At 45.5% G+C, this 71705-nt stretch overlaps 1 protein-coding gene across 3 annotated transcripts; it reads right to left on the bottom strand.

The window, feature by feature from the left end:
• Window positions 1–12585: 12585 nt before the first annotated feature.
• On the bottom strand, window positions 12586–67286 carry FGFR3 (fibroblast growth factor receptor 3). 3 transcript variants are annotated; one of them, XM_054293296.1, is made up of 17 exons: window positions 67103–67286; window positions 46517–46780; window positions 42175–42228; window positions 36164–36333; window positions 31395–31518; window positions 30788–30978; window positions 26094–26238; window positions 23306–23499; window positions 22285–22430; window positions 22071–22192; window positions 20716–20826; window positions 20391–20581; window positions 19583–19705; window positions 17917–17987; window positions 16362–16499; window positions 15737–15842; window positions 12586–15648 (listed from the first exon to the last, which is right to left on the bottom strand). In XM_054293296.1, the coding sequence occupies exons 1-17, from the start codon at window positions 67284–67286 to the stop codon at window positions 15484–15486; spliced, it is 2499 nt and encodes an 832-aa protein (XP_054149271.1). In that variant the 3' UTR covers window positions 12586–15483. The 3 variants fall into 3 exon arrangements, with proteins under 3 accessions (XP_054149271.1, XP_054149279.1, XP_054149287.1); XM_054293304.1 differs by having other exon boundaries at window positions 22285–22433; window positions 23312–23499; XM_054293312.1 differs by having other exon boundaries at window positions 23312–23499.
• Between the last annotated feature and the right edge of the window lie 4419 nt (window positions 67287–71705).

Raw genomic sequence — 71705 nt, 5'->3', positions numbered from 1 at the left:
CTTGCCATTGTCTGTAGCTCACCAAGCGAAGCCCAGATGGGTTTGATGCTCACAGGTTGGTCCTCCAGTGCTGCTCTGATGCTGCTGTGCTGACTGATCTCTGCTGAAGAATCATTTCTTGGCTGCATTAGAGCACTCTGGTAGCTTTTACATCTCCCAGGTGGGTTACAGAGTGGGTGTGTGTACTTTACCCCAACAGGTGCTCTTCACTGGGTGTGTGTAGGGAATAAGGAGCAGCTGGAGGAAATATCTTACAGACACAGCAAGGTTTGTTAGCTCCCTCTGACCAAACAACTATTCCTGAGTATGCAGTATATTCAATTTGCACCTCATCTATCACCTGCTTGCACAGGTAAAATGCCTGCAACCACTGGAGAGGGAGCCTGTGCTTCTCAAGTGAGTAATGTGATACAGCATTTGCAACTGAAACCTTTGCAGGATCAGCTTTGGGAAAGCAGTTTGATGGGGACTGGGGTGCACACAGTTGTTCCCAGGTCTGGAGAATGCACAGGGAGGAGAGTTATGGCTGTGTCACAGGCACAACCTGCTCTTCTGTCCAATAAGCCCTTTGCAGGGAGTGCATTGCTAATTTATCTGGAAAACAGACTCCAGAAATTCCCAAGACAGATTGGAGATCCCAGCAGTGCCTAATTCTGTGGAATTTTCCTAGGACTGTGCAGAACTCCTGTTGATGCTGCCCCTACTGAGGTGGGTGTTGACCCAGCCCACACATTTAAAACCTCAGAAAGATTTTCATTTACTCAGTGGCCACCAAAACTGGTTCCTTTGCTATGGCTTGTCTGTTGTGGGAGAATGGAGAGGATATTATCTGACATGCCTTTGCTAGCGCCGTGTTAAATGCTGCTTTGCCCAGCTGTCCTTGCTGCTGCCAAAGGCAAAGTAAAATTGAATATTGTGGTGGTGTTGATCTAATCATGCTAACGAATATATTTGCTATGATGAACTTTTCCAAGATGAACTTTTCCACTGTAGACATAATCTGTAGTTCCAGACAAGTTGAAGAGTACATAAATGATTCATCTCTAGCTGTGCTCATTGTGGTTGTAGCTACAGCTGCTTTTACAGAGATGTTTAGAGAGGAGAGCATTGGCCCATTTACCTCAACAGAATTGTTCATGGGAGAGGTGGGGGAACTTGGAGAAAAACTAACTGCTCCCTCAAATTCTTTTCCAACTTCAGGACAGGTGGGATACAGGCATTAGGAAGATGGTGAAAGTCATTGTAGGCACAAAGTAAGGAGCTGAGAATGTGCTCTTGCCCGTTCATTGCTGGTTTTTTTCTGGCCTGACCCTATGCAATGCACACACACTTCTAAGGAATTTGGTAAATTTTCTATCTTGAACTAGGAAAGTGGATTTTGAAAATAGTTTCACTAAACTCTGAGACCAAGACATGCAGAAGGGCCACTAATTTATCTGGAGTATGGGAGCAGTTGTCACTTGGTCAGCCCAGTTCATGGCTGAAATATTAGCATTCCCCAGGAAGGAGAAGTTGTGGCTGCCCCATCCCTGGAAGTGTTCATGGTCAGGTTGGATGGGGCTGTGGGCATCCCAACCTCGTGAATGGCATCCCTGGGGTGGCAGGGAGGTTTGGAACTAGGTGGTCTTTAAGGTCTCTTCCAACCCAAACAATTCTGGGATTCTGTGATTGCCTCTCTGGTAGTTGGGAGGCCAGAAGGGTCCATGTGTAACTGCCCATTTAATCTTGCAGAGATATTGAGAATTTTATTAAGCACAACAGAGATGGAACTTGAACTGGATTCAAACAACTCAGTAACAGTTTTGCTCACTCTTAACTTTTCTCCTGCAAGCCAAAGTCAGCTCATCTCTTCCTGTGGGAGCCACATCTGAGAGTCCCAGGAGGGTGTGGGTGATGAGATGCATGGCTCTGAGGGTGGCTGCAGGGCTTCCCTGCACACTGAGCTCTTCCAGGGCAGTCCTTGTCATCACAGAGGGCTTTTTTCATGGCATGGTCTGGGATCTGAGGGGGCAATTCACTCACTCAGCTGCAGGCAGTGGCCTGGAGCATTTTAGAAGATGGTGAAGCTGTGAGTGAGGCAGTGCAGCAAGATCTGAGATACCGCCATCACTCATGCCTGGATGCACCAATTGGTAGGAGACTGGAGGCAAATTTAAATAAAAACACACTGCACAATTATGAGAGATTAAATCAAGCTGGATTTACCAAATCTGTAGGAGTGAAGGGAAGAAGAACGTGGCTGCAGTTTGAGTCGGTAGTACAGACACTCCCTGACCCTGGGCATCCCACCAGAGACAACTTGAGTCGCAGCTGAAGGGGGCTCAAGAAATGACACTTTTGGCCTTACTCTTGGACCAGATGGCTAACTCTGCAAAGGACTAAGTAAAAGGGTTTGTAGAGATTTTAGTAGAGGAGTGTGGAGGTCAGAGCTGAGTCCTGCAGAACTTGTGTTCATTTCCTTTCTTTGGTGCTGTCCACAGCCTGGGTTTTGATCTCAGCTGTGCCACAGCAGCCATTTAGAGGTCAGGGACTGGGTGCCATGTGTTGAACAAAATAGTGCTTAAATAAAACAGTGAGACTGAGCCCAGGAAGCCCAGGAAAGGCTTTTTGCCCATGTCTGCTCAGAGACTGTTTGCAGCCCAATGAGAAGAACACACAGAATCTCCAATCTCATAATGAAGCTCTGAAGAACAACCAGAAAATCATAGAATCATTTAGGTTGAAAAAGACATTTAAGGTCATCAAGTCCAACCATTAATGCAGCCCTGCCTATGCCACAACTAAACCATGTCCCTAAGGGCCACATCTGCACATCTTTTAAATGCCTCCAGGTATTTAAATACCTCCAGGAATGGTGGCTGCACCACTTCACTGGGCAGCCTGTTCCTATGCAACAGCACAGGGCCATTTAAGAGAAGGTTAATAATGAAAGACATAGAGTATTAAAGTATTATTTGCTTTCATATGGCTGAAGATTAAGTGTGAAGCACAGAAGTGACTGAAACAGAACCTCTACAGAGATTTTAGTGGTCAGTCAACACCATAATTCTAAAACACTGTTCTACTGAAAGCCACATCATTGTCAGAGAGAAGGAAAGAGGGAGAAGTGCATTCAGAACTGAACCATTATCTAGTTTTGCAAAACTTAACAGATATTTTCATGGCTGAAGATTGTCTTAAACAATACTTTTACATTATCTTAAGTGTGAGTGAAGAGCAGAGTTGGTAACTGTTATCTTTGCTTCATTTCTTTGAGACCTTAGGTACTGGGATTGTGACACTACGTGGTGTTTGGGTGTTGTGAAGAACAGCTGTCCACACCTCTTGGAAAGTACTCTCCAAATAAAAAAATGAAAATTCAAAAAAAAAAAGTGTCCAACTGGTGGCTTAGACTGAAAAGTAATCAGAATTAAAAGTCCTGCTTCTTTGGGCTGGGATTGTGACTGTGTGGGTCTATTAGTATAGAACATTGCTATAAACCCCATACCCTACATTTGCCTGGCACAGCAGTGTCTCCTGCCATGCCCTTTGAAGCAGGACTCCTTATCTTCCACGGAAATTCAGTCTTTGGTGCCAGGGATCGAGTTTGCTGTCACCACCAGGGACTTAGGGAGGGTTGTCCTAGTTGGCCAGACAGCCCATTTCACAAAAGCCAAGGTGGAAGCCCTGCTAGAAATCCATCCCCTGGGCTCTCCCTGAGCATGGATTCCCATGGGGAAGTGCAGTTCCCAGGGTGCTCTGCATCCACACTCAGGCCAGTGCTGACCTGGGTTAATTACAATAAATGCTCTTTGGAGAGTATTATGGAGAGGGAATGGCAGGTATTTCACCTTAACTGACTGAATTTAAGCTCCTTTCCTTTTGCAAGCTGTTTCCCAAAGTACAGCAGTGTTAGTTTGCTCCTCTTCCTCCTGCAGTGAGAATAATTTGTGTGGAACGTGTTTCCCCTCCTGTTAAATACTTTCCCTTAGCATGTCAAGCATGTACATTGCTGCTGGCAAAAAGCAACCAGACTTGCAGAAAGAAAAATTTCTGAAGAATGTGCGGGGTGTTTGGGTGGAGCACAAACGAGCAGATGTTCCCACAGAAGAACAGGGTTTTATGGTGAATGAGCAGAGGTAAAGCCCTGGCTCCAGGGCAGCTGGATGTGTTAGACATGCTCCAGTGTAAGAGACACAAATGCAGCAGGACTGCAGGAAAAATCACTGCTGGGATGTGGCTGAACCCTTGAAATGCTGTGTCTGAGTGTTTCCTACTGGGGGGGATTATTGGGATGGATGGATGTGGGATTACTGGGATCGTCTGTGTCCAGCTCACAGCCACCCTCAATTGACACTGTTTGGCTTTCTGAAGCAAACTAATGTTTCATGTCTGGCAGAAGGATGCCTGTAAGAAGTTTCAGACCTGAGCATTTGAAGATGGGCCATCTAAATCCATGTTATTTGGAAATAGTAAAATGCTATTTCTTTGGCTTGCAATTACTTTATTTTTGTAAGTGAGTGGTCAAAAATTACAAAACATCTCTTTCACCTCACTCAAGCAAGATTGAGAAGCCCAGAATCCATCCAGTGTGATCTCCATGCCCCAGTTCCACGGGGTACTGCTGCAATGTGATCAGATAGTGAACAAAGCTATTGCTTTAATTTGCAACATATTGAATCTCTCAGCCCTTCTGAAAATATGTGCCTTAGCTTCAGTGTCTGTAAACTATGGTAATTATCTGTAGAAACTCATCTCTCAAGTTTGACATCTTTGGCACCATCCTAAAAGATTACTCGGAGAAAGGAAAAGCCCCTCCAGTGCCCCCACTTGTGACTGGACCCTGCCTACATCTGAGTTCCTGGGAGATGTGTTGCCAACTAACTCCATTCCTTGAGCTTGCATTGCCCTACTAAATACTCTATTAACTTTGCCAAAGTCTTTCTTTTTCAGCACCTGTGAGATGTGAAAATAGAGAACTTAATCATTAACCTAAATGTTTCTCTAATAATAATTTATTTTCTGCTGAAATCCCCACTCTCTGCACATTAGATGCCCCACCCAAGATCTGTAGCATTGGTGCCTGAATTTCAAGGTGTGCCAAAGAATGTTGTGAGCTGTGCATCTGGAGTGTTACTGAAAGCTTGGTGATATCTGAGTTCCTCTGTCTTGTTTGCATCTTGCTCATGCATGCATTCTGCACAGAAATCTGGCAAATGTTTAGCTGGACTAAATTGAGATGTTGCACCTCATCTGGTGTTTAATGTGAGCCATTCACACCTTTGAGGCTGGAATTAAGTGTCAGGTTTCAGTCACTGTAATTAGCAGTTGCTTGAAATGATATTTAAATCCATTTTCTGAGCCAAACATATCACTCAGATACTGAAGAAAGAAAAATAAATACAGATCAGATCAGAATTAGATTTGATCATTTGGAATTATATGTAAAATAAGCTGGAAACTTTGAAGGGCAAGGAGATATGGAAGCTCATCCCTTTGTATCCACAGATTCTCAATTCTCAGGAGGACAAGAAAGCTGTGTTATAAGCCATGGAATGGCTTTGCTGGCCCTGACTGTCCTGTGTAGCTGAATTCTGAGGGAAGATGTGGACTTTGCAGGGGAGCAACTGCAGGAACATTTTCAGGCGCTTTTAGAAAGGGGTTATTGCCTTGATATGACTTGTGAGGAACTGTGAGGAGCATCTCAGATCAGAATCACAAAACAGGCAATTCCTGAGTGAAGAATGAGGTCTCAAATTAAAGTGTTGTCTTTTTTAAAATTTATTTTTCCCTTTGCAGGATAATCACAGGTTGACTTGTCCCTGAACAACCCCAGCTATAGCAGATTTCTCAGGTCTTGGCTATTGCATGGAGTCACAGTGAGATGCAAAACCTCCCTGGAGGTGTTTAGAAGGCATGTGGCACTTGGGAACATGGTCTAGTGTTGAGCACAGTGATCCTGGGCTATCTGGTGGACCCAGTGATCCTAAAGCTCTTTTCCATTCTCAGTGACTCTGTGATGACCAACACTTAATACCAGGAGGCAACATTGCACCTGAGCATTCACCCCTAACGCTGCATTGCTTGACTGCCTCATTTCTCAACTTTAATGTTGCATAAACAACTGTTTTTCTGCCCTGTCCTACATGCTCACACATGCACAGAGGCCTTGCTTCTCCAGTCCCTCCCACACAAGCAAACCTCTCTTGGCTTTGCTGGAAATTTTGCCTAACACCTGAAAGGATGGTGTTTTACAGGGTTCCTTGGGGCTGACAGTAATAATGAGGATGTGCCTCCCTTTAGGAGAGCTGCCCACTCTCCTTGGGCTCATACAGTTCGTACACTCTTCTCTGTTCATAAAATCCATGAGACTCACTGATCTGGGCAAGGCAAACATGAGTTGTACCCCTGATGTGAGGACTGTGATGCATTCAGAAAAATTAACTAGTTGTTGATCAGCCAACCAAAATTATTTTGGATTCTGTAACATCAGAGCAACCCCTTTTGCAAGAAATTTCTTGCCCTTTCTCTACCTTGTAAAAATATCTCAAATTCTACTTTTGAGTACAAGACTTGGAAAAGTCATGCCAACAGCACTCTGTAATGTTGTAATAAATACAACACTTACCTTTCTGTTTTGTGAATATCCAGCAACAGCCTTGCTTTTGCCAACTCAATTCCTGAAAATGTTATTAAAATCATTCTCAAAGACTGAAAACTGATAGCGGGGTTTTACATGACTTTGCATGAAATTGGTATCTGAAGGCTCTCACTGGCTCAGGTGTTTTAAATTCTGTTTATTTTTTAAAAAGAGAAAAAGAAATAATCATCACAAATAAATAATAATTTGAAATAAAAACAGAGTGTGCATGTATCTCCTATGCTCTGAGACCCTTTTGATGAAAAATATCGTCACAAGTAATTAACAGTTAGGGGCCACAGGCGGAGGTGGAAGGATGTGCACCCAGAATGTTTCAGGCCATCTGAGACTTTCTCCAGCTTAAGGCAGAATTGGTCTTAGTGGTAAAGATCAATAAAACTGCAAGCAGTACTAAAAGCATACATTTTCCCAGAATTTTAACCTAACAACAGAACTGTTCCTAGGCTGAAATTGTACCTAGCAAGCATATAGATATCACTATATATTAATTACAATGTATTTGTTAATAGCAGGGAAAAAGCCACTTGCAGAGAAAAGCAGAGTGATGCCCAACTGGCAGAGCTCCAGGTGTTCCTTCCTGCCCTCTGCACAGACATTGAGCTGAGCAGAAACACCAATTTCCTGCCATTATTAGGCTGCAGGAGGTCCAGCTCCACTCATGCATAGTGAACCTCTTTGCTCAGCCTGTACCAGGAGAGATGGAAGCTCCTTTGTCTTCCTCCTTCATAGCCTGGAGCCAGCAGCTCTGTCTGGATCTCAGTGTTGTTTCACCATCAGCCTCAAAAGGTGTGTTGCCTTTATTTGCCTTTTTAGAATTTTTTTTCTTTTATTATGTTGGTTTTTTTTTTTTTTTTTTTTTTTTTTTTTTTTTTTTTAATCTCATAGTCACTGTGCTGTCCAGGAGCCAGATATGGTGGTTTCAGACCTTGGTAATTGATTTGCCCTGGTCATCAGGGTTATATTGCACATCCTCTCCTCTGTCTTGAGCTATTTGAAAGATGATAAAACTTGCAAAAGTATTACCTAATTTTCATGTTTTTGCCATATGAATATTTCCTTGGATAGTTTGTAAAGGGCTTTTGGCAGATGATTTTTATCATTTGGGTGTTTATACACCCCAGGCTGAGGCAATAAGGGCTGTTCTGAGTGGAATGACTTTTTTGAAGAGGGAGACTCTGCATGGTCTCATCAAGATGGTGCAGGTGTTCTCCCAGAGTTTGACCATAAATGCCTTTGGGAGGTACTTGCAGAGGTTTTGCATGTGTAAACCATAAACCTCCAACAGAAGCATTCCATAGGAATGTATGTGCTGACAAGGGCATTTCCACAAAAGCATTTTACAATGCCAGATCAAAAAGGCCTAAAATTTACCTCCTGCATCCCTTGTAGGTTAGAATTGGCTGCATGGTTTCTGTCCAAGAAAGAAAATCACCAGATATTTGCATTATGTGTATAATAAGAGCTCTGACATGGCTTTCAGACTACCACTTGAAATTCTCACATGCAGGCTGTAAATGAGTGGCCCTGTCTGACAGCAGCACATTCCCAGTGTGTGAACTCAGAACTGGAAAGATATTGCATGTTTCTTAGGAAACCACCTGACAGCTTGGAACTTTCCCTCCTTTTACAAAGATGACTCAGCTTCCCCTGTGCCCATCTCTGTTCTTCTCCTTTGGTTTCCATATTGCCTTTACCATCTGAACATCTCAGTGCCTTTACGCTGGCATGCCCAGCAGTGCCTGCTCAGCACTTTCCTGAGGGTTTAAGGTCCATGGTCCTGTAGTTATCACCTGCTGGAGTCCCTTGGCTGGGCCAGGAGGTGTGTGCTGGAGGCCAGGCTGCTGCTAAGGCAAGAAACTGCCATCAAATGGGAGAAGACATCCCTGGAAGATGGTATTAGGCAAAATCCTGGGACTCGCACTGGACATCCTCTGAAGCCACTGGCCAAACTGAATCAATCAGACACATCCGAGAGCTGATCCTGTCCCTCTGCTCAGCCCTCATGGAGGTGCATGAAGGCATGAATGAAATTAATGAATGAAAATACAGTGGGCATCATCCATGTAATGTTCTTCCCACGTGGGAATTGGTTGTCTGTCACTCCAGGACAGGGAGGTGGTGGTCCTGGAACTCTGCAATGTGCAGTGAGCATCTGTCAATGCTCTTTGTTCCTCCAGAATGGCCTCAGGCACCATCACCTCAGGGCCTGCCATTGCCTGTGGGACAGACATGGATGTGGGACAGACAAACGCTGCTGGGAGGCACAGGAGGATGAAAACAGATCTCTGTCTCCTGCAATATGAAGAGGTTACCTGTCAGCACTATTAAAGCAGGTTTAATTAGCAGAGTTTGCTTGAAAACTTCTGCAAAGACAAGCCCATTTCTCGTTTGGGAGAAAATTGGCTTTTTCTGCCTCCTCTGTATTATTGGTGTGAAAGTGGAAAAGTTGGCTGAAACCAATAAATGTGTTTTCTGCCTTGCTGAGCAGACTAGACAAGTGTCTGATGGAAAGTCAGCAGAAAGAGTAATTTCTTGACTAAGTTATTTTCTCTGCTGGGGGAAAAGATAACTGTGCTACCCAGGAAAGACAAGGAATGATTTCTCTTTGGGTTTGGGCAGATTCAGCAGGATCTCAGCTACCACATAGAGTAACATGCTGGCTCCTGGGAAAGTGGCAAGCTGCTGGCTGGATCCTGGGTGTCCAGGCAGCTCTTCTGGCTGTGCAGGAACACGTCAGGACTGCATAACAGCACTTCTTCAAGGAGCTCAGTGCTGTGTCTGTGCAGGCTGTGAGCACCAAGTTACTCTCCAAAGCTGCTTGAGGCAGCTTCACTGAGAACTTGTAAGAATTCATTTGGGTTTTTTCCCCAGTTCTACCAGTCTGGCAGAGCCCTCAGGGGATGTGCTATGTTTTATATTGCCTTTCTCAGCCTTGATTTTTCTGCTGCCCATAGTTCTGCTCCTCTCCTATTAAGAGATTTTGCTGGTATGAGTCAAAAGTTTCACCACTCCTGCTTATAACCTGCTCTTTAATACAGTCTGTAACATCTTGAAGTCTCTCATTACACCAACATCCATGCTGCCTTTGGCTCAGGCTTGGCTGAACCCAGTGCCTACCGGGCATGCAAGACAGTGGTAGCACCTCCCACCCCATCTCAGTGAGCATGCAGAGGGTGCCCAGGCAGCCCCAGAGATGAGTGTGCATGGCATTTAGCTAAATGCCAGCAACAAGGGCTAGGCAGGCTGTGTATCACTGCAGAGGATATGTACTGATTATCCATCTTGTTCTGCCCAGTATCAGTTTGTGCTGCCTGATTTTCTGGCCAAATGTGTAGGGAGTGCACCCAGGCGTCCTGGAGGTTGGGAGGTGCCTTATGGTCTCCTGGTGCCACATTTCCTCTTGCTTTTACTGCTTAAATTTTGTGCCCAATGCATATATGAATTTAGCGCTGGGTTGAAGATGCACTTGGCTTGGTCCCTTATTTCTGCTCTCTTCTCCAAGCTGGGGTCCTTCCTTCTTGATGGAAATGCCAGTTTTTCCTGCACCAGTGAGGAACCTGGAGCAAACCATGAATGGTGAGTGTGATGCAGACTTTAGTCTTCAGTAAAATCATTCCTGTGCCAATCCCACTTGCGCATTTGGTGAGATATATCTTTCTTCTGCTTGCATCCTTCCCCAAACCCTGCTCCTGCCAGACACCACCACCCAAGGAAAAAAAAAGGTCTGAGGCAGAGCTGGTCTTTGATGGGCACCATAACCCTGAGTTGTGTGTGGCCAGAAATGTCCCCATGAGGCTCTGATTGCAACACTGCACACTACAACAATGATTTCTTTCTTGGTTTTAGATAACAATCTTGTTGGGGCAGGGCACGAAGGTTTTTCAGCTTGACATGTTACCGACACCTGAGATGCTGTATGTGAAAAACAACACGATGGTTATGAAACAGAGGAACTAAGTGAAAGCTAACATGCCTGAGAAAGTGAAGGAAAAAGAGGGCATAAACAAGAGTGACAAATAATTTCCCTGTCTCTGGTGAGCCCATGGTCCTGGGCCACAAGATCCATGAAAGTTCTTCAGCTCCTGCCATCTCCTCTGGCTGTTCCCCTGTGCCCTCCTGTTGTTATAGCTCTGCTGTGTTGAGCAGAGCCATCACTCACCCTTTATTCTCCTTTTTAATATCAGCACAACACGTCTCCATATTCCCTTTTCTGGAGATTATATAGTCCCTGGGAGGGATGAGTTTGCTCAGAAGAGTCACCAGCAGGAAACACCTCCTTTGAAAGTCTGAAATCGCACCAACCACCAGGAAACTTTGCTGTTCTGGTTCTAGCTGCCTTCTCCTACTGACACTTGCAGGGCTTCAGACTTTTCTTCCTTTTGCCAAATCCTCCCTGTCTCACCATGGAGCCATGACCAATGGAAATAAATCACAATTTTAGGAATTTATTTGAATGTTGCTATGAAACACGGCGGCCAGTGAGAGGCTCTATTTGTGCAGTCACCCACAGAGGAAAGAAGACGTTAGCTTTGCTTTGCTTTGAAAAATAACTCTTTCATGTGTAAAGGGCATTTTGGGTTTGGGCGGAAGGCTGCAGCCACTGAAGGGGAGATGAGCTGCAGTGGGATGTTCACTCAGTCACACAGCCTAACCAAGTAAATTTGCAAATTTTCCTTGAGGCTGTTTTGTGCGTTGCTCAATGCACGTCACATACTGCAGCCAAATGTTCATCCTGGGCTTAGGACTGGATGCATTGTGGGGCAATTAAAGTCAAATATTACCCTCTCCTTCTGGGCCACAAGCAAATACAGCTGTGGGGAAAGGCCAGCAGAGGAAGAATGACATCATGAAACCCAAGAGGGAAAGCAAACACCAAGCCAGCACCATGTTCAGGTCAGCCACTGCACCAGGACAGACTTTCCTCTTAGTGACTTTGATTTCTGTGTTCTCTGCTTGCCCAGCAGGCTTTTATTGGGAAAGCTTTCAAGTACAGGTGTGCTGTACACCACAGCTCACTGCTGCAGAAGGATCTGATCCTCTCTGCTTTTCCAGTCCTGGTGGTGGCAAACGGAGCACAACATCCTCACCACCCTGCCCTGATGAAGCAAGTTCCTCATGAGCCAGCAAAGGCCATTCAGCCATGCTCTGCCTGCAGCCCTGCATGGCCAGGGCTGGTCCTCATGCTGCTCCTGCTGGGGGTGGGCTCAGGGCTGGTCACCAAAGTGTGTCCTTAAAGCAAGGAAGCAACTCATTTCAGGTAGCAAGACTCCTCTCACAACACAGTGGTACTAAAAGAATGGTGTCTTTTCTTACAGTGGCAAGGAAATTACCCCAACCTGATGTAATTTTTAATATTTTTTTAATCTAAGATGGAACAGTGCTGGTGCCAGTCCCAGTGCCACAGATACAACCTCCTTGGATGCATGCCCTTCCATGCCCAGATGCTTAAAGCACAAAGGTTTGCTAGTGGGCAGGCTGTACACAGGTGGGCAAACTTGCATGCCCACATCCAGGTGTCTGGGATGCATTCCAACAGGATCACTGGTAGGAATCAGTATTGTATGAAAGTGCTGGTAGGATTGGCCCAAAATTTCCCTGCATTGTCTGCTAGCAGCAAAACCGGGTTTTACTGAGTTTCCTTGCTTGGCCCCCCCAAAGTCAAAGCCAGGGCCTCACAGTGGCTGGTGTGGCTACAAATACACCCACTAACAAATACAGAAGACTGCCCTTCAACCAAAATGGCTACAATTTATTATGAATACAAAACCTGAACTGGCCAAGACTTGCAAAGCAGCACTATAAAAAAAATTTAAACCTTTATGGCACTACAAGTCCCAGTGCCTGGAACACTTGGTTTTGCAAAGGACCCTCACAACTGGGAATAAACCCCAAAATTTATCAACTTGTTTATTTATTTTTTTTTTGGTAGAAGTAAGTTTCCCATGTTAACAAAAGCAGAATAGTTTTATTTAGTGTTCATCTCACACCTTTGACAGCTGCAGCTGTCAGGCACAGAAGTACAGTATTAAAATAAACTGAACAGAGTTGCTCATTGCAAAAAATCACACTATGCAAACCTGTGGATTGTAACATCAACAGTATAAAATGTAACAAAATTGGAACTTTTAATTTTTTTAAGCTTTTAAAGATAATAGTCCAGGCTATAAAACTATATAAGCATTGAATAAGAAATGTTAAAGTCAACAAGTCTACAACAGATACATCTTGTAAAAATTCAATAAATTATATATATATTTATAATATCTAGTAACATTTAAAACCATGCACAGTTTTGTACATTTTCTTTTTTCAGTACAGGAAAACTCTTTGCTTTGAGTACTTGGAATGTACACAATTAGCAGACATTTGTAAGAAAATACCAAAAAATTCTTTTTTTTTTTATTCCAACAAAACAAAAATCTATAGAAATCTACCTTCTCAAACTTCCACTGAAGTAACCTCAAACTATAAATTATTTATTTTAGGATAAGGATTCTGTGGCTCTAAGAAGAAAAAAAATCTTTCAATGAGATGCTGTCATCCTGTTATTCTGAAACATTGATATGCAATATGCACCAGAGAAAAATGAAAAGAAAGAATTCAGGATGTAATTTGCTTTACCTCTTCTGGTAGTACATAAAGAAGTCTTCTGGACAAAAAAAAAAAAAAAAAAACAAAAAAACCCACCCACAAAAAATCCTCAGCCCAAACATCCCCCACCGTCAGCTTGATCCATGCTAACATTCTTTAGGTCACTCCTGTGCTTTTACACAGCTATCTGGTGTTGAGGAACAAAACAGCATAGCATTCTAAACACCAAAAATCAGGCATCACTGGCACTTTCCAATGTGTTAGATGCAAAAGAAATATAGCAGCTGTAGCAGCTCTCCTGCAAACAGTGTCACTATTTTGCTCACATGGCATTTCTGAAGCCCAAAATACAACAGTACTGGCAAAGGGGAGAGAAAAAAACCTACCCTGCACCATCCAAAGTCAACATTTCACTTTGCTGCATACTTGTTATTAAATCGACCACAAAGAATACCTTCATTTGAAAATAGAAAAATAAACACCCACACCCCCTTAATGCACAGTGGTTAAACTGATGGAAGAATTCTTGGCCCTGTTTTTCTGAAATGTGTAAAAATCATCTCTCTGCTGCTATTTGTTTGGTTTTAACCACTGGTGATGTATTGAAAAATAAACTTACCTTTGCTCACTGCAATCCAGGATAAACTAATATTTTTTTAATGAATACATATATATATATTTATAACATTAAATGTAATTTGTTAAAGGACTGTACATCTATACATTCTTTCAATATTTCCCATAAACACAAAGGAAAAACTTGATTAATATATTTTTTCTCCATTTTAATAAGTTAAAAAAAACACCCTTAAGTTTCGTGAAATTTAAAGTTTACAGTAACGCTATGCTATTTAAACCAATGAACAGATATGTTAATGTCTATAAATAACTTTACAAATATACATGTTAAGGTACAATTTTTAAAACAAAACTGTGAAGGTACAAAACAGACAATCAAAAACATCTTTTCTTTTGCCCAGATCAGTATATCCTAGATTGCAATGCTCGTATTTTGAGACTCTCTCTCAGTACTGCTTTACGTTGCATTAGTATTATACATTCTTTTCTTTCAATATATTTATTTATATATATACACGATATATTTATAGATATATACAGAGATTCTCTGGAATAAACCTTTTTGATATAAGTTAAAGGCTCTTGCCTACAGGTACCCGTAACTTCTTTCTCCAAGTCACTGCATGTAGATGGAGCCAAACCTCTGGCCATGAGGGGTGCATGGAGGAGCTGCTCCCCCCACTCACCCCTGGCAAGCAAGAACAGGCAAACCCCCAAAATGAGATTTATTCCTTTTTTCCCCCCCAGCTGGCTGGTCTCAAAGGTCAGGGTGTGATGCTCTGCTCCCCAGGGACCCCACAGGTCTCTGCCATCCCTGGGCTCTGCTCCTGCCCTGGCACCGACCCGTCACTCCCAGCCCCGTGCAAGGGCCAAGGCGCTGACACTTCAGATGACTTGACCATCTCTTTTTCACCATTTTTACTTTCATTTCTCCATGACAAATTTGCATTTTACTTAGCTTTGTTCTCTCTTCTTACAGAAAGGATTCCTTCTATGTAGCTGGGTAGTATGATCATGAAGCTATAAAAACGACGACAACAAAAATATAGATATTTTTATAAATATATGAATCCCTGCAGGCAACGTGGCTTTTCAGCTCCACCAAAAAGGTTCATGTACAGATTGCATAAGCGAAGAATTTCCACATTCTTGACACTTTTTTTTTTGTTTTTTTTTAAAGGAAGTTTTCTTTTTCTCTTTTCTTCGTATTGCAGGCACAGAACGGTTACTGTGGCACTCGGAACGCGGAGGCTGGGAGGTCAGCACCCCCAGGTTCAACATTCTCCTTAGTAAAGGAAAAATCCCTAACAAAATGGAAAGTAAACAAAAAAAAACCAACGAAACAAACAAACAAAAAATCATCTAGGATAGATCATCTTGGCAAGAGATTAGTTCCTTCAGGCCAAACAGTGCTTCTTGACTTTTCATACAGCAATAGGGGAAAAAAAAAATTAAAAAAAAAAAAAAAGACGAAAAAAAAGTTTTTTTTTTTCTTTTTTTTCTTTTTACCCTGAACGGCTTGTCAACAACACAAATCTCCAGGCACCATCACACAGTTCCACTGGAAGATCCTTCAGTACGGTTTCACACTCGGCGCCCCGCACTCGTGCCTCCACGGGCACAATGCCCACCCGCCCGTCTGTCCGTCTGTCTGTCCACGTGCCCGGGGTTGCTCACGTCCGGATCACGCCGTTGCAGGGCGGGTGCTTGGGCAGGCAGGGCTCATCAGGCAGCAGGTCATGTGCAAAGACCGAGTCATCCCCTGAGGAGCAGGTGCTGTGGGTGTCCTGCCCGGCCGGCGAGTACTGCTCGAAGGGCACCGAGAGGTCCAGGTACTCCTGCCAGGGTGACAGAGACATCAGTGCTGGGGGTCCCCCATGCCAGGGCCCAAGTGACCCCCTCCCAAACCCATCACACCTCACTCACATCGGTGGATGTCACAGTGAGGACCCTGTCCAGGTCTTCCACCAGCTGCTTGAAGGTGGGTCGCTGCGAGGGGACGGCGTGCCAGCACTCCCGCATGATCATGTACCTGCACATGGGGACATGGCACAGTCACATGTGGCCAAGTGACACCCACCCACCTGCCCACCCATCTCCAAATCACTGGAAGGAAGGAACAGCTGTGGCCAATGCAGCTTCAGCCACGGCCAGCTGGGGGGAAGAGGAGGGTTTTGTGGAGCCATGGTCCTCATCACTGATCATCTGATGGTTTTGTGGAGCCATGGTCCTCATTACTGATCATCTGATGGCTTTGTGGAGCCATGATCCTCATTAGTGATCATCTGACACATGACCGTGCCCCCAGAGCAGGAGGAGGACCTGTCCTGAAGGTGACACACCAGAGCTACACCCCAGGTGCCACCTGCCCAGTGAAGGGAGGTGCTGCATGTCACTCAGCAGCCTTGGGCTGAGGAAAGTCTACCTGGAGATGGCCACACCATTTCCCAGTGGGGATGTCCCAACAGCCCAGAACCCAGAGCCCAGTGGGGTGTATTTGGTCTCAGAAGGAATGGGGAGTGCAGCAAGGTCAGCCCCAGCACACACTCACAAATCATGGGTGCAGTTTGCAGGTTTGTCCATCCGATGGCCTTCCTTCAAGAGCTTGAAGAGTTCCTCAACAGGAATTCCTGGGTATGGAGACCCTCCCAAAGTGAAGATCTCCCATAGTAGCACTCCAAAAGACCAGCTGGAAAGCACAGCAAGATCTTTAAAATTCAATGAGGTTTTTTTTTCCAAGCCCCCCCATACCCCATCCCCCTTGCTTGGCTTTATTTCTATGCAGCCATGCATAGCTAACAAAGTCATCAATAGCATGACTAATTGCCTAGGCCATTTTTACTAGTTACTTGGAGATCTCTGCTGATCCAACTCAATAGCAAAGAAATCCCAGGCACCAAGTCTGAAATTGAAATGAGCATTTAATCAGATAGGTGACAGCCCATCTATCACCGCCAGCTCTTTGTTAGGTCTTCCACCAGCTCCACTGAATGGAACAAATCAAATTATTCATGCACGGCTTCACTGAATTGCAGGCTTGGAACCACAGGCCACTAATTGTGCAAGCTGATACCAAAACTTGCTTGTTACAACACCCATTTCACTGGCCAAGCCGGGGGAAAAATACCCCAACAAAAATCAGTAGAGCACTAATGTTACACACTTCAGTCCTGCAGCTGTGCTCTGGTTAAAAGTCCTTTTTTCAAAACTATCTTTTGCCTTCTTCATTTTCTTTCTAAAAACAGGGATTATCTGTCTCTGTTTCGCTTTCATGCACACTCACTCTCCCATTCTCTAGATTTGATTTATCTGTCATGCCCTCTGCAGCATTACCTAAGCAAGGAAAGTATGATTTAAGATCAATAAAAGTCAAAATATATGAAAAATACAGAAATAGAAAGGATTTGTTTGTCCAATTGTGAGCAGTGAGCTCTGGGGAGAAGGCAGGCTAGCTACAAAAATGCTATTATTGATCAAATATTAAAATAAAAAGCTAGTGTATATGTGGAGCTGCTTCAGCCCTTGCAAAATTCAGATGTGTTACTGATTTACATGTAAGGAGTGCTCTGCTGTTTGGTTACTGTGCAGAGGCACTAAAACAGATGACACAGGATTAGAAAAAATAAAATAAATGAAATGACAAAATTAATCTGAGACTATATTTATTGAATATTCTTTGATCAATTTTAACAAGAGAGAGAATATTTCAAGCTCATTCCACATCCTTGACTGAAGTGTAACAGTCTGGGGCAAAGTGTGGAGGATGCTGAGGGTAATTTTTTTTCTCATGAGGTTTTTTTGGCACAGTATTTTTCAACTGCTGGATGAATCACCTCATCTATAAAGTGGACAAAATACCTGTCCGCTTTCCAGTAATTTTTCAGCAGCTCCCTAGAGACCCTCAGATGAAAGCAACCAGATAACAGCAAAATAAAACCACGTGCATGAAGATGCAGCTTGGAATAAATTCCTGCACTTTTGCATCCCCAGGCACTCCAGCAGAGAACGAGCCCTGGTCATGCTTAGCAGTACTTTTGTCTGCAAGATACTATAGGTGTTGATTTTCCTGTTGTGTTTTTTTTTTTAAAAGTGAGGGGTTTGCTTACACATCGCTCTGGTGAGTGTAGACCCGGTCAAACAAGGCTTCTGGAGCCATCCATTTCACAGGCAGCCGACCCTGTAATTAGGAAGACAATGGGAACATCCCATCAGCATATTCCCCCAGCCACAACGGCACCATCTGAATCTTCTTTTCTAATCCAGTTTGAAACATTTTCATTAACAACCACATCTGCCTTCCCGGTCACTGGGCAAAGCAGCAGTGGCCATATAAACAGATTGGAGCATTTGATCCCTGGATCTTCACTGACAATCTCTGCAGTGAATGCTCTCTGTAGAGGACTGTATTTCACTGCCAAGGCAGGTTTAGCATATCAGTGCATCTAAATCTTTGCATGGGAACAGCATCCAGGGCTCACAGATGCAGTGAACTCTGTGGCAGAGCATGGGACAACACTTTCCATCTCTTTGTCTGGAAAGTACAGTTGACTCCAAGTCCAAACCCAGTTTAGGCTCAACTTGAAGGGAAATTTCCAAAGAGTGAAGGCAAGGGCCAGGTCCTCTAAGAAACAAATCCTGATCCTGCTGGAGGCTAAAGGAGGAGGTCAGATCCCATCCTACATCAGGGTCAGAAACACAGACTGCCATGTGAGAAATACAAGATGAGAAAGGCTAGATTAATCATAATTCTCTGGGGCTTTTTGTTTGGTCCCTAGAGGGAGACAGAAAGTACTGTTTTGTGTTTGAACCATGATTTGGATATGGAGGAACTTTGTCCTCTCCTCACCCACTGTGGGAGACAACTAGAGATGAGACACAGGCAGGATATACAAATGGGATTATGCTCTCAGTTGTTCCACACAGCTCAAACAGAGAAAAATCCATCTGATCTGTGATTAAAATTCCCAAGAATTGTTATTAATTTATGATTAAGAAATCCTGGCAATTAAGGAAGACTTCTGATGTGCTATTGAAGTGGATCAGGATGGACATGGTAGACTTCAAACGATTGCTTGGACATTTAAACCCCTTACAATCCGAGGACCTGCAGGTTCTGCACTGCCCTCAATCTTCCCCTGCCATCTCCTCACTCTGTCCTAGTCAGGGTTTTCCCTCAGGGCTCAACATCTGCTGCAGGCTCTGAACCAAGACATAGGGCTTCTTCTCTCAGCCCTTCACTTGTAAATTCATCTCTACAGAAAATATAAACAGCTCCAGGCCTCAGCCCTTGTCTGGGACCATCTTCTCACACTTGGCAGTGGAGTCAAGAAGCTCAGACGCAAAAAAGAGAGAAATACATGAAAGACAGGTAGATCCAGGTATACAAGAAATGACATTCCTCTGTCAAGGGCTCTGGTGAGACAGAAGTTAGCTCCTTGGGTCGTTTATGAACAGTAGTGGAGCAGACTGGAAAGGGCTCCATTCCTGTTTGGGAGAAACCTGAGTTTCTCTTAGTCTAAAGCATCCTGGTCAGAGCTGAGACCTTACAACCAGCTGCTAGCAGGACCAGGATCTGTCAGGATAAAAACAGATGGTGGATAGACTCCTGGGACCAGCCTATCTACAGTCCCTCAGCAGGTGAAGTCCTTGTCAGATTTCTTCCTCCTAAGCCCCTCTAGGAAGGGAGATGTGGGACAAGGGCCTCTTGCTGCAGGGATGACCGAGCCCCCTGCCAGAAGGAGAACTGTGTGTACTTGGCAGTTCTGTACTTACATTGGTGGTTTTCTTGTAATAGTCAATGTTGTGAACGTCTCTAGCGAGGCCAAAATCAGCAATTTTCATCACATTATCTTCAGTGACTAACACGTTCCTGGCTGCCAAGTCGCGATGAATGCACTGTGAAAGGTGAGCAAGCCAATAAATCCAGGCTCGTTAACTGGAACCAATGGCACCGTGTTGTTTATGAGCTGAGCTGCTGTTTCATTGACTCCCAGGCTCATAAAGCTGTGGGCACTGCTCAGCTCCTGGCTCTGTGTGTCACCACGCCACTGTGCCTGCTCAGTGGGAGCCACCTCTTAGCAACACTGAATTGGTGGCCTCAGAGCCGGCATGGCCACGCACGTGCTTTTCCTCTCCAGATGGGATTTAGGGATGAGAAAACCAACTTCCCTCCCCTGGGATGGGCAGCTGCTTTTCTGTGCTGGTTCCCCCAGGAAGGGGAGTGCAGGGTGATGTTTGGGGATCTTCAAATTAAGGTACCCCACTACATCCAAAATGCACAGACTCACAGAATGGTCTGGGTCGCTGGTGCTTTTATAGGCATTTTGTGGGTGCTAATGATCCTGGCAGGTGACAGCTGTGCAGCTGCATGGTTCAGGAATGCAGCCTGCATACGGGGACTTTGCATATGGATGAAGCCTCCAGCTTCAAAACCCCAAGATACTTCATCCAGCAATATTTGGCCTCTAAAGGGAGAAGCCTGCAATGTTTTGCCTGGGGTTGTCCCACACACAGAGCATTCCCTGCCTTTGAACACGTGGCTTTGACCAAGGCTTCTACCAAATAAGGTTTCTCAACTCACCTTCTGAGATGCCAAGTACTCCATGCCCCGTGCCACCTGGTAGGCACAGGAAACCAGGTCCTTAAAAGTCAGCTGCTCCTCGGGCAGCTTGCAGGTGTCAAAGGAATAGTCCATGCCAGGTGGGCGCCGTGCCCTGAGGTATTCCCGCAAGTTCCCCTTTGACGCGTATTCCACCAACACGTAGAGTGGTCCTGCAAGGAACAGCACATCAGCATCCAGCAGGGGAAGAGCTGACCACCCAAATCTCATCTGGGCCAGTTTGGCCAGCCAGTGATTATAAAGAAGGGAGGGCCAAATCTGAGCCTCCCACGATCCTGCTACGTACCATCCTGTGTGCAGGCACCTAGGAGGTTAATAATGTTTTTGTGCTTCCCAATCATTTTCATCATTTCCATCTCAGAGACCAGGTCAGAAAGGTCTTTGTCTGTGGCATCATCTGGACAAAGTAGAGGAAAACAAAAAAATGTCAGGAAGAAAATGAGTGTTTAGGGGTATAGTTACAACTGCTGTGCAGCCATGTGGGGCTTTGATGGGGAAACAGTACTCAGAATATGGAAGTATTTGGCTTTATTCTACTTTGGAAAGAAGAATCAAAATAAAAACAAAACCTACTACCACGGCAACAAAAAAAGACAAAAGAACATATAAGTGGAGGTAAATGTTCATATGGAAATCAATAATGCCTTTTGTCTTCTGTTTCATCCTCACAAGTATTAAAGAAAAAAAATTCACATTTTGGTACCTGGTACCTGCTCTTCAGATAGCGTCTGTCCCTCAGTTCTAGGGGACAGCAGTTAATGATGGTGGAAGGTCAGGGCTGGGAGGGAATGTATTTTTTGGATGAAAAGTTGCAATTTCTCTACAAAAATAGAAAAATCTATCTACAAAAGTAGAAAAATTGGCAAAACCTCCCCAAAGGAATGTTTTGGTTTGGAAAGATGGAAATGCTCCTAACTTCCAAAACCAGCTTCAGAAAAGACCGAGGGAAGTGTAAATGTACCAAACCTGTTTCAGATAAGAAATGAAGGAAATGTAAATTAACCAAACCCGTTTCTCATAAGAAATATTATTTTTTTACCCAATGTCCCCCCATGTAACCTCAAGCCCAGGCTGCTCACTGCCCTGCTTGCTCCAGGTGAACTCCTCAGCTGTCTGTGGATACTGTGCCTGGGGGCAGGATGGGAAATGGAGACTTATGCAGAGGAGCCCACTGAATCCCCCATTTCTGTCTCTCTTTAACTTCTCAGGTGTCTGGGACCAAGCTTCCTCAATGAAAAAGTTCCTCAAGAAGGAGTTTGTCAGCTGAAATTCCACAAACTCCATCTGAGATTGCTGCACAAGCTTTTGGTAGAACAGGCAGCGCTGGTTAGGGGAGGAGTAAGGAGTGGGCTGATTCACGGAGCTGGCTAGAAGTGAGGGGGATTCCCCTTCTTGTCAGGGATGCTATTACCCCCTGGCAGAGAACTGGGTTAATTCCCAGTCCCTCTTCCTGATGGGATTTGCACTTTTGCCTGCTCTCCAGGGACAGCCCTCACCCCCAGGCTATGTGGGTAAAGGGGAGGAGAGGCTGTTCCTGCTTTCTTCTGTTTGTATCTAGTTTGAATAAAAGACTTAAAAGAGAGGCAAAGAGAGGAAATCCCAGCACAATATGCTGTTCTGTCCTCTGTGGACTCCCCATACCTTTCAGCATCTTGACAGCAACTGTGACGGCCTTGTTTGGCTTGTCCTTATCAATCCCAATGGCTTCTGCCATCACCACTTGGCCAAAGCAGCCCTCGCCAAGCGGCTTCCCCAGGGTCAGGCTGGAGGGAGGAACAGACAGGAATGTTAGGGGGTCCTGGTGTGGGGACACTCGGAGCAGGCACAGAGACCCCAGCCCGTGGCTCTGACTGACCGAGAGCGTGTCAATTCCCACTTGGGATCTGGAGGCAGTTCCAGCTCGGAGACGTTGGCCAGCATGGGCCCGTCGCTGGAGGAGAGGCGCGTGATCCGGACCAGCGGCGTGTTGGAATTCATGGAAGAATTGGACTCCAGCGACACCTGCTTGGGTAGAGCAAATGAAGTGTTATTGCCAACTGTATCTCCAGGGCAGGCCGTGGCTGAGACGGATCACTGAGGAGGTTTGAGCTCTCTGGGCCCATGGACAGATTTCTGGGAATTTCTAGCTGGGAAATGCCCCCACCCTTGCAGAAATCCACTCCTTTAGGCACTTGTGGTCAAGTGTTTAGCAGATGGAAAAGAGGGACAGGTCAGCCAGTGCCCTCCAGTATGAGGAGGTGTAACCCATCCAGTTTTGTTGCATCTCCATAGCCCATACAGGCTATGAAGTGACTTCTCCATCCTGGCACTGTCAATGCCCATTGGGAGCTTGCAGCCAAAGCTTGAAATCTGTACTGTACCCCTCACTGTGGGGTTTCACATGCTGTCTTTTGGTCCTGCCCCTCTGCAATTTCATGCAGCGGAACATCTCTAACTTCACAGAGGACCTTTGCCACCATCACAGGAACAGCTCTGGGCTCACCAGTGACATCTGTGAAAGCAGGAATGAGCACAACCAGTGCTTTTTCTCCCCAAATCCCCACTCCTCCAGGGAGCCTGGACTGGACTTCCCCTGCCAGATGTGCTTTCTGTGGCACTCACAGCTGCACTGCCAAAACCTCTTGGACAAGGCAAACAGCAGTGGTGGCTGCTCACGAACCAGTCAGCTGCCACCTCTGCCAAAGCTCCATGGGCATAGAAGCAAATAAAATATTATTTATTTTACACTTCTAGGCTGCAGCCAAACTATGTCCCTCTTGGGCAATGTTTTTTTGGTGGAGCTTCTCACCTAGAGAGAGAATTTCAAAGAGATGGAGGAGGGAAAAAAAAAAATGAGGGATACCATAGAGGGGAATAGGAATCTTGTATCTACTTTCTGTTACCTGTCTCTTGAGTGGGAATTTGGAGACTTTCTGAACAGTGGGGGTGTTCATGGCTTTTTTGTTTGGCATTTTCATCCTCCAGACAATCACCAAGACCAGCACCAGGAGAAGGAGGAAAAAGCCAGTGCCATAACTGAGAATGCCAGTGTACACTGAGCCCGAATCATCCATCTCCATGAGCTCCTCGGCTGCAGGGTGACAAGAGATGGCAGTCAGGACAGGCTGGGCAGCTGCCCACACACAACTACACACATACAGCACAGGGAATCTGGGCAGGACTTGTTCAGCTACATCAGTGTCAGTGACTTCAGTGAGGGACTCTCCCAGGCCAGTGGTTTTCCACCTGCAGCTGTAGCTAAAACCTTAGTTCAGTTTGCCCTTTTTGGGGTCATTTTACTTTGGGTTTTAAGAGCCCCCAGCTCACAGATTGAAAACCACTGCTCTAGGCTGAAGACATCTTCACACGTCTGTGCTGTCCCTCTGGCCAAGATCTTGCTCTCTCCACAAACCCACACAAGGTGGCTGGGATGCCTTGGATGTTCAAAATTGGGGTTTGCTGCACTTTGCTGATTCAGATTCTCCAACAAACATTTCCACCAGACCACTGCCTGCCCTGAGGGACCAAGGGGCTTGAACAGCACCCAGTAGTGAGGATGGAAGTCTCACAGGGAGAAAGTCCCAAGGGAAAAATCTGCTTAATTATTTAATGAAAACTTAGTTTTGGTGGGAAGAGGCTGGAAGGTCTGTCCCAGAAAGGTGGCATAGCCAGGAGGGTGATGGCATGAGCCCATCAGCAGTGGCTACCTGCTTGCAAGGCTTCTTAGAGACCAGCATAGGTCAGCTGTGTTTTCCCCCTTGTTCCTTTCAGGACAGGCATGTTGACCAGACGAAGGAGCCATGGTGGGACTGATTTTCTGTCCCCCAAAGGTGTGCTGGCATCAGAGGGACAGTCAGCAGTGGGAAGCTTTATGATGAAGTCATGCTGGTGTGGTTTGCTCAGGAATGGGTCATGTCCATTGCTGAGCAGTCCCTTCAGCAAGCAGCAGGAGCCTTTCCCTGGCAGCAGCAGGCTCTGTTTCAAGTGTTTGCTGGCAGAGCCCAGGAGGACATGGAGAAAGGGCTGTTGGTGACATTTGGGGCTGCTCCAGCCTGTGTGCCAGCTGTGAAGGGCCTGATCCTGCCAATGGCCATCTCCTCCCACATGAAAGGATACCAGATTTCCTGGGATCAGGCACTGTGGTTGGCACTGCAGCTGCCTTGCCCTCTGCTCTGTCCCTCCTCCTGTAGCATGGACAGGGCATTGCAAGCTGAAGATCCCCAGGTGGGCTGTATCCTGCACCCCTCTCTGTGGGGGCCTGCTGCTGCTCAGACAGCTGTCCTTCACTGCATCTGACTTCAAAATAAAGTTCTACTTTTTGATTTTTGGTCAGTTTTCTCCTGCATATTTTTTGCTTAAATCAGAGGTGTGAAATCATAAACTGTAAAAGCAGAGTGTGAGTCAGATGGGACAATATCATGATATTCTGAAAATAACAGAGAAATTAGTCTTCTAACCAAAGGAAATGTTTTCTCATCCAGTGGATGTCAGAAACAGAAACAGGATCAGATCAGCTATTACAGAGCTGGCAAATAAACAGAAAAGATCAGCAGATCCCACTGGCAGCAGGGTTGGGCATGGAGGAGACCTTCTCAAGCCCCAGTAAAAGTGATTACACCCAAATCACCCGCACAGATAAAGTCAAGATTAGAAATGCCAAAGTTCCTGGTTCCTAAACACATCCTGAGATGGATGTGTTGTGAGATGGACCCAAATGTGGTCATGACTGGGTAAATCAAAGTGTGCTCTTCAGGATTTTGGGTGCCTTTTCAGTAGGGGGGTATTGAACATACCCAAGGTTTGCTTCTGCACTGTCTGCAAGGCACAGCACCTATGAGATTCAATGTGAATATTGCTGGTACTTCCCTGGACCATGCTCAAGCCTGTCCTGCAGCCAGAGGCAGATTCAGCAGGTGAAGGGGGCAGCACAGCCTCATTCCCCCTTTTGCAGAACAGCTCTCTCTGTCGCACATTCTGTGCTGGCTTCATTGTCAGTAAGAGCTTTGCACATGAAAGGACCACAAAATTGAGGTCACTCCGGCCTCGGGTTTCAAGCCCACTGCAGCTTTCATCGATCCCAGCTGGAGCAGGCAGCATGCAATGCCCCTGGGAGCCAGGACTCCTGTGCTCTGCCTACAGATGACTCTCCTTGACCTTCTGTTTGAGATCGCTATCTCGGCCTGCTCATCCGTGAAGTGGAAATAATGCTACAGGCAGGGAAGGGTGTGCCCACACCAGACACTTATGCATCTAATTTTAGGTTAAGATATGAGGTCAGACAGAAAGGATCCTTCATAAGATGATCCACAGTTCATGTCCAATTTAGGTGCCCTGGATCATCTGATGGGGAAGTTTTCTTCTCCCACTGTCAGTGTAAGAAGACAAAGCTCCTTATTTTGGCACTTAACAGCCCTAACAAAGAGGCTGTTAATACCTCCCTGTTATTAGACAGAAAAAAAAATTCTGTGCATTTTATTGTATTATTACTGCAATAATTTAAATTTTGAGATGCAATGCAAAAAGAGTCAGCTGCAAGTATGCAACAGGGGTCTGCAGCAAATCCCAGAGAAGAGACCTCTCTGGAAAACACCCTTGCTCCAAGCAAGGGGCAGCCTCCGGGAACTTGGCATTTCCAAAGCAAAACATCCTGGAGAGGGAGGGAGAGGCCAGCACAGAAGGAAATACCTGGTAGCACCGTCAGCCAAGCAGAGTGATGTGAGAACCCAATAGAATTCCCTGCGAGACAAGTATATTCCCCAGCATCCTCAAAAGTAACATTTCGCAAGTACAGAATCTCTAGCTCCTTATCCGTTGTGTTAACACCTGCCGTCTAGGGGGAAAAAAAACACACACATATAGAAAGAGGGAAAACAGAGAATAAGCCACATTCCCAGCAAGTGTGAGGACACCACAGGCAAATTTCAAAAGCAGATTAAGGTGGTTCTTTTTTTTTTTTTTTTATTTTCCAATGGCCCATCTTCCGCATTTATTTATTCATTCCCCTCTGCAACCTGTAGTCAAAAGCAAAAACAAAAAAAAAAGTTCCCTTCACCAGGTTCTTACTCTGTCCCACTAAAGAAGCATGCAAGCAAAAGCATCCAAATGAAAAATTGCCCCCACAATATGACTGACTTTGGGTTAGTGAGGTGAGTACAGGGGTGGGGAAAGAGAGATGGGAAACTAGGACAGTCAGAAAGAAAGGGGGAAGGAGGGGAGATGTAGTGGGGAAAGATTCAAGTGCTGATCAGAGGAATATACAAACATTATGGTTCATGAGTTCATTGAAAATATAGAACTCTAGAATTTTTTAGAATTTCTTCAGTGGGCATCTCAAACCCATATATTGATTACACAGACCTTGACACTGCAGTAGAAATCTGGCTGATAACCAGAGGGTGCTTGTAAGGAACTTTCCTGCAGTGGTACTGAATAATACAGCAGTCAAACCCTCTAGGCTGGAGTCAAACCCCAGAGCCCATGAGACTGGTACTCCTCTCTAGTTAACATGTTTGCTTGCATGAGCCAATGTTGATATTTATTTCTCCATTACTTCTCCAAAGGACAAAACTGATTAACTCAGTTTTGTAGGTGAAAACTCAAAACAGTTTGGTTTTCCAGAGCTTGGAACATCACAGGTCATTAACATGCAATTCTGTTATCAGCACTCAATTGTAAAGAAAGGAAAGGAAAGGAATAAAAGTATGAAAAGTTGATAGGAAAATCTGACAGTCATTTTATTGTGGGAATTTTTCCATGGCAATTGCTGTATAGGCGTTACAGTCTTGTAAAAAAAAAAATTAGCAAGAAAATAAGATAAAGCCATTCAGCGTCAGTTGACAGGGTATAATACAAAATGAATAGTAATTTTAATCACTAGATTCTTAAAAATGTTATAGCTCATTCTTGCAGTTGCCAGGGCCTTGGGACAGAGTCTGTGGTTTACCTGGTTTTGGTTTGCGAATGTGGAGCCAAAATGGCTTTTCGGCTATGCCTACGAAATTGTTGGCTCTACACAGATATTCTCCTTCATCTTGTTCTGTCACATTGAACAGATTTAGGTTAGCATCGGCTTCAGCGTTTTTACTGATCCAAGACTGCAGGAATAGACAGAAACCTGAACTTCAGTAAACCAAACAATAGCTGCACGGCACCTACATCAGCTAGGATTGACTGCACGGCTGTGGTGACATCCCTGGCTCACCCTGGGCTGGGACACCTCACCCAGCACCTGGCTGGTGAAAAGAAGCTGCCTTTGGCCCCCAAACCAGCTGCAGGTGAGCTCCCTTCCCTTCGCACATGCCATTTCTTTGTAAAAACAGACCAGTTTGCCCCTTCTCCATCTGACAGCACTCAAAGGCTCCATGGTTTCTGAATAACTCCGCAGACAGGAGCACCAGAGAGAGGGCTTAAAGCAGAGATTTGTGTTTGCAACCCGGCTCAGCAAATACTGTTTCAATTATCAGATTCCAAAATAGAATTTGGAAACAAAATATAAGCAGTGGCGGTCTGAAACTTGCTGCTGACTTTGCCTTTCAGAAATTAGCTGTAATTTTTTCCACTGCTTATAGGAGCCTCTTCTTTACTAAATAAAGTGGTGTACATAAATCAAACAAACTTCAGACTTTTAAGCAATGGGTTTATTTCTCTTCTTCTATGCTGCCACAACAGCACACCAGCTTTTTCCCTAAACACTAAACAGTTGTTTTTATTTTGGCTGAAAATGCATAACTGTTTTAAGTGGCTTCAGAAGAAGCTTCAGTTCTGGAAATGAAAATAAAGCAAATGTCTTTCTGTTTTGGTCTCACACTCTCCAGCCCAGGCTTGATGCCTCTTATTTCCAAGCCTGCTCCTGCCAATATGACTTGCAGCTCATTAAAATCATTGGGGCAGCCAGCTCTGATAGGTTATTAGGAACTGAACCCAGAGGAGGCACCAGAGAGGAGCCCCAGTGTCCATGTCTGATGACAAACACCACCAGTTTTGACCTGAGCTCATCTCCAAGGCTTACATGCAAGTCTGTCTGCCCTGACTAGTGGGGAAACGTGCCTGCCTGCTGCTGCTGCCTTGTTTATAATTAAACCAGGCATGTTTCAATGCAGAATGTACTATTTAGCTTTTGACAAAGCTTGGGCACAGTGTTGCCAGCCCCCCTCTGTAACTGGAATGCATTTAGTACTCTTCTGCAAAGAAAAAGGGGTTTTCTTTGATCACAAATTAGCTCAGGCTTTCAGGAACTGATGCAGGTGATGGCTTGGTTTTGTCAGGCTGTTTTAAAAATGGTTTGAAAGTACAGCATTCAACTTATCCATCTGGACTTGGGTGGGGTTTGACACCCCCTCACCCTCCCCTTTAGATGTAGGGGGGGGGGAATTTCACAGGCTGGGCACCTCTCTGTCTCCCTTGCTGTGAAAGAGCATGGGATATTCCCCACACTTAAACTGCCCCAAAGCAGCTCCTACACTCCACAAAATCTCCTGAAAGCAGGAGGGAAGGGCAGGCTGATAAAAAAGCCTTATCTCCCTCCCAGGGCAGGAGAGAGCAGTTCTGTGGGCAGGGGGGCTGTTAACAGCATCCTTGCCCTGCCAGGACGCTGGGGCAAGGCAGCAGCGCTGCATGGCATGAGGGAAACAGCTCCATAACACCAATGGACAGCCCTGAGACCACAGCAAGATCATTTTATCACAGCAAGATTATTTTATCTTTACATATAAAAAACAAGCACACCACATTTAAAAAGGCAAAGAAAAAAAAAATCCCTGCAAAGCTGGGCCTGACACAGCTCTGTGGAGGCCCAGGACTGGCGCACAAAAGATGCATCCCAAAATGGAAATGCTCCGTGCCCCAGCGCTGATGCCGGCATTAACACAATTCAAAGCATTCCTGATTAACCAGAAGTAGTAAATAGACGTGTGCTGGTCCTATTCAGCAAAAAACCATAAAACCAAACAAAACTTGTGCTTTCAAACGCCTGCCTGTGCTCCCCTTCGAGGAATGCGGAGCCTTTGCCGTCCACAGAAGAGGAGGTATTTGGCAATTCTAATTACCTACCCACCCCGGTGCTGCTCCAACTTAATTTTAAAACACTATTTATAAGGACTATTTATATGTTCTCTGCCACAGCAAAGCAAAATGGGGGCTTGTGCTTGTGACACAAGGCACTGTTCACAGCCGCTTTGCAAACTTCCAAAAGGTAGCACTTTATCCCACGGGGACCACACACAGAGCTCAGAGACTATATGAGATGGCATGTGACACAACCAGCTATTCAGAGCTTGGTGCTGGGCTGTGAAACCAGGGGGAAATTCAAATATGCATAATTCAAACATATTTGGAGAGGTGGCGAGGAATAAAAAGTTTTCTAAGCTCGCGAGAAGCACATGTTGCCAGTCCTGCAGAACTGTCTCCAACCATTTCTTCCAACCAATCTGTTATTTCAATCTGTGTAATTATTTCCAGGGTCTCTGGCTTTTATTATAATGTATCTGGCTGCGTTACAGTTTTGTAGATACTGTCTGATAAGTGGTGGTTGTTTTTTTTTCAAACTTCATACAAAGAGAAGAAGGGTGTGTGCAGCAGGATGTGCACAGGGAATGTCCACACACAGGACAGCCTCAGCTTGAAGCTGCAGATACAAAATCTGCTTTCAGCACTAACTGCAGAGCTAGAAAAACTCCATTTGGCTCTATATATTTTAACAAAAACCACCACATGATGCCTTTAACTGTTTTTTAAAGTATTTTAGAAGTCCAATGCGCTCCTCACTCCCTATTCCCTGCTTTTATATTTACATTGGTTGAGGGGAACCAAATCCCCTGGCTTTTTTATGACTGCAATCTGAAAGTTGCCTTTCAAGAAAGCATTTTAACAAAGTAAAGTCTTGCTACGTACTTTTTGCTCAATTAAAAAAAAAAAAAAAGGCTTTTCTGAGCACTGATAACAGCAATGTTCACAAATTTAGTGGCTGGAACAAGATTCCGTTGGCTCTCAGGTGCTGGTAGTTCAGCATTATTTGGTATGTGCATGCTGCAATGTGCTTACTTGGAAAAGGAAGAATGTGTTTTAGTTGGGAGACTTTTATTTTAATAAACCCTGAAAATACCTCCATTGAAGCTGTGAAAAAAAAAAAGGGTATTTTTACAATTTTAGGCCAAATGCAATCTGACAGCTCTTTCATTATGCTGCATTTCTCACAATTGCCTCAGCTCTTACAACTTTGCTTATCTGTGCCACCACAGTAGTATTGTTATCTCTGGCAAACAGAAGAGTTTGGAATATCGATTTCAGGACATTTTTGCTGTATCTCCTCCAAAAAGAAGAGTAATCCACTGGGCAGGCTTACAGAAGGACTGCCCTGAGGGTGAGGAGGAGCTTGTACCAACCTTCAGCACTGTGACATAGGGGGTTCCATCGGGTCCGTACTTGCTGCCATTGACTTCCACGTGTTTCAGCCACTGGATGTGAGGCTGGGCATCACTGTAGACCTTGCAGTGAAATTCCACATTGCTCCCCACCACCACAGTCTGGTTGGCAGGGAGCCCTGCTTGCAGGATTGGTCGGTGGGGTGACCTTTCTGAAAAACAGAAAAAAGGAGAAATCCTAATTCACTTGCCTTATTTTTCCCCCAGCAAGTATTCTCCTCTGAAATGTTAATCTTCTGGCTTTTAAGGGGAAAGGGCACAAATTAGGGTGTCCTGATCACTGCTCTACCCAGGGCTTCTCAAGCCAGATGGGGAAGGACCACCTGGGAAGGGAGGTGGCATTTCAGCCCTCCCATTCCTTCTCTGGCCCTCTGCAGACCCACTAAGTAATTTACTGATCACAGATGTGAGCCCAAATTGTTGGCCAAAAAGAAGCTTGTTCTGGTTTTAGAAGACACTCAATCCAACACTTAGGGAAGGAAACCAAGCTCCTGCTTCCCATATCTTATCAGGCAGCTATTCCACAGGGCCACAGATGAGCTGTTGAGGGAAAGCAGAGGGGTCTCACCTAGCACATCGAGCTGGTAGGTGTGCCTGATGTTGCCATATTTGTTCTCCACGACGCAGGTGTAATTCCCTCGGTCTGACGGCACGACGCTCTCCATCACCAGGCTCCACTGCTGGTGGCGCAGCTGGGAGAAGAAGTCAAAACACTTAAAGACCTTGGAAACCAATGAAAAATCACTGAGCTTCCACACACTCGGACCCCAGAGGAAGCCTGAGCATCACAAGGACCCGTGTATAAGGTTAATTACAGGAAAAGGAGAAAGTTTTTGACAGAAAGAGCCATAAAGTTCTGGAATGGTCTGCCCGGGGAGGTGGTGGAATCACCATCCCAGAAAAGACTGGATGTGGCCAGGGGTGCTATCGTTTAATTGAGGCGTTAGGGCATGGGTTGGACTCGATGATCTTTAAGGTCTCTTCCAGTCCAGTGATTCTGTGAATTCTGTCAAGTCTTAGTGAGAAAAGGCATTAAGACCAATGCAAAAATGATGCAACACAATGTAACACATTGAGTTTTCAATGGGGACTTCTATGTTTCCACAATAATCACAATAACAAAGCCAGCTGACAACTGAATGTGGCACCTCCCACTAGATAATGACTTCAACAGGCATCATATAGGATCTATATTTTATGTATTTTATATATTTTATTATTCTGAGCTGTATTTTGAAATGTGTGCGCTCTGGAGGCAACAGGTTATGGCATTTGTCTGAACAGAAACAGGTTTCTCAACTGAGTTAGTCCGCTGAATTCCCTCTAAAAAACAGGAGCAAACATGTCCAGCCTCTAATCTGGTCCCTAGGACGCTTGGCCAGCCATTCTATTTTGGCACCAAGTTTTATACTAGCTGGTTTTCTGGATGTGGCTCATGTCCAGAGCTGATGGTGGTTCAGTAGCAGAAGGGAAAGCACAGCCCCTGCCTCCACCCTGACCTGCTGCCCTGTGATCTCAGCTAGAACGTTTGTTTCTAATGATTATAGAGGAAATAATGGATATGGAAAGCAAATCTTGAATTAATACAGAAAGCAACCAACAGTAACAAAGATGACTTCAGGGTGCATAGCATATGAAAGCTCTCCAAATCTCTGGATATTAATTTGATGCCTTCTGCCGCCCAAAGCAGAACATTTAACTTTATTAAACATTTTGAAGGTGACCCCAAGGACACAGAAATAGGAGATTTACAATAATGCTGCACTACAGAATGTCAGGGGCTGATGGAGAAAAACAAGGGTGTAATTGCTTCTGGAGATTTCTTGCTGCAGCAGGTGAACTCAAATATGAAGTCATTTAACCTCTTTTGCTACACATAAATTGCATCCACATGCTTTCCCTAAGTGGGCCAAGTTGCAATCAAAGCCAGAACTTTGCAATGAGCAGGTTTAAAACCATAGGAGACTAGACAGCTTAGTTGCAAGATAAGCAAGCAAATGTCATTTTAACAATTTGAAGACCTCTACAGCCCTGAAAACAGCATTGCTGAGCACCCCATTTTTCAGAGAACGCTGTATATGGCATTTCTTTTCATTTTAGAGTACGGGTAACAGGAGGCTGTGGCCAAACATTTTGTACAGACATCTCAGCTGTGGCAGATGTCTGGTCAGCTCTGACTGCACCTCTGCCCACCCAGGCATGGCACAAATGGAGGAGCTCAATGAAGGAGCAGAACCGACATCTCACCTTTTGTAAAGCAGCATCCATCCCCCTTGCTGCATCTCTGTAACTGTGTGGAAATTACAGAGTGAGAGAAGCTCTGAGAACAGAGCCTGGACCCCGAGCCCACAGCTGAACACACCAGACTGTCAGGGAAGTTTCAATGCAAATTTGTGGCTGCTCAGTGGCTCATTTCCATGCTGGCATGTCTCATAGTTGTGTCTAAAGGCTTCTTTAAATCCTCTTTTCAGGCATTGCAAAATGTTTGCATCTGGAACCCCCAGGAGCTACTCCAAGGAAATGGGGCTCCAGACACATGGATGCCTCCCTAGTCTGACCTATATTCTAAAACCAGGTCCAAATTAGGTGTTTTACAAAGGATGCGCTTTCAAAGAGACTTTTATGACACTTCCAAAAACTTCTCTTCGCCAGGTTTGTGATGGGAACTTTGTACTCTGAATAGAGAAGAACCTGGGGGCACAGAACTTGTTTGGAAACTTGGGAAGACATTTTTAGTTTTGAAAGCCTTTGGCAAAAGATAGTAATTCTCATGTTAGGATAGTCACTGCACTCGATAAAACACTAGAAACATGAAGTGACTTAGTGCAGGCATTAATCAAGTGGGTGAGATACTGGAAATCCCTCTGGTTTATTTGGTGTTGTCATTCTTGGCTCCTTGTGAAACAAACACATTTACAGACACACTTGGAACCTCGTGTTTGCCAGACTGGTATGCAAGTCAGTGCAATGGTCTGGGGAAGGGATAATCCTTCATCTCCCCTCCCCCTCAATCTTCCCTTCTAGGGTCATTTAACACACACAGGCTTACAATATTAGAGATTCCAACACGGATTTAACCATTAATGCTCTTTGGGAAATTTCATATGATAAGTCATATGAATTTCTTTCCTTTACCAGTTAAGGATGAACTGTAACAAAACCAGGTTAGCCTGCCTATCATGTTTTCAACACTCACCCTTCCCTCTTGCCAGCTTTACACTGGCCAGTCACACAGATCTAAATGCTATGTGCAAGGGGCAGATGTGGAAGAGTGGTCAGCTTTATTTGCTGACAACAGACTTCTCACAATCAACATTAAAAGTCTTTCACACACTGAAAACAAATGAGAACATTCCCAGCTCAAGGATTTCTGTGTTAAGACCAGATCTCGAGATGAAGCAAGCCAACCAAACTCTGCCAGATCTGGATCTTGCCCATTCTTTTCAAGCTGCCTAATCCTGTTATGAAGTTAAGTTGTAACAGGGAATTTAAATCTTAAATACATGAGATACCAAGCAAGTTTTCAATCCCCTTTTCTGGTTCAAATCTCAGCTGATATCTATCAGTATATTTATACTGGATGAGATTTACACTAGATTACGTATATCTAACTGTGGCTCATGACCAAAAGCAAGCAAATAAAGGAAGGAAAATTACAGAGAAAGATGTCTTTATATCAAGAATGGGACAAAGAACTACACCTAGACAGGGAGCTTAAACCAATCTTCCTGTAATTGTCCTGACATTGCCTTCAACAGCTCTTTTAAGCATTGACTTGTTGCTGGAAGGTGCTCCCAGAGAAACAAAGCACAGTGATGCCAAAGACTCACTACTGTGTTTCGGAGGATGAAATGTGTCAATTTAAACTCAAAGATAGATTAAAACTACTGGAAAGTGGGATGGGGAATTGCTTTCAACTTCAGATTTTTTTTCTGCAGGCATAATTTAGTGCAGCTGATGTGACACAGTTTGGTAAAAGCTGTTGGAATGGCGCACGCAAGCCTGAAAACACTTCAGGATGATCCTTATAGTCTGCAATTAGTAAAAGATGCTTGTGCTTTGTGAATGTCATCTGCTGAAGAGCAGCTTACCCCCAGGAGCTGCCTCCCCACTTCTTTACCCTCCATAGCTTTTCAGAAGATCCAAACCTGAGCGTGCTCTCAGCCTCATCCAGACTGGAGCAGGGACAGGACTGAGGAAGGAGCTTTAAAGGCTTCACTGAAGCCATCACAAAAGGCTCTTTCAGGAACAGGTCTGAGCTAACAGGAAAGAAACAGCCCAGAACTGTGGGGAGGGGGGACTTTTTTTGAATCCTTCTCTGGTTTCTGGAGCATGGCACACTTTGCATGCCCAGTCCCCTTTCAAAACACTACGGATGTGGCAGGCATCAGAACACAGCTATTCCAAGTTCTGATGAAGGTGCCTTCCTACAAGGCACCTTCTCTCCTTAGTAGCAGAGTCCAGGGGTATGTCAGGGCTGGGAGAGTGCTGGCAAAAGTTGCTGCTCAAGAGTCCCTCCTGCTATGATGATTTTGCTATAATGAGCTACAGCAGTTTTACTGTCCTCAAATAAAACCAGAAAAAAAGAGTTGGACTGTGACCTCAATGGGACAAAGTAATAACAACAGCAGCAAAATGTGAGAAAAGCTGATTTTCCTTTCAAAATCCTGCCATAATTCGTCATATAAAGTAGCACAGAGACTTCTGGCTAATTAAATAATTTGACTGCGGTGAAGTTTTGTGTCCCTGAGCTCTATCTGTAAACATGAGCCAGAGCATTTTCCAGAACACCTCATGGTAGAAAGGAAGCAGGAAGAAGAAAGCAGCCAAGGAGCAGATGCTATTACTCTGGCAACAAGGGAATCCAACACTTGACCAAGGGTCAGTGATTTATACCACAAGAATGTTAATGACTACCAGCATGATGATCCAGCTCTATGGTGAGGTCTTTCCTATACCTTCAAAGGACACTGAATAGGTTTTCTTTGAGGGCTGGGAGCAGCTATGGCTTGGTCCAACACATCTCAAAGCACTAGGCTCATCTCCAGAAATTAGGACAGAAGTTTCTGCTCCTGCTTTTTCATCCCTGTTCACAATGCGACCATAAACCCAGCCCTGTTTTTACCTACTCCCTGAATGACCACTATAGACAAACTCAGAGGGAATTAGCGACAGCAGCCCTTTTTAACACTTTTGGTGCCAAGCAATTCCAAAGAGTGCAAGGACCACCTTCATTTCTACACACTCAGGACAGTGCTCTTAAAACTACCCACATGCAATACAATTTTCTAGTTGGTAGAAACAACAAAAAAATTGAGATCCAAACCAAGACCTTACCTTAATGCCCCCAATCCTGTGCTCCCCTTTGAACTCCTTGCCATTTTTCAGCCAGTAGATGGAAGGGGTTGGGTTTCCACCCGCCGGGCATCGGAAGCGAACGGTGTTGGCGGCGGGAACTGCCAGCAGCTTCTTCTCCATCTTATCTGGCCGGGTCCAGAAGGGGACACCTGAGAAAGGAAAAACCAAGCTGAACAGGCCCCTTTCTGCAGCAGAGGATATCAGCTGGTGAGCAGATGCATTTGAGGAGTCTTTGGCGTGTGCAGATTGACAGTTAAATTGCTACCTGCTGCCGTTAAGATAAATGACACAGAAATGCTTTCCAGCTAAATGACTCTCATTGACATAGAGAGGGTGTTTGCATTTCAGTTTTGTGATGAAAGGTTCATGACCAGGTTCTTGTCTTGGTAATGCCAGTATAAATCTAAAGTGGCTCCTTTTAAATCAACAAGTGGAGTTATCCCAGATCAGGATGAGAATCTGGTCTCAGTGTGTAAAAAGATACAGATGTACCTTTGGGACATTGGTAGCCAAGAAGCATAAACAGCAGAAAGATGTTAGAACTGTAAAAGAATGTTGATGGGCCAGCAAGGGAGCAGACAAAATGTATGAGCTGAGTGCACTGGAAAATGTTCCTCCTCAGTGAGTACTAATGTAGTGTAGCCTCCTTAAGGGAAGGAAAGAAAAAAAAAGCGCCAGTGCCAAACTGGTTTATCGTGTTTATGTTCTTTAAGTACAAGTGATTTTAGTTTTAAAGATTCATGTTACCTTTGAACAGGGATAAATTTTAAAACACCAGTGTTAGCATGAGATACTTTTTATAATCTGCCTCAAGTACAGCTACGTTCCTTGGCTGTGTTACAAACATTACATATTAACTCCAAATTAAGGCAGCAGCAGCGGCAAACTCATTATGCTGGGAAGAAAGAAAAAGTTTTTTAAAAAAAGCCTTCCAAGCTTTCAATTCTGCTTAAGGCAACACTGCATAGCTGCACATGCTGTGTTTCCCCTGCCACACCAGGGCCACATCCAGCCCCCCAGATCTGTGCTCCACACCAGGGGCAAAGGGAGATGGGGCAGGCAGGGTCTGGGCTGCAAATAGCAAGAAGGGGCGCAAGGAGTGCAAATGGCATCTCCTCCAGTTGGGTAGGAAAATCTCACAGACAAGGAGCACCTGCTGCTGAGGCACATGTGCCTCTGGCCAAGACAAACTGAAGGCATTGGTCCTCCAAGAACTGCCCTGGAGAACATGACAGCCACCAAAGCTGTTGGGACAGCCTTGCTGCAGCCTCTTCTGCAGTGGTGACAATGCTCAGAAACACCAGCCAGCATCACAGCCCCATCTCAGTGCTACTCTGAAGCCCCTGTAATTCCCTGCTTAATGACAAGCGTTTTCCCTCTTGTTGCATCCCTTTGAGATGCATGGGAGCTGCTCCCTTTCTCCAGCACTCTCTGATGCATTTGGCTGCATGATTCCCACCCCAGTACAACTCCAGTAAGTCAGAGATTGACCCCACCTTGGTGTAGGTCCCCATTGTCCCCCATGCAGGCTCCCTGCTGCATTCCAGCTCCAAGGATATTGCAGGGAAGGCCATACTGCTTAGCCAAGGCAAACCATGCACCCACTGGTTTTCAGCACCTGCCAACATTCTCCCTATGTTTCCTCCACCTTGCAAAGTCCATGAGGAACTGGATGCCAGGAGCTCCATCCAGGATGCCCCTCTATGTGCTAGACAGAGCCCTGCTGGGCACACCTCATGTCCCATCTGCTTTCCCAGCTCTGCAGAGGGATGGCTGGACACAGGTGCTTCAGTAACACCATCTCAGGGAGGGAAATCCACTACTGAGGGTTTGAATGTGCCCTCAGCCTGCCTTGCACAACAGTGTGATGTTATCAGAGTCAGCCCCACATATCAGAGGGATCTGCACTTGCACATCCCGCGTACGCCTCACATTTCAAATAACGAAACTGCTTAAGGCCCTTTTCTTGCCAGGATCCTGCAGGAGCATGGCTGGCACAAACAACAGCAAAAGGAGGAATCCCCGCAATTCCCATGGCCCTGGAAAATCCCAGCCACAAACTTTGCTGTGAACACACAGCACATCCAGGAGGCCTGAAGCACTGCATGATAAAGTGAGCTAAAATGGGACATCATGCAGCCATCTACCATTCCACATGGCAGAACTACACAAAAATGGGGAATATTCCATGAAATGTTAGAAGAGAGGGTGCAACTGCTAAAGAAAGAACAGGTCTTGATGGTAAAAGGATGATGCTGTCATAGCATGAAGGAAGGGCAGAAACCAAGCAAAGACTGGGCAAATCCCCAGGCAGTACCAGGGGAGTGAATGCAGAGGACACTTGGGATGGTGTTGGGAAGGCTGGAGAGGAGAGGGCTCCAGAAACCCATGCTGGTCCTTGGTTTCTGACACATGGGCCATTTTCTGGCCAAATGCCTCCTTTTGGCAACGCACCTTTATTTTCTGGGGATGTTACAAGAGGTTAACAGGGCTACAGGGGAGAGGTATGGCAAAGGCCAGGCATGGATGGAAAAGCCCCCTTTTGCCATTGCCACAGAGGGCAGCCAAATAACCTGTCCTGTTGTTTGATTAATGTATCTGCCCACAAGAAATCCCATTTTATGGTGTTGGTGACAATCATCTAGGCATGGAGGTGTAATTACATCACATGGTCACCTGGACAGGACCAGGTTCCTCCTTTTGCTTTTTGGGGCTCTTTCCTTTTACAAAACATCTGCATGTGCTGCAGGGTGACATTTTATCACATTTTTTCATTCAAAAGATGAGTTTGAGTCTCACAGGAGACGCATCAACCCATTGGCCGCAAATGTAGTCACTGAAGCCAAAGGGGATTTTGCTATCAGACATCAGAGAGGAGCAAGATGGAGCCCAGGAAAGTTTCCAGCTGGGGATATTCTCCATATGGAGCAAAGGCAGGATTCACTCCTGCCTGCTGCAATTAGACATGACTTCTTCCCTGAGTGCTTTCCCTCATTTCAGTGCTCTTCTGTAAGATTCAGGACTTGCCAGGGCTGGGCACCCCTGGATTATTGTGCCAAGACTCAAACAGGGCATTGCTCTCAAGTCAAACTGGAACTGGAAGAAAGCGTCTACACATTGAAAACAGTGCCTTTGTTCTCACTTGCAGGAGCAGTGAACAAAACATCCCTGCTTCTGCTTTGCTCTGCCCTCTGAGTCCCTTCATTACCACTTTTTAAGGGCCTGAAAATGTTGCTAACTCTTCTTTTCAAGCAAAGCTCCAGAGAGTTTTGGGAGCGGGAAAAGAGGAAGGATGAAAGACAGGAAAATTTTCTAGACTAGCTCTCTGTAAATTAATTACTAGCAATGGTTTTGCATGTGCAGGTGTGGAAAAAAGAAAGGGACCCCCAAACATTTATCAGCAGCCCTTTCCCATCATCAAACACTAAGCCTGACGGTCCGTTTTGTTCGTCAAAGACACCGGCCACCCATCCAACTGGAATGACCAATTAAAAAAAACCGGAGAGCAATACTTGGAATAATTAATACAGCCAAGCACTCATTTAGCAATTAGGAGCTGCCACCAAATTCTGTGGCAGACAGAATCAACCCTAATTGTGTAATTTTCCCAGCTGACGCCTCGGAGGACAGAGCCAGATTTAATTGGAGATTATGGGGGCTCTTTGAAGGTGCTGGGGCTGCGCAGCGGGGGCCCCAAACAAACAGATACAAGAGGGGTAGGCAGCACTGGGGCAGAAGCACAGTGTGTGAAAAGGGAGTTTTGTTTTTGTTTCAGGGCCAGGAAAAACAGCTGTAGAGAACAGAGGTATTAGAAAGCCTCTTTCTGCAAAGGCGGATCACTGCTTGAGACAAGGCTGCGACAAACGAGCTGATCTGAAGCTGCAGAAGTTTCTCCTTTTCTGTTGCCCATCCCTAAAGGATGCCCTGTTTCTGTGCTGCCCTTCAGAGAGGAAGCTGAGAGTGAGCAGAGCAGGGCACTCCACATGGAATTTGGTATTACAAACCCTTAAAATTACCCAGATTGGCTTCAAATGCATGATGCTATTGGAATCAGCTTTCTGAACTCTCCACTATGTGAGGATGAGAAACTCTCTTGAGTAACACAAGCCAGAAAAGTAACTTAGCATCACAAGGGGCCAGGACAAAAGGATTATAGTCAGTGATATGCAGCGTGGCAACACTCAGTGAGTCAGTCCAGGCTGGACTGCCTCCCCCTAAATATGAAACACTATCAGTTATACTGACAAGATATCTTTAAGGTCACTTCCAACCCTAACCATCCTATAAGTCCGTGGTATTTTTGTTTTGCATGAAAGCATTTATTGCCTTTCCTCCTCTAACTACTGACCACAGCTGTGTCTCACACACCCTATCAGCAGGGCACATTTTTGCCACAGGAGACAGAGGACTTGGGTCTTGGGGCTGTTCACAGAACATGGCACTGGCTACACCATATGTGCCTGGGATGGTCCTTCAGCCCCTGCTCCTGGTGGGATGTCCTGCCAGTGGTGGTACCAGGGTTAACAACACAGCTCCCCACACTCAGGAGATCTCTGAGAGTTAAGTGGAGGATCTGACATCAAAGTAAGCAACACAAAGCACACCTGTGTCACAAAACATCACCGCGAGGTTTCACCGCACTGATGCATTAACCTAATCAACCATTTCTAAAGGAGAACTTTTTATAATGAGACTTTTAAGCAAAGCCAGCCATTACCTTCAGGTCTAAAACCAGAGACAGCCTCAAAGTCAAGAAGACCCAGAAAACAGGCTATAAATACATGTGGTGAAATGCGTGTTTTCCTTTCCAGTGAAGAAAAACGTCTTTCTGTACCATAAGCCAGCTGATGTTTTGTGATACCTGTTGCTAAGAGATTGAGTTCTCTGCAAACCACATAAAAAACTGTACAGAACAATCAGTTGTCCTCATCAGAAGCTGCTCTGCAGCTGGAAAAAATCCTGACCAAACCAGACCTTCCCTATGTCTGTACCATTCTTCAGCAGGTACCAGGAGCCCTGAGCACCTCTGCAAAGGTGCCTGTCACCCGGCAGGATTTGGCCCCTAATTAGAAGCTATCAGAAAACCACTAATTGCTGCTGATGGGTCTGCTGGCACTGTAACTCACCATTAATGTCCACACACTGCTCACACAGCAGTATTAACTCATTGCAGTGGCAGATCTGTTTGACAGAGTCCTGCATGTGCAATGTTATAGGCAGAAGAGATTTTCCAGTCATGTTGAACTTCTGCCAATGCACATAGCTGATTGGAAGTTCAAATGCAAAGACATTTATTTATTAAAAATACATACACATGGGCAGCTCACTCTGCAGAAGTACAAAGAGCAGAATAAAACCCAGCACTAACACCTCTGAAGCCGGTAATGATCCTGATTAATGCTATTGCACTTAAAGAAAGCAGCACTGGGATTGAAAGAGATTCACTGTGAAAGCACCAAGCACTGACCTGGGACTCTCTTCCTCACAGGAGTGAAAGAAAAAGCCAATAAAGCCAAAGAGGCTGCTCTCACTTATGGCATCAGTAAATTTGGCCCTTGGCTAGTCTATGTTTTGTACTCTGACTCCTGTCAAGATGCTGGTAAGGACCAGAATCAGAATAGTTAAAAGTACAGCAGTCAAGGTTTGAAATGGTATAAAACTGGTGTAATATTAGTGCAGTAAAACAAATTTTATATATATATATAGTAAGTGGGTTTGTCTGGATTTACATGCAAGGAGAATTTGTAACTACCCATATATTCAGATTCTCAGCATCAAATCTTCAAAATACAGTAGGATTCCACAGCAGCAATATCATTCTGTCAGCTGTTTCTAAATTTTTAGATAAATTTCATTCATCATGGTTTCATCCTAAGGTCACTGATTTTTCAACACAAAGCTGCTGTGTGTGAACACCCAGATGAGCTGCACTGCTTGGGAGCCACAGCTTCTGCAAATTAAAACCTCTGTATCCCAGAAAAATGAATTACCTGTATCTTCTGACTCATCATCGTCATCCTCATCATCACCTGACGAAGGGGAATCTGGAAAGAGACAAGAAAGGAGTGAAGCAGAAGGAGGATGGCGCGTGGGGACACTGCTGGATGAGGCTGTTGGTGTCACACAAGGGACATCTGAGTGGTGGCTCATCCTTCCCTGCAGCCCCACCAGCCCAGCCCTCTGGTGCTGCTGGGCCAGGCACAACTGCACAGGAGCTGTCTCAGCCGGGAGAGAGGTGTCAAGAGTTTGCCAGTGCTCTGAAAACATGGTCCAATGTCAAATACTTCTCCCTGTGAAATGTTCTCTGCCTCATAAACACAAAAGGAATCGTAAACCGGAAAATTTTGTTTTGCAGAACAAGCTCTCTGACTGCTTTTTTTTTCCTTCCTCTAGCATTCACTCTGAAGACTTTTTATTTTACCATGTCTCAAAATAGCAGGTCAGCATTTCTAATTCACTTTCCCTGCATTTTCCTTTTAACTCAATATCCTCCTGCCACACCTCCCTTCATTAACTCCTTGTTCAAACACTAAGACCAAAACTTTTGACCTTCTTGCAATCAAACCTCTCTCCATCAACATTTTGATGGCTATTCCAGTTCCCTTCAGTTATATTCCTCCCACAGAGGCACCTCAAGACTGTAACTCAATACAGGTAAACAGGTGGGAATTTTCCATCTGTATCTCTCCAAAACATTCTGAAGTGTTTCTTTTAATGTGGTCTAACATTTCACCTTCTCCGAGCTGTCCACAATGAAGGCTCAGTCCCTCTTCCCCCCATCAACTGACTACTGTAAATGTAAATGCCATTATCAAATAGCAGCTTAGTGTTTGATTTAGTTTACACAGTTTAGCTTAGTACAGTTCAGCATCTGGAAGATTTAGCATCATTGTAGTTACGTAATCTCCAGGAATTTTTCTTTCAAATAAAGGCAAAATGGTAATAACCCAGCAGCCTTTATGTTCTGAGACAGTGGTAAGAGAACTTGGCCTTAAACACTAGAAAATAGGAAACATTATGAGGGTTCAATATGTGGCCAGAAATGTAAGGAGCTGTTTCAGATCAAGCCAGGCAGAACATCCTTCATTGCAAGATGCACTTGAGTTTTCTACTATCTTCTGACCAGCACAGTAGAGGTAAAAATGGAGAAAGAAAAAGGTGGGCAGGGGATAAAAGAAGGGAAAAAGAAGGAAAGCTAACAACAAATAGTTCTTCCCTGCAGAATCTGGAATGGCCTTCCAGGCATTTTCACCATCCACAGCAGCAACACAGGAAACATCTCCCTGCCCTGGTCTGCAGGGGCTCATGGAGCTTTGCACCTTCTCCTTGGCAAAGCCTCAAGGACGACTCCAAGCACGTCTCTAACTGCAAACCCACACTTGAGGTCCTGCTGGCAGCAGAACTAGGGAAATGCCATGGGGCTTGCTGAAAGTGAAGGGGATGTTTAGGTGTTCTGGCTGATCCAGCAGGTTTACTCAAGTCAGGCAGAAACTGAGCCAAATCCCCACCAGCACTGACGGAGAAATCAGCACCTTCTCAGCTCTGCTCTCAGATTAGGTTACCCACATATTAACACATGATTATAGTTTACTTCTGCTTTCCAATGAATCCATCATGACCAGAGGAGTAGAATCAATTTTTAAACTAATACAAAATCACTTTCACAAGGTTGAAGGAAGTTTTTCACTTTGCTTGTTCTTAAGATGAGAAGTGCAGCTTAGATTTTAGGACCAAATATCCCATATTCATAGCTACTGTCCTATTCAAGTTACTAAAACATCACCTTTTTTAAAAGGTGACTAAAAATTATAAGCTATTTGTTCATCATTTACTAAACGAATAATCTTTAGCAGAAGTTGTTGAAGTTTTGGCAAGAACTGCTCAAAAGGACTTTAATTATGAATGAAAAGGGACTTTGTTCAGTCACCTGTTTTGTATTGCTTGGCCTTGGGTATTCTGAAAGCTCTGTTTGCTGGTACCAGCCTGCAGTCCAGGCTCATCACAGGGGTGCTGCTCAGCCACTAAATCCAAAGGCTGTTCTGTGCATGAAATGGCTGCAGAAATGGAGCTTCTGCCAACAAGGCTGGATATCAGTTTGGGCATGCAGCCTCTACACAATCCTTTCCAAGTGCTCAGGTTTTTAGGGGACAGTATGTTTCTTTTTGTAAACAAGCAAAACACTCAAGCCCTTGTCCGTCAAGGGAGGAATTTTAAAGAGATCAAATCCTGCTATTATTAATCAGCCTGGTTCTCAGCCCCTGAATGCCAGCTCCAGCATCTACTTGCTCTGCTTCCAGCATCAAACATTCCCCGCAGCACAATCAGTTTGTCTCATGGCTCTGTGTAGGAAAATCCTCATATGCCCCTAGGACATGGAAGCATTCTCCAAATGGAACTTGTATGTGGATCAGCTATTCCAAACACACCTAGCCTAGCTTTGCTCACTTAAGAAGAGAGATCAGAGCAATTCCAGTCTGTTAGTACAGCTTTAAACCAGTTTAATGCAGAGAACAACTCCAGCCCCAAACATCAGATACCCACATGAACACCTGACCAGATACCTGAGCTAATTGCTGGCATTACCTTTAAGAACTGGGGACACAAACCACAAATCTCTGATCCCAATCTCACCTCTGCAGTGCCACGCTGAGCAATCAATCCTAATTATGAAGAAATATCTGAGTATATGAGAGGCGCCACTATTGCCACATAAAGCAGAGCTTCAAAGTTTAAAACAAGTGCTGCTGACAGCTAGAAAGGAGGCTCCCACATTACCAGCACTTTGGTGGTAATGACAGTGGGCTAATAGAATCAAAGACTCATAATGTTATCAGAAAGCAGGTTCAGGTTACTTGCTAGTTCTTAAGCTGTTATTAGCTATTACTAGTGAAGAGGAAAAATACAGGGGCTTAAACTTTTTAAAAGCAGAGGATTATCAGTCCTTCCACTATTAAAAACAATTTCTCACTTTACAAACTTTTGGGGCTGGCAGCTGTTTCATTTGAGCATGTAACCAGCTGCCCTCTCCTGCCTCTCTGCTGCCCCTTGAACTCAAAAGCATTTTCATGTCACTTAGGAAAAAAAGAGAGAGTAACATTTCTAACAACCTGCAGTTTGCTGGATAGCTCCAATAATCGTACCTAGTTAAAGAAAGCCTTTCAAGGGCCAAATACTTCTTTAACCATTTAATTGATATGACCTTGAAGCATTCACAGCAATCTCCAGTAACGCTCAATAAAAAGCAGATGTTGCTGAAGGCTTGGTGAAACGAGCTTTTATTCTCATGATGGTTTTCTCTCACACAAAATCCAATTGCACAAGAAAGCTCTCTATGGGGTGGTTGTGATTCACAATCACAAACATCTCTGTGTTTGGTTTTCAGACAGAGACTCTTACTTTTTGAGGGAACTCAACTTTTGGAGAAAGGACCTACTATTCAAGGATTCTTGAAAGAGCTCCAACAGTTTAAGGGCAAATCAAAGATTTCAAAACCTGAGATCTCAAAGGGGCTAACTCTCCTGACAATTCAGGCTTTTAACCTTTGATCAGGAGAGTTTCTATCTGCTCACAGTGATCCACCTACCAATGCACCCGCCTGAAATCATGAAAATGACCTTTGTTTTGGTGGTTAGCTATCTGGAAACAACAGATTTTTCTGGCACTCTGTGTTTAGTGATCCAGGCTTGGACAGCTTGTAGCTGTTCTGTTCTATCGTCCTCATCACAAAAAATATGGCCAAGCAAATGACAGCATGTGCTTTGCTAACACAGCACTTGTTTGCAATGTACGAATCCCAGTAAGTAACTTTGATGAAGCACATATTTCGGATATACACAGTTTACAGATAAGCTACCTCTAAAACAAGCTAGCAATTTGTGATAACTGTGATGGAGGGCAGAGATTTACCAGCTACAACAGAGAAACAGCCTTCAGGAACTTCCAGCTCTTACATGCAACTTTGCCACTGATTTGTCACATAACATAGAACACATCATTTAACCCCTGTGAGCCACAGTTCACTCACTCACAAAAAACTTCAAAGTCACACGTACCATTGCACCTATTTGAGTGTTAAGGGGTTTAATCTGACCAGCACCCTTTCTAAGTCTCTCTCAGCATTAACATCAAGCATTTGGTATGGACATACAAGCATTCTTCAATTGGTTTGTTTTGCCAGTCTAATCACTGCCAGGAGTTACCACGGAGGTACAGACCTTCCAAGGAAAGACAAACACCACAAACCACCAGTTGTGCTGAACATGTGAAAGGGCAAAAATTTAAAAAAAAAATAAATATAGAAAGCTACTGAAACAGCTGCATTTCTGCACATACCTGTAACTCTGACTGTAAAGTTTCCCAGGACCTCATTGGAATGCCTTGGCTTGCAACTGTACAGCCCCGAGTCATCATATGACACATTGATTATCTTCAACAGTTTTTGTCCAATATGAGTTCTGTTGGTAGGTGCAATTCCAATACCATCTTTAAACCAGAAAACAGACACAGAAGAGCCTTGGGTGTTGCAGGAAAGTTCAATGGTATCTCCATTTCCAAACACCAACTCTTCCAGAAAGGCGGTCTCACTCCTCAAGTATTCTGCAAAGGGAGAAAGAAATGGAGATAAATAAATAAGAACAGGTATCAGGGATAGAGTGTTTAAAAAAGAAACACATCTTGTATTTGCTCTGTTGTTGATGCTTCCAGGTGCCCAGACCTTCCCCTTGCCTACCACAGGCTATAAGAGAAAAATGTATTGCTTTTCTCTTCTTGTCATGTGTGTTTTTATTCTTGTGTGAATGTAAAGATTCAAAATATAAAATTGTTGCAGTCAATAGCCTTGCAGGGTAGAAAGAAAGGATTCTGAGAGCCTGAAAAGGTGGTATTTCATGGGAGGTATTGTCTCACAGGAGGCAAAGCCCACACTCACTGGGATTACAAAGAACCTTTCCTCATACCATGGCAGCAATTCCAACTCAAATATTTTATGGTTTGGCCAGAATGTTGTGGTGTTCATACAGTCAGAGGTTTAGGGCATTGGGGTTTTTTCCCTTTTAATAAAATTTTTCCCCGAAAGCATACACTCTTAGTAAATAAAAAAGAAGCTCCTTGCAGAATCTCCTTGCTATCAGACCAGCACTCATTACTACATTTAAGTGCTCATCCATGGTCTCTTCCCAACTGGGGTATATCTCTGGGGAAAATATGGTCAAGAAATATTCTGGTTTAAATGTTCAAGTTTTTTCTTCCTTCTTCTAGAATATGAGGATTTTTTTCACCTGTACTAACCTTGGCTTCAAATTAAAAAGTCCTGGGAACAGCTTTGCACTTGCAAAACTGAGTACTGGTCTAACTTTGATGGAACCTCTTGCTAATCTCATCTACTGGAAAACAAACCCCACACAACTGTACAAGCCCTCCACACTAAACACAGTTCTACCAAAGCTGTTTGCCAGATGATCAAGCCTTGTATATTTTGGCTTTTGTATTATAAACCCACTGAACAGGAACAAGCCCAGACTAAGCACAGCCCAAACTGTACTGGTTAGCTGTTTAAAAGGAAATAACTCTTTTTCAAAAACCATAATGAACCTGGGTTAATGACAAAGCAACAAAGAATTTTTATAAAATGTATACAGGGAATGCTGCAATGAAGAGGAAAGTAAGACTCAGCAGATGGACTGAGGTCTCGAGCTTCTTCTGTGGAATGAAGCAGCACCTCTTGTTTCTGACAACTTGATTTTGGCATCTCTACCTTTAATCTCCCCAGCAGATGTTGTGATGCAAAGTTTGGTTCTAGTGACTTCACTTGTACTGACTGGGAACAATCTCAGGGTAGATGTAGAAGTGAATTAAAAGGAGAACACTACAAATGGTCTTAATCTCACTTCTGTTGACTGTTTTTCAAACTTTTGTTTATATACTTATGGCTTAGAAAATAAACAGGACCCAAAGTAGAGATCTCCGCAAAGTATTTAAATGGGCACTCAAACGCTTTTAAGCACTTTGCCAACTGTGACCTTGGAGAACCAATTTTTACTCTCACTCCTTATATAGCTTTCAAGTACAAAGATAAATCTGAAAGCAGAGACAGTCTCATTTTCATGCTTGAAACAGCAGGAGTTCAAAGCAGGGAGGCAAAGGTCACATCTCCCACAGGGTGGCCAGAGTCCAGCACCTCCTTCCCACCCTCCAGCTCCATGTGCCTGGTGTTTCCAACACCTTTTCAACCAGACACACCAAGACATGAAGGAGACATGAAGTTGCCCCCTCTGAAGCCAACTCTCCAGCTATAAAAAAATGGGAGGGGATGCAGCCAGGACAGCTGAGCCCACTGATCCAGGGATATTCCAGACCATATGACACCATACTCAGCAATAAAGCTGGGGGAAGAAGGAGGAAGGGGGATTTTTTGGGGTGGTGGCATTTATCTTTCTCAGTCACCCTATGAGGGAGCCTGGCTGTCCTGGGGAGGGCTCAACACCTGCCCTGGGGAAGTGGAGAACTAACTCCTTGTTCTGCTTTGCTTCTGTGTACAGCCCTTGCTTCTTTTATTAGACTGCCTTTGTCACCACCCTTATGGGTGGTTTTCTCACTTTTACTCTTCCAATTCTCTCCTCCATCCTCAGAGTTGGGGTGAGCAGGCTGCAGTGTGGGGCTGAGTTCCCAGACAGGATTAAACCATGACACACAAGTATAAATTACCAGGGAGTTAACCCATGTAGGGGCTACAGGAGCCCACTCTGACACTTGCCAGCAGAGCAGGGAATCACACATCTGCAGCTTTAAAGGGCTCTTTGAGAAAGAGGCAATCTGGGTTGTGGGCTCCCAAGGTATGACTAAAACTCCACTAATTATTAGTTTAGCCAAAGCAGTAATGACTTGAGAACCACCAAGAGATGCCTCTGATGGAGATCAGCACTCGCAGCAGCATCACTGCTCGTAGCAAACACACTACAGAGAAAGAGACCATTTTTAAGCTGTTCAGAGGAGCAAAAAGGCAGCAACTGGCTGGAAACACCTTCCACAATGAGGAGCAGTTGGCCCAGCAACGCTGAAATGCTTTTGTATGTATTCACTTATAAGGATAAGATACTTCATCTCCTTGGCTGCTTGGCTCATCCCAGCAATAATTCACTTTCTGTGTGTTCACAGCTCCAAGTACTTAAGTGTGTCAGTATTTCCATCAGCTGTCTGCTCCTCTCAGACATCAATACTTGTTTCTGGCTGAGCCTGGAAATGTTTTATTTTGGTTTTAACGCATGCAGCTCCCAAGTTATTTTTTATTCAGGCAAAAAAGGACGAGGAAGAGGTGGAGGGTGAAAAATCCAAGCCAACCTCGAGGCTGCCTGATGCCCTCCTGGGTGTCAGGGATCATCTCCACATGCTGCTGAGGATTGCTGCTGGGCAGCAAAGGCTCACAGCGAGGGGTGAGGGAGCCCCATGCTCCCATGTCACCTCAAGGGCACTGGGTTCTGGCTCCAGAAAATTTCTTTCTCTTCACCTTTGATTTTTTTCCCTGTAACAACTTCCCACAGCCCTACTTTTTCAAACACCAAAGTGTTGGGGAGTGTCCTGAGGAACTGCTCTGGTGGGGCACATGCATTCCCCATCAGCATCACCCTTTTCCCTCAGTGGGCATCCTGCAGCAGGGGAGCATCCGCCACAGCTCAGGCTACACTGGGACTGCCCCACAGAGCACTTGAGGCACACAACACCTTGTGTACCACCCGCAGGAGATTCCCCACCCCACCCTGAACCCCAGCAACCCCCAGAGGCTCTCCAGCATTGCTCCACAGCCCAGTGCTGGAAAGGATTAAGGCTCAGTTCTAAGCAGATCATATTTTTCCCTTTTCAAGCTGGACAAGCTGTATTTGGCACGTTAACAAGCACAGAGACAGCAGCGCTCCACGCATTTCTCTCGTCAGGTTAATCTGAAATTGTTTCTTGTTCTATGTATTTTATTGCACCAAATCCACCGTGACAGGACACATTATAGGATCAGAGAGCAACAGCCATGCCAGAGCTTTCTCCTGTTGAGTTTGTTACCTCATTCCCATGGTGTCAGCCAGCAAGCTGGTGGATAATTGCTGGAGGTATATGAAAACCTCCAGCATGAGGGGGATGAACACAGCCGTGGTGGCAAAGAGCATGTACACTGTCTCCAGACTCAGACAAGCACTGTGTCCTGTTGATTTAGCCCTGCTTTATTCTAAGTAAGTGTCCTACCTGTGTTGACTGAGTATTATTCACCCACTGGATAATATTCAGGTGTTTTTCACAATACCTGTGTGTCTGTTCTTAGGATGGAGTCACTTCCCTACCTCACCTTGGGGCTTCTGCACTGGGAAAAGCAAACTTCCCAAAAGGGAAATAAAACACTTTCCTTACCAAATATTGTTCATTTAAGATCTGTCTGAATCTAAAAAGCAGCCAGGAAAAGTGACAAGTGGCCTCAGTGTCACCTCCCCACAGGAACCACGCCATACATACATATACACACACACACACACACATATATATATATTTATATTTATTTTTAATATATATATTTATAAAAATATATTATATATATAAAATATATATTTATATATGTATAAAAATATATCTTTTTCTGCATAAATATTTTATGTATATTTTATATTGATATATATTTTTATATATTTATATATATTTGGCATTGCTTTATGCAGGACACAGCTTCCCCTCCTTTCTGCACAGATGTGATGGTGCCAGAGGTGGAACATTCCTGTCTGGCTATGGCCCTGTCACCCCAAAAGGCACCTCACCAGCCTGGTACAGCAAATATATCAAATACATACATGATATTATATAAATGTGTATGTGTACATATCTTCTGTTATTTATAAAATAAAAAGTATTACATAAAACCTTCTGGTTTTTCTCTTCCCCAGCTCCTCTTCCATTGTGGGGTCAGGACCCCTCTTGCACCACACTTCCCCGTGCCAGGCTGCAGCCATCCTGGGAAGAAGGAGCTTGCTCTGGCAACTACAGCAGCACAGGATGCTTTGCTGAAGCAGTATCACCTCCCAAAGTGTTTGTGCTGGGTTATCTCCCCTGCTCAGTGGGGCTCACACCCAGAAATAAATACTGCAAAAACAAAATATCTGTACCTGCAAAAGTCTAAACTGTGATATAAAAATACGTCTTTAGATAATCACATCTAAAAAGGGTTTGCCTCCATTATTTCCCAGAATCATAGAACCACAGAATGGTTTGTGTTGGAAGGGATCTCAAACATTATCTCATTCCAACATCCCTGCCATGGGCAAGGACACCTTCCCCCTAGACCAGATCACTCAAAAGTACCACTTCATCTTTCCTATATTGCAATTGTTTGCTTGGGAGGAGGCAGTTCTCCTGGAAAAGCTTAAAACAGCTGCAATAATAATAATAAATAATAATAATAATAATAATAATGTTTATACTGTATTTGCACTGCAGTGGCCTATGCAATTGTTACCAGACATTTCTTTCAAAGACATTAACAAGTAACTGCACTGTGTTAAAACCCTGTGGGGGTTTTCTTAGATCTGTTTTGGGAGAAAAGCAAACCTTTTTCCTAGAGAATTAGCAAAACAATAACCAGGTTTAGTTCTGTCATATGCAGCCTTCTTTATAAACAAGAGATTATGGAAAGGAATTAAAAAAATCTCTACTGTTTAGCTTGGCTATCCCCGACTTTGGAAGAGCTTCCAAAATGGAAAAAGCAGATGTTGCAAATCTGCCTTATCTAGGGAGCAACTGTTGACTCTGTTGTGCAAATCCTAATTTACATCTGCATGAAAGGTTTCAGAGATTAAATGGCATTCAAGGAGGAATATTAGCTTTTCTCCCTCCCTCCAGCTCTCCTTTGAATGGATTTACTACCGGCAATTAGCTTTCTGTTCCATCGGCCAAGTAGAAAACAGGATTCATCAGGACTCTACAGCATCCTCCTTTTAATGGACTGTTTTCATAGATCACCCAATTCAGGCACAGAGAGTTTAAAGAAATAAATTGTCACAAAGCTAAAACAGTTACAAAAACACTTTGGCCAGGAGAATTTCCCTCTGACACTTGGAAGCCCTGAGGAGGACAGGAAAAAACCCACCACAGAACAAATCAAAGGGGTCTCCTGGCTACACCTAAAAAGATGGGAATGCAAACCCCTCCAAGAGGCACAAAGCTTTGGTTGCTGCTGAGAGCCCAGAACTGATCCCAAGCCTTCAGCTGGGGATTGCTGGCTTAAAAGGACAAGCAGTGATGGGGAGTTTTCCCTAAAATCTGGCCAGATGGTACAACCATTCAGCTCCCCACTGAAAACAGGGAAGCCAACACCCCTTGTATGTATCTGGTTAGCTCAGAGCTCTGCATTGAACTTTTTGAACTTAGCATGGAACTTGTTTTAGAGAAATAAAATAACTGATGTGAAATGTCTCCACTCCATGAATGGTCCCCAAAGGCAGGGAGCAGCAGATGGGAGGCAGCATGGGCACGCTGTGTCCCCAGACTGTGAGAGCTCCTGCTCAAGGATGCCCATGCAGATGGTCCCAGCTCTCCCAGGTGCCAAAGTCCTGTGCTTTCCTCCAGGAGGGCAGCAATGAGCTGCACCAATCCTCAGCAGCCCACATTCACAGCGGGGTGACACCAGCCCCAGCCTGGCGCGGTGAGCACACCCTGCAGCTGCACCCCACGATGAGCACACCCCTGCAGCTGCACCCCACGATGAGCACACCCTGCAGCTGCACCCCACAATGAGCACACCCCTACAGCTGCACCCCACAATGAGCACACCCCTGCAGCTGCACCCCACGGTGAGCACACCCTGCAGCTGCACCCCACGGTGAGCACACCCTTGCAGAGCTGCATCCCACAATGAGCACACCCTTGCAGAGCTGCATCCCATGGTGAGCACACCCTTGCAGCTGCACCCCACAATGAGCACAGAGCACCTCACCCAACCCTGGTGCCAAACGTGGCCATCCCACACTGCTCCCTGCTCCAGGCAGTGATGGAACTCCCTGGGCTGATGCTTGGGGAGCACAAGAGACTGTGTTGTCACATCCTTTTGGTGTCTTGTCTCTTGCTGCCTCTGAAGAGCAGTGGCCAACTTGGCCCCAGCTTTTGCTCAGCACAGCAGGAGCATCCCAGCTTGATGCTGACAGACAGATCCCACCACAAAGCAGCTGATGTTTTACATTTCTGCTCTACATGCCTGAGGAAGTCCAAAAAACCCTCAACACTGCAGCAAGCAAGCAAATACCAGGAGCCCTTTCAAAGCCAGTGGCAGCAGCTGCGTAAACTGAGGCACAGAAGGAGACTCCCCAGCATCCCAACAGGCTGGGCAAAGCTTGCCCCAAATTCCACTGGGGCAGAACTTGGTCCAAACCACAGTTTGGTCCTGCCAAACTGGGGAGGTCCTGGTCAAACCTGTGCTCTTCAGCACCAGTGCACCCACAGCACCCCTCCTACTCCAGGTGACCGGGAGGGCTCTGCAGGTGACACACCCCAAGCAATTCGCAGAGTTTGCTACAAAGACACAGCTTTAACAAATGACTGCTCCACGAAGCATAGCAAAAGGACAGCAGCTGTGTCTTTGGAAATATTTTCAAACTTTCTTACAATGTTGCTGAATGACTCTTCTGGTTATTTTTTTTTTCCTGGGCTCTTTCTCTGTACCCTCATCTCTTTCCGAAAAATCCTTCAAATATTCATTACTGCTGGAGCTTTGACCTCCAGGGTGGGCTTTCAGCTACTTGGTCAGTTCTATCAAAATTTCACCACCTCTCAAGTGCTCTTGCAGATGAATTTTTGAGAAGTACATAAGTTTTCCAGGTTCAAAAGTTTAGGTTTACCTCAGAAGAACTTTCTAAGGGATGCAAATGTTCCTGCTCCCTTTCCAATTCCCAAGCCAGTTTTGCCCTGGAAGCTACTTGTGCTGCTTTCTGAAGTGGGCTTTAAGATCACATGGCATCAGAAAAAATTTGCCATAAAGCCCCAACCTTTCCCCTTCGGTTCACAGCTATGCAGCTCCCAAATCCCAGGTCCTCTGTATTTCCCTTGCACTTTTAATGTGTACTCCTCTAATCTTCATTTAATGCAGGCAGCTGGCTGCAAATACCCCCGAACAATGACTTTAATCCTAAGTATCCTGAAGCCCCCCTTTCCTTCCCGCACCAAAACTGAAGGGAAAAAAAAAAAGAACAGCCTCAAGACAGCAAGATGGACAAATCCAAGCCATCTACTGGGCCAAAGGATCAGAAACTCACAATGAGCTAAATTTTGCCGGGTTTACTAATTAAAAATGGAAGCTACCCCACTTTGGAGCCAAGGCAGGGAGGTGGGGGGAGTTCTCATGCTATTCAAAAAAAATCAGCTTCCAACTGGGACCATATTCACTCCACATTAATTGTCATTCCAACTACGAGTGTCCTAGTTTCAAAACGAAAACTACTCTCCGGTTTAGCTAGTGAAAACTAACACCAGTTTTGAGGCATTAAACAAAATTTATTGATTGCATTTTCCCACCCACTAAAACTTTAATAAGCATTAAACCTGAAACTCCTGGGCCCGTTTCCTCTCTCTACCCTCTCTCTCCATAAAAAGGGTCAGGCTCCTCTATATGGAGATTAGGACTTAATGTTTGGTATTTGTTTATAAGCCTATCAATTGCCTTTATTTCAGGGGGGAGAAAAGGACATCTTAAAAAAAAAACCCTCTTGTACAGGGATTAAGAGAGGGCAAAGGTTTAGGGTAGTTTGGGTGGGTTTTTTTTCAACTGATTGTGGGTTTTAGATATATGAAGGATCATGTTCTCGTGAATGAAAATAAGAAAATATTCCCCTTTTTGCAAGTTTCCCTTGAGTAACATAAAATGCTATTTTCAAAGATCCCTATTTCTCAGTAATAAGATGTAGAACTTCAAGTCTTCTCTACTGGCCGTTTTCAGCTGTGTAAAAGGGAAAAATAATAATAATTTGGGGGCCACTCTGTCTGCATACTTAGTAAAGAAAACAAAGGTCAAACATTTGAAATGCAAAGGTCGGTGATTAAGCTCTGAAATCCATATCTATGTATCAAAATGAATAGCCAGATTCTGAGAGTGCTTAAACGATTTAAATGCAGAGCCTGACCTGGCTCAGCATCTTTTAAAACCAAGCTTGTTATTTCAGAGTCTCAAGCGAGATTTAGGTGCCAGGTACCCCAGTTGGAGAAATTGAACAGTAATCTCCTTTCAGGAAGTCTGATCCACTTTAATGTCGCAAATGACAAACGAAGATTTTGTTATATGTTAGAAAACACCTCTAACTAAAGCTGCAACACTTTGTCCTTGTGCTAAACTCAAGTTTTATCCTTTAGCATTATTAGAAAGAGTTGTGAGAGATGGCAAAGAAAAGTAGTGTCAAAAATTATTTTATTTCTCCTCTTTAAAGAAGGCTGCTAAAGGGATTAGACAGCTTTGAGTTCACTGCTCTGTTAAATCAACCTTACAATATTTTTTCAGCTTGTTTGACTTGCTGTTTCTGTATACATTTGTGTTTTCACCTTTCTGCATTCAAATCCCACCCTTTGCGTTTGTTCTGCACTTCTCACAGGAAACTTAGTCAGTTCTTTATTTGTACTAAGTCTACAGGGTTATAGAAAACAGACTTGGAAAACAACCCCTAAATTAGCAGGACTTACCAGCTCCCATGCATCCGTGCGTACACTCAGGGCATGGCATACCATCCAACCTCAATGCAGAGGTTTATCATTTCCAGCAGCAGCACCAGGGCATCAGGTTCACCAGGAGGGACCTTTTAATGGTCCCCTGTAACCCTATCTATTACAGCAGGGTTGGGACTCCACTTTACAAATTAAGAGAGAGTTCAGGGAAGTCATGCGTGTCTTGGTTCCCACTGCCTCCAAGCAGTTTTAGGGCTCCCAAATAATCATCTACAACCTGCACTACATTAGGATCCAGAGCTTCCAGAAGCAGGCTAGATACCCCTATGCAGAGATATTTTAGCACTGCTGTAAGGAAATGCAGACACTCTTCAGAGGACTATTTCCACCTTCTCACACGAGGGTGTGGCTGGTCCTACCTGCATGAACCAGGGACCTTTCACAGGCACTTTGGGATATATTCCCCATCCTTCTGACTCTCATTTCCCCAGCTTTTCCTTTCCTTTCCCCACCAGAAACACTTTTAAATTCTTCTCTGTGCAAATGAGCCTCAGAGAATTAGACGGATGCTGCTGTGATGCCAAAGATGGTCAGTGCAACAGGCAAGGCAGGGCAGGAAGAAAACAGCTCTCTGCCAGGCAGAAGATAGAGATGACAAAAACTGAGCCCAGCAGCCACTAAAGGGCTGGATTTGTCTGGAAGTCAGGCACCAAAGCTCGTGCCATGCTCCCTTGGGTGGGATGAACCATCACTGTGTATTACTCATGAAAACACAAGGTTAGACAACCTCACTTGATGCATAACCCACACATGGAGCAAGAGCTGCACACAGCATTCTGCCTCCTCCACTCCCTTTCCAGGGGTGGGTGGCTAATCCAGGGTCATCTCTTCTTCCTGTTTGCCCTGAAACATCCTCTGCCCCCCTCCAAGTGCTCTGTCTCATGCCCAAAGCAGCTGGGATCAAACACTGGGATAAGTTATTGCTGCAAAGACTGCACCTCTTGTCTGCACTTCATTGCTATGCACTGGGAGGAGGGGACAGAGAGGGGGAAAACCTCTACTTCAAACATTTACATGTGTTTTGAAAGCACCTGAGGAGGCTTCAGGCCCTTTTTTGCCAGGACTAACACCTTCCACCCACAAGACAATCTTGCTCAGAGCATGCAGTGACTCCTCACAGGAAGGATTTGCAGGGCATGGGGCCACCAGACCCAGGCTCAGGCAGTGACCCACCACTGAGACCACAGGGATGGGTACAAACCTGCCCCTTTCTGTCCCTGCACTGAGGGGGACACGGCAAAAGGAGAACCCCTGCTGCCTCCTCTGCTTCATGAAGATTTTTTGCAATGCAGGAGCCCACTGCCCCCTCAAAATCAAGATGCCAGCATGCCTGCACCTAAAAATGAGGCAGCAAATCTTACTCCTTCAGTAAATAATTCACAGGCTGGAGCCCCAGCACAACTCCATTAACACTTTCCGGGAGTTATTTTCCTTTTTTTGCCTGGGCACATCACAAACCATTTCTGCAGTGGGAGGCTCTGTGTTTGGGTTTCCTTTGGCTCCTACTTCAAATAATGGCAATACTAACTGAACCACTGGGCAAAAGAAAATTGAGTGGGACCCTTTGTCAAAACTCTGGTGGTTCCCATTTGCTTCTCCAGCTCTCCTGCCCTAACTGCAACAAGGGCAGAAGGTGCTGCTGCTGTCTCTGAGGTACTTTCTTTCAGACTGGGATATCTGTAATGCAGTACTCTGTATTTAAACTCAATTTAATATATTTATATAATATATAATTATACATTTACTATATTTATATATTAATATAAATATATTTAAAGATAATATATTTATATTTATATAAAAATGTATTTATATATTTATAATATATAATATTAATATTTAATATATTTAATATATTTCTATTATATCCCAGGATGGCAGCTGGAGTGCAGGAGAGTGGTTTTACCCAGTATCTTCCAAGTCTAATGCAGTATCCCCCATTAGCCACTTACACCCTTCTTCCCAAGCTGGGTGATCCAGGAGCCTGGAAAACCTGAAACATTTTTTATGCTTGACTACAGATTTCAAGTGCCTGACACCAGGCCTCCACTCATTATATTTTGACAGTGATGACTTTGGGCTGAGCTGAGTGGAACAAACACTTTGCGCGTACTCATCTCTCACTGCATCCAGCAGGGCTTAACTCAAAAGAAGGTGGGTGATGGATTTGTAGCAACCTTGGGCAGGGATGCAGAGAGGACACCATCTGCTGTTCCTTACTTTCCCCCACCCCTTCCTTTCTGTAATTAATCAATTCACAAATCAGGAGCCAAAGTTTTCTTGCAGCCTCCTCGTGCGACCACCCCCGCGAGGCGAAGGCTGAGGACAGGGCAGGGCAGCTGCAAAGCCCAAATGCTGCCTGTGGAGCTGGGAGCAGCATTTGGGGCACTCGGTGGGAGCACTGGGGTCCTGCAGCTCATCCCACCCAGGGGCCCCCCAGGCCCAACCCAGCACATGCTGGAAGAAAGAGGCTTTCGGAATTTTCTTTGGAAAAAAGAATTATGCTTTCACAGAAAGCTGTGAATTCATGCATAACACACTGACTGTAAAAATGAAAAGCGTTTTTTAATTTTTCTCCCCCAGCTGCATTCAGCTCTTTTCTTACAAAGTGAGTACTGGAGGTTGGAACAAGGTGATATTTAAGGTCCTGTCCAACACAAACCAATCCACAATCCTATGGTTCTAAATCCCAGCTAATTTATGTACCTCCATTTACCAGATCCCCTCAGTTCTGCATGAATCCCCAGCCTATTAACATAACTATTTAAACTGGACATGTTTTGTTAAAACATTCTTCTTTCATAAACTGCCAAGTGACAGTTGTTTACTGTCAACAAGCCTGGGTACTCCAAGACAGGGAGAAATACGCCCTTGTGAAAGGCAGACACATCGGCTACCAAAGGAAGATTAAATTCTGGCACTTCTCTCCCTCCTCAGAAATGCTTTATTCGTACAGATACTCATGATAGTGATCAGGAGAGATGATACTGTGCCTAATTCCAATCATTCTTTTAATTAAAGAAAGGCTCATTGAGGATTTATCTTCACTCGAACATGCTAATTGTCAGGGCACACTCAGAACTCCTTAACCTTCTCACTGCAATTGGTTTCTCCTCTTCACTTTTAGCTGTGAGACTCCCATCTCCCAAGGCACATCTCACACAGATCCTGCTACTGCCTAGAAACAAAATGCTTTCCTGGGGGAATCCATAGAGAGAAGTTAAAAAATAAATGAAATCACCATTTCGTTCAGGCCCCACAGTCTCCACACAAGCTGCTGAAGTATTTTGCTGGGAGGGAATTGCTTGTACTTGAGTCTTGCCCATGAAAGCAGGGTTAAAAAAAAAAAAATCCTGTGGGAAAACTTTTTCTTGTGCTCTGTCTGCCCAGGAAGTGCCAGGAAAGCTCCTCCACAGGCTCCTGTGTGGAGCAGGGTCCCAGGGCTCAGCTCACCCACAGAATTATTAATAGGGAATTATTAACACTCTCCTGGTGCACTGTGCTGCCTGCAGGTCATGGCACTGGGGCTGATGCTGGTAACACCGATAGAACAGCAGCAAGGATGGGGCAGGAGGGGACAGTGGCCAGCACAGCCCCACACAAAGGCACGGGGAGCTGAGTGGTGGCTGTCACTGCTGCCTCTGGTGTTGAGCTTGGGCTGTGATGCTGCCACAGGCTCCCATGGAATCTGGAGTTACAGAAAGCAGATGGGAAGTGAAGGTCTGTGTTACAGCTGCCTGGAGAGGAATGGAGGTCACTGAAAGCCAGTTCCAGGGACCCCCAAACTGGGAGCCCTTTTACTCGCCAGAGTTTCCTCTGCTTGTTAAAATGTTTGGGTCATTAGAAAACTTCCCAAACAATCCCTGCTTATGCTAAATAGCTGCTCCCACCACGAACTGTGAAGAGCTTCAGCCTGCTCTCTTGGAAATCAATGGGGGCTTTTTTTGCCTAGGATTGAAAAGGCACAAGATCAGGACCTCATTATTATTTTTACAGGACAAGAAGCAGAGAATGGCAAAAGCCCTAAAGAAAGCAATGACCCTCCAATCTGGGAGCCAAATTTGCTGTGAAGGATCTTTACAGGCTCTGTCAAGCATCAAAATAAAATTAAAAATCTAATTCTTGGGATCTTTTCAGTTTTCTGACAGGGAAAGCGGAAGGTTGAGAAAGGCTGGCCCCATAATTTGGATCCAGAGACATCCCCTGTAGCTCCTTTTTACTCCAAAGAAAAGCACTCACAGAGGTGTATTTCACCTTCCCCAGGGGAAGAGAGCAGGGGGGGATGAGCTGTCAGTTCAGGGTGATGCCAGTTACCCTGCGGTGCCCTGTGGAACAGAAACAGCTCCAGGGTTTCACATGACCTCCTCTGACACTCACCACAGTGAAACCCCCAGAAAATCCCCTCTGCAGAGGCACCACCAGCCACACAGGGCACCAGATGGCTCCTGGGACACGGCTCGTGTGAGAGGAGCATCAGAGATGCTCTCATCCTCAGCACCCTCCTTGGAGCCCTCTGCCAGTGAAGTCCTCCCCTTCTCGCCTGTTACTTCACACCACTCCTCCCTCTTGGCATCAGTGAGAACCCACCCACACACAGCCCCACCACAAGGTCTGGCCCCTAAGCAATACCCAGCTAATTTGCTGTCTCCCCTACACCCAACTCGAGCCAGGTCAACTCCAAAATGCTTAAAATCCATTGCTTTTGGATAATAGTCCAATCCTTACAACCCAGCATTGGTCCCCAAAGCTTTACTGATTTCACTACTCAGCTGAAATACTTTAGTGAGATTCCTTGTGAACAGCAAAAAGTAGCTCAGTGAAATCAACTATAAACCACTCAAATTTCCAGGGCAACAGTTTTAAATTAAGATAAATTCACAAACACTTTTATCAGTTATGAAAAAGCAACAGTTGGGAAGCCACCTCTGGAGGTTTCTGGCATGCCTATCTAACCATCATTGTCTATCATTGTCTGTTACTGTCTTTCCCTAAAAGCCCCATACTCAAGGAACTTAACTGATGGCTTGGCTCCTTGGGTGAAAAGGAAATGCAGGGAGAAAATCCAAGCCAGCATGCTGTATGTCAGTGTGACACCTGCAGGTGGTTCAGGAGGTCAGAGTACACCCCTGGCTGTGCTGCTGCAAACAGCAAACAGGTCCTGGGGCTGTGATGTTCCCAGGAAAGAGCCTTTGGCACACACAGCAGCCTGTGCAGCAGAGCCTGCTCCCCGAGAGCAACCCTGGGCTCCATCCCTTCCTCACCCGAAAACTTGGAACCCTTCTCACTTGAGTTAATAATGCTTTTAACCCCTCACAACCTGCAGAAATGGCACAGCCCCAAAATCTCACAGATGCTAAACATGTAAGCACATGGCAATTGTTTTGCATACAGTTCTGCATGATAAAGAGATCTACTTCCAAGTTTCAATATAACCTTTTTATTTAACCAGCTCGTTATCTTGCCTTGCTCTCTGGATTTGAGAAAGCAAGAAGAGCACACTAGACCTACCCTCCACCTCTGCAATAAATACCACCCCTTTTTTAGATAAATACATCTGAAACTGAAGCAGTGGCTGGAGAAATGTTTTCTTACTGGACTGTGCTGCTATTCTTCAAAAATAGCTTTGCTACATTGAGTAACCTGAGTGACACTGCAGGAAAAAAAAAAAAATTGGTTTATCTACCTCCTGGCTAGTTCCTATCCACCTGAATGCAAAAGCCCTGATAGCCTATCAGAATAATAGAGCAGGTTTACATCTGAGTACCTTTCACATTTTAACTACCAAGTTTGCTAAAGGTTTTACTCAGCCCGTATCTCACAGTTCTTGTTTGCTTTTGATACTGCAGAAACTTCCTGGTCATTCAAGCCAAGGGTCAGATACTTCAGGGGTAAGCACACCAGGAACACAGCATTCAGTGCAGGAAAAAAAGCCCTTTTTCACGCATATAGAGCTTTAAATCACACTGTGGCACTTGGCAACCTGAGCTCTGAGCGTATGAGGGAGACACTGGGGGAGCCAGCTTTACCTCAGTGAAAAAGGTTTTTTTTTTAACAAGACCAGCAGATAAACAGCCAAAAGAGGGGAAACAGCTAAACTGACAAGCTATGTAGGAGGCCAAGGAAAAAAAAATCAGGGTGTAACAAGGTATTTTAAGGTGCTTTTGGCTCTGTATGCAGCTTCAGACATGGTTTTAGCCCAGCCTTTGCAGAGAGGTGCTTTCAGATTTACTCCTCCTACAGTCTGGGCTGCCTGCTGCCACATACCACGAGTGGCTGTGCTGAACCAAAGTCCCATTTGCTGAAAAAACCCAGTGTAAGGCAAGCTTTTAGCAGGCACCATCCTCTCTGGCACACAGTCTTGTACATGTACAATCACGTTTATCACTAATCGCTGTTAAAAGAGATGAAATGGCAAACACTGAATCAGCTACATCAAACCACTCTATTCAATGGCTTGGAGTCAGCAGGCAATTTCAAGGCTGGAGTGTTTTTTAAGGGTCAGAAAAAAAGGAAGAAACTGACTCTGATGCAGAGTCAGACAAACTCCCAGGACATATGAAAATTTACGAGCATGCAGTCCATGACAGACAAGACAGAAATCTATTCAAACATAAGAAACACAAGAATAATAGCCAGATTCATTGTTTAGCTGTGTATCAGGCTCAGCTGAGCTGGAAAAACTGCAGAGGGAATTTCAACTCTATTTTCAGTATAAATATCTGAATTTGTTATAAGCCTGATGGGTCTGGTCTACCTTATATATAGCAAAAATTGCCAAAAGCTAAACCATGATGACAACACAGCCACTTCTCCATGAATGGCTCATGCTCAGGCTCCTGCTCTGAATCCTGCACACTTCAATGACCAACCAGAAAAAGCCACCAGCAGGCCATGCCCTAACCTTAGCTAAAATTAAGGTGCAGCAAATGTCTTCAGTCACAGCTCTGCATGCCAATGAGAGATCACGGTCAGAAACACCTTGATCCAAAGCTTTTATAAACTGAAAATTGCATTAATTGCTCAGAAACCAGGCTGATTCCCTATCCTTCAGGATCCCTCAGTGAATAGCAGATGTACACAGTAAGTATTCAGAAAGGACAGCTTTCTAAGCATTCAGGTGGATATCAATGTTCACTGTTATTTTAAAAGGAAAAATTTTGTTTCTCAGCCTTATAAGGTGTGGGGGGAGAATCTTCCTCCAGCTTTATGAAAACCTTCAGCTTTGAGCAACCAGCAGACTGGGTCCCACTGCATGGAAATGGTCTGGATAGAGCAGGAATGCTGTAATCAAGAGTTCTTTGGTGTTCACCTAATTTTCACCATGTTCAGGCTTCAGGACAGGTTCACCTTCCCAAACAGCACTGAGGATTTTTTTTGGAGGGAGTTGTAAAAGTTAACATGCCAGTTAGAGCGGCTTACTTTAATTGCATAATTTAATTAGCAGATCAACACTTTGCTACACAATTTTCAGATCTACTTTCATCACGTTTCCTACTCAGCAGCTGCTAATAAAGTCTTTATTAAAAGAAAAAATCCTCAGATTTAACTGGAGTGACCCTTGTCAGCAGGTGTAGAAGAAATCATTTATACAGCTACTATTGAATATATTGAGTCCATCTCTGCACTGGAACAGAGTTCAGTTTCTAGCTCACTATTTGCAAGGTAAGAAATAGATTTTTTTTTTTTAAGAAGTAGTATTTCATCATCTTTTATTTGTGTCCTCTTATTTTATTGCATATAGCAAAATAGGCCAGTCTCAATATTAAAGACTTAACTAGCTTTAGCTGCTACCGTTCATGAGAACAAATGGATCAAGTTTTAATCTCAAACCTATCACTCACAGCTGCCCACTGAATCTAAAACATTTCTGGTGTAAGGCACAAAGTAAGCAGCGCCATCAATATAAGAGAGACTCTCTGCAGAGGGTTTGAACACATAAACCTCAAGGCCAGCTCCAGGAACGGCCAGGGCCACTTGGCACTCACTTCAATACCCCTATAACTTCAGGATGAACTTTGAAACTCTGAGATACACAAAGCAAAGTGACACAGATCGGCGTACCCTACACCTTGGAGCCCTCGCTGAGCTCATGCTGGAAGGCTGCAAGAGCCCACTTGCCATCAGCTGCATGAAAAACACAGCAGCCAGCACATCACCACTTCTTTCCACACAAAAAAAGTCACAGGAATTGGTACATGCCCTCCCATTAAACTTCAACAAAATCCCTAAACGATCCTTGTTCTGTTCTTATGGGAAAAAAAAATGCCTGTGCAGTATTAAAACTCTGGGTGACAATTCCACTCCTTCCACCAAAGGAAACTTTGGTTCCTGCTCCTGACAGACTGAGAGAGCTCTCCCCTCCCCTCCTTGCACAAACCTGATCAAACATTAGCAGCTCTCTATACAACTCTTTCAATGCACTCAGACAGCCTCAGCAGCTAACTAGTGCAACACAAATCCTAAAGAGCCCAGAAATTGCCTTTTTCACATCTACCGTGTGCAGACACGCACACAGCCAGTTATAGGAGACAGGATGGTTGGTTATCAGAATTTCGTAAAAGTTAAATGCTGCTGTTTCAGTTGGGCAGCTCTCTAAGAAAACAGCCAGCATTACTTGACATTCACAAATCGTACGAAGTAATATCTTTATCTGAATACTAATGCAAATTGGACGGGCTTTTTTATATTGATGTCTATTCTGTGGCTGCTGAATAGAGTGACCGCATGCTCAAGGCTGCAAAGGAGTTCACTGACCTCCCTAATCATCTCTGTCATAGCCCCTGAATGACATACACATTCAATCCTGCCTCGCCTCTCTCACTTTCATTCATAAAAAAAAAAAAAAAAAGAAGAAGGAGGGGGGAAATTTGACATTGTTCTTCCTACAGCAGCTCCGAGAACGGGAGAGAAGAGAAACTCAGCCCAGATGAGGCCCCTGGTGTTTTTAGTTTAGCTTCTATTCAGCAACAGCCCCGCCATCTGCCTCCTTCCTGCCAACAGCCGAACACCTCCCTGCGGAGATGTTAAAACCTGCACCCCCTCCACCTCCGCTAATAGCCAGTATTCATATTAGCAAACATACACATACCTCGAGAATGCCTCCCTTCAATGTGTGTTTTATGTAGCTGAGTATAGGCACAAAGCAGTAGCTGTTATAGCCTTCACAGCCCCGTGTGGAGAATTAGATCACTGGGGAAAAATCCTTCCAAGCCCCTTTATGGAAAATAAGGCCTTAGACTGTAAATGCAAAGCCCAGTGAACAACAACCCTCAGTAATGAGCCAATACCCCATGGCCCATTTGACTAGGAGAAAGAATTTGCTTTTTACCATTCAATTCAAAAAGACTGAAAAAGTAAAATGTGTTTTTACTTGGCTCTGAAGGTTTATATTCTTTACAGTTTCTTTTGCACAACCTTTCCCCCCCAGGTCGGATAGGCAGCGGGTGCCCTCTGGGTCGAAGAGCCGCTGGCTTTGGCACTGAGCTGGGGAAGCAGCGCTGGCTTCACGCTCCCCCATCCATGTGGAAGATGATGGTGGGACGGCCACTGGCACTGAAAAGCTGTCTCTCCCTTCATAGTCCCAGTCCACAGGAGATTTCAACAGTACACAGTGATGGGGCAACTGTTGAAGACATTGCTAGGGGTTGGGGTTGGTGGGAACCCTCCTGGTTCAGGGAGGAATCCCACTCCAGGGAGCAGAGCGAGAGTTGACAGTGCCACCTTGGCTTTGGAGAAAGCTGACCAAGAGGGAAGAGAGCCTGTCCCGAGGATTTATTTCCACGGGAGGCTCTGGAAATCCCAACCCATCCCTCGCTTCACAGACATCACTGGAAGGATGTTTCCCTCCGTGTGACCTCGAGTGTGCCACTTGCTACGATTCCAACAGCGTCCCAAAGCTTTAACTTGCAAAACTACTTTAGAGCACAGGAAGGGTTTAGCAGCACTTCACACATCACCGACTCCAGCTACGGGCTGAAGGTGAGGGTGGAAGCCCAGGGACCACTGAGGCGGCCAGCGAGGCTGCTCCTCACCCCATGGGATCGACTGTGCCTGAAGTGACAGCACTAACGCGCCCTTCAGGCTAAGCCAGAGCGAGCTGGGGACACTTCGCTTCTGTCACTCGCAGCCCTGTGGCCAGCACAGGCTGCTCGCTGCCTTCCGCACACCGACCTCATCTGCTCCGACCAAGTCCCCGCGATGTTGCCCCATAAATCAATTCTTTTGGCTGTGAAAAATGAGCCAAACGAGTTACACTAAGAATCTGGTGTTTTATTAGGACTTTCTTGAAAACAAACCCAACCCCCTGTGTGATTTATAGCTTTAACCAAAAGGGGTAGGAAAGTAATGCCCCCCACCCCCCAGCCTCCACGAAGTCCATTTATTCCCCTGTCACTTTTTTGGCAAACAGGCTTCAAACCCTTTCCTGAACAATGGAAACTTTCTGCCGGGTACATGCAAACCGGAGGACAGGGGGCTGCGAGGGGGCTCCCTTCCATTAAAGAGCTTTAAAAAATAAACAGGGACTCAGGTAGCAGCTGAGGCGGATCAGAGAGACACGATGTTTCAAACCCGCCGTATATTACTTGGAAAGAAGAAGGCAAAAAGCAAAACCCAGCTTATGCCCGACGTGTTAACTTTTTTTCACTTGCAACTGCAGTGCTGCCACTCCAGGGGAGATCGTCACCGGCTCTCCCGAAACGCGCTTCCCTTCTCAGCACAGCCCTCATTCAGCTGCAACCCAGCTTGTGCCTACCCGGAGCTGTGGCATCATCCCTTCTGCTCCCAATATGAGGATATAAATGCCCTTTCCTTACTTTTCCCACCCGAGCACACGCAGTCAGAGCATTCCCGATGAGCGCCGAAGATGCGCCGCTACACACGCACGCAAGCATCTTCCAGCTGCTACCCACGGGGCGCCCCATGCACTGCCTTGCTGGGAGAGGGCTCTGGGCAGACAGGGATCCTCTTAAAAGCACTTTGTCCCTCCTGGGCGCCTCCGAGACTACCCCGAGCCACGGCGAGGTGCAAGCGCCCCGGCCCCGCGTTCGTAACTCCCGCTCCGCAGCCGCCTCCGGCGCTCTCCATCCATCCGCCCCACTCCGCTCGCTCAGGGACGGGGACTCCGAACGCGGCCGGGCCGGAGCGGTCCCCGCAGAGCACGTGTGTGTGTGTGAACGGCCGCGCAGCCCTTACCTGCCGGCTGCCCGCCGCTCCTCACCGCCGCCGCCTTGCCGCCGCCTTGCCGCCGTGCCGCCGGCATCCCGCCGACGGCCGCCGCCAGGCACAGGCACCAGACGGAGCCCCAGGCCGCCCGCATGCCTCCGGAGCGGCGCCGGGGCAGCGCGGCCGCCGCCGCCGCACCGCCCGCCTCAGACATCCCCCGGCCGCCGCATGCTGCCGCCGCTCACCGCTCCGCTCCGCCGCCGCGCTGCCGGGAGAGGGAGAGGCGCTCAGCGCGGGGAGCAGGACGAGAAAACCCCCCGCCCCTAGTGCCCGCACGGAGGAGGAACAGGAAAAATAATAGTAAAAAGGCGGAAAAAAAGTGGTGCGGGAGTAGTAAAAAAAGTGCAGGGGGCCGGGCGAAGCCGTGCGCCGAGGGGCGGCGGGGCGCCTACCTGCGCAAGCCCCGCGGCCGGCCGCGCACCGCGCATCGAGCGAAGGAGGGAGGGAGCGCCCGCAGGAGCCGCCGCTGCCGCCCGCCCGCCGCCGCGGCGCTCCTGCGTCTGCTCGGCGCGCAGCGGGCGCGGAGCGGGGCGGCCGCGATGTCCCCGCCCGCCGGGCCGGACCGCCCGCCCCGCCCCGCCCCGCCCCGCCCCGCCCCGCCGCCGCCGCCGCCGCCGCGGGGGGCCGCGCCCGCCCCGCGCCGCTCCGCTCCGCTCCCGCCCGGCCCCGCGGCTGCGCGGGGGGGCTGAGCCCGCCGAGCCCCGGGGGGAGCGGCACCGCTTCCCACAGACCGGGATTAAAGTTGGCGCGGGGCTCCCGTGCTGGATCCCGCGGCCGTCACCCGCGCGTCCCCTTCTGCCGGCCCGGAACAGCGCGATTGCTGAGGAGAGGCGGCGGGAAGGGGATCCGTGGGTTGGGGACAGCTCTGTGCGTGCAGCAGTTCGGTCAGCCCATGCACCCATTCCCTCTGCATGGCTGCCAGTCTGTACCCCAAAGTGAAGCCGCCCGCTTCCAGCGCCCTGACTTCACTCCCCCACACCCATAATCGCTGCGGTGCGTGTATGGGAATAATGACAGACTCCACTCCACTCTGCGTGTTCTCCTCTGCCAGCTGGACTAGCTGTTTTAATAAAATCTGACTAAATGGATCTAGTCACATTTACAGTTGCGATTACCGTGTTCTAGCCACTACCACAGTTACGGTTCGGGGTATTGTGGTCGTCTCAGAGACCCCCGGCACGGCCGAGTTGCTGAAGTGACATGCATCAGTTACTGCTGACAGCGAGCTGAGCTGCCTCATACAGAGAAGTCACAGCTCCGCTTTAATCCCACTTGACACAGCAGCTCATTCGCTGAAAATAGACGCAGATATTATCAGAACTGAAAATGCCCTGCAGAAGGGGCCCAAAAAACCCAACCTGCATAAGAGTCAAGGGGAGTTTTTCTGGGTCAGAGGAAAGGCGGGCAGTGAGGAGCTTTGGCTCGCAGCGAGGGCAAACAGCGGGATCGCTCCTGGCCGCCGTGGAGGGCTCGGCGTTCGCAGTTGTCGCTGCAGCCGGGATCTCTCTTGACACCTTTATCAGGCACAGAGGCTCTGACATCTCAATACTGTGGCATTGTGTGGGGAAGCATTGAGACGGGGCTGCGGCGAGGAAATCCTACATGTCAGCGGAGACCCTCGCCGGTGACACCGTCGGTTCTAAGTGAAAACAATGGAGGGAAATCAGACATATAAATAAAATGTGCTTATTTCACCGTCATAGAGAAGGTTTGGCAGCACGTCAAGCTGTACGATGTTTGCTCTCATAACTGATGTGCTGGAGGTGCCAGGAAAATCACTAAAAATTAAAACAACAGTATCATAATTATAACACTGCACAAGGAGCTGTTGGCGTCATTACTCTGAAGACAGAATTGCGAAAGCAGAGCCAAATTCTGCTCTCAAGTAAAGCCACCAGGGTAAGATTGTTGTTGTGACATTGTTGTTCCTATTGCTACCAAGTGTTAGTACTGTTACTACCGCTACCCAAATTTTCCAAGGAGAGAGCGGCAAAGGAGGACCAGGAGCTTTCCTAAATTCGCAGAAAAAATAAAAATGTCCATGAGGAATCAGTGTATTTTTTCACACTGTGAGTGTGAAGTTTTAAAAGTGCCACAGTGATTGTCCCTTTCTGTCAGGTGAGGGTAAACACGGTCATGCTGCTCCTGCAGTAACAGGATGGAGACGGCAGATCTGAACCCTGAGAGTTTTAAGGCTGGTGGGAGATGTAAAGGTCTGCGCTGTGGATCAAGTTAGCTCAGCCCTTTAATGGTTTTGAACTGGTTTTCATTTGGAAAAAAACCAAGAGCTTATAACATTTGGAAGCCCTTTACAACAGGAAATCAAATGGGTATTGAGATAGTCCTGTACGAAGGACTTCAAGGTTTCCAGTTTTCCCTACAGCAGGATATTTTTAGATTTCCCATTTATTAACCATGCAGAACACTCATGTGGTGTTGGGGAGCACAGACCCGATTAAGCACAGATTTCTTGATGCTGCTTTGTCACAGTGGTGGCCACTGTAAGAGAGCCCAGGATGCAGCACTGTGCAGCAAAAACTGCAGCTCTGGACTGTGTCTCAGCCACTTTCTTACTATTAAAAAAAAAAAAAAAATCCATGTACATAGGCTAGTAAAACCTGCACAACACAGTTGCATTTATTTCAGCACTGTTATGCCATAAGCCATATATTAGCCCCAAAGTTTTTCTTCCCCCTCAGGCTAGGAGCATGCACCCCCCTCCATGTAGGGATATTTTCTCTGCCAGCATGTTTGTTCTCCTTTTACCCTTTATAAGAATTCCCTTCCCAGAACTTTATATTTGTTTATCCCCTTAATATCCAAAGCTGTCTGTGATGAAAATCAACCCCCTTTCGGCAGCTCAGGGATGGTGAGTGGTTGCCCTTTTTTGAGTGAGTGGCTCCAAGCCTGTCACTGTCACACACCTCTGTCTGCCCAGACTCCCCTGAGGGCTCAGCCGCTGAGATTGGCTGCCCTGGGACTGTTTTTGGAGAGCCTTGCAGACCCTGGGGGCATTTGTACGGCTAAACCCCCTCCCTCCATTCGTGCCTCTCTCCAAAGCCCTACATTAGAGGGAGGTTGCTAATCTCTCTCTGTGAAAGTGCAACATGTTGATAGTCTCAAATTAAGTTGCATGAAGGATGCTGTCAAAAAAACTGGAGCAAAATTGGCTCCAGGTGTGAATGCTTTAAGCAACCCCTTCTGCCTCTCTGTCCAGGAGATGGGGACAGGACAGGCTGTCAGAGGTTTGTCCCAAAGCCCTTGGGACTGAGGCTCTGGAGAGGCATGAAGGGAGAGAGGCTTTATTCATGCCAATGTCAGCCTTGATGACATCGCTGTCAGAGAGCTTGCAATCACTTCCCTTCCCCTGCAGTCCTCTTTGTGCTCTGTGCAAAGCTCCCCCTGCACATCTGAGCTGTGCAAAGCTCCCCCTGCACATCTGACCTGTGCAAAGCTCTCCCCTGCACATCTGAGCTGTGCAAAGCTCTCCCCTGCACATCTGAGCTGTCAGATGTACCATGACAGCCAGAATGCTCAAGCAAAGTTCTGGCCTCAACAAGGATCTTGCAAAAATTGCACTGGGGTCTGCTGCCCCTATACATCTGATACTCACAGGAGCTGCTTCCTCAGTTAGCAGAAAGCAATTCCTGAATCAAGACTAAGTTGGAGCAGAGCAATGAAGTAGGGGAAACTTTAATTCAGAGTTTAATATGCTGGCAAGTTTGATCAGAGTCTCGAACACATGAGTTGCTGAATCATATCAGGTTAAGTATACAGTAAATATTCCCAAATATTTCTTATCAAAACTGGGTCTTGTCAGGTGACGTGAGCCAGACTGAGTGTTGTGGCCTCACAATGCTGTAACAGGCTGTTCCTTCTGCCCAGCTGAATGCTACGAGCTCACATGAAACTGAATTGAAATATTGGTTCAGAGGTCAGTATCAGTGTGCATGAGTAGAATCCCAAGCTGTTCACCCTTAGCCTTCAAGGGTTAAATAGCATCAATGGATGCCAGCACTGGGGTACATTTTCCAGAGCTCATGTCACTATCCATTTATATCAATAAGGTGCATTGGAACGGCTAAACCCCTTTTTATTAGCTAGCCAGCCCTTAGAACTGCAGTTCCAGGCTGGTTTATTGAATTTCCAGCTCAAAAGTCATTGTTGCTAAGATTAAGGATCCAAATGATTGTCAGGGTAAACACTGTGAGCAGTCAAGCACCTTGTGAAGGATCTCTGTGTGCCTGCATCCTCTGTGAGCTGGTTGCAACAAAACCTTGTCCTGCTGGATTTGTTTCCCACTGAGCAGCATGGAACAGACAAGGAATAGAAGGCTCTGCAAGGAGTGAGTTGTTCTATTTGAGGTGAAATAAGAAGGAAGAAGTGAACTGGAGAGGCAGGCTGGATCTCTTTTGCAAGAGCTGCACAGGGAGAGGTGCTGGCAGAGGTAAAATAATTTGTCAGCCTGGTAAGCAAAGCAGGCAATTGGAGAAAGTAGGGAGAAAAAAAAAAAAAAGAGGAAAAAAAAGAGAAAAAAACTGGAGCAAGCCTGTGGAGGGTGTGAGAAGCAAGG

The sequence above is a fragment of the Melozone crissalis genome, unplaced genomic scaffold, assembly GCF_028551555.1.
Source record: "Melozone crissalis strain CALT ecotype California unplaced genomic scaffold, PUWL_Pcris_2 ptg000006l_1, whole genome shotgun sequence".
Lineage (NCBI taxonomy): Eukaryota > Metazoa > Chordata > Aves > Passeriformes > Passerellidae > Melozone > Melozone crissalis.
This window is presented reverse-complemented; position numbering and strand designations above follow the sequence as displayed.

Bases quoted from the DNA above. Each gene is read 5' to 3' on its own strand.
- FGFR3 (XM_054293296.1), bottom strand. From the start codon at position 67,286: ATGTCTGAGGCGGGCGGTGCGGCGGCGGCGGCCGCGCTGCCCCGGCGC. The intron at 46,781-67,102 runs GTAAGGGCTGCG...CTCCCTTTGCAG, and splicing joins GAGCGGCGGGCAGCCGGCAG to AATACTTGAGGAGTGAGACC. The intron at 22,193-22,284 runs GTCAGTCAGAGC...TCCTCCCTCCAG, and splicing joins TGGGAATTGACACGCTCTCG to CCTGACCCTGGGGAAGCCGC.